Source organism: Schistocerca nitens, chromosome 9, assembly GCF_023898315.1.
Source record: "Schistocerca nitens isolate TAMUIC-IGC-003100 chromosome 9, iqSchNite1.1, whole genome shotgun sequence".
Lineage (NCBI taxonomy): Eukaryota > Metazoa > Arthropoda > Insecta > Orthoptera > Acrididae > Schistocerca > Schistocerca nitens.
In genome coordinates this window covers 7,689,722-7,761,810 of record NC_064622.1, presented here as the reverse complement: position 1 = coordinate 7,761,810, position 72,089 = coordinate 7,689,722, and positions in this window count along the sequence as shown.

Genomic DNA, 72,089 nt, shown 5'->3' with positions numbered 1-72,089 from the left:
GTTTTTTCCTCACAGCAGGTCAACTTGTGTGTGGTTGCAACATTACGATCCCATTGAGTACATTTTTGGAGAAAGGGACATCAGTTGCACCACAGGGCGGGAGGAGGGTGCCTAGTACGATACATATTGTTTTCTTCGGTAAGCATTTTTTTATGTTTTATACTTATGGAATTTTGGTTCTTCATGTTGATTTTAAAATGACCTTTTTCATGTTTGAAATGTACTAAAGCGTTTTTTCCTCACAGCAGGTCATCTTGTGTGTGGTTGCAACATTACGATCCCATTGAGTACATTTTTGGAGAAAGGGACATCAGTTGCACCACAGGGCGGGAGGAGGGTGCCTAGTACGATACATTTTTTATTCTTCGGTAAGCATTTTTGTGTGTTTTATACTTTTGGAATTTTGGTTCTTCATGTTGATTTTAAAATGACCTTTTTCATGTTTGAAATGTACTAAAGCGTTTTTTCCTCACAGCAGGTAAACTTGTGTGTGGTTGCAACATTACGATCCCATTGAGTACATTTTTGGAGAAAGGGACATCAGTTGCACCACAGGGCGGGAGGAGGGTGCCTAGTACGATACATATTGTTTTCTTCGGTAAGCATTTTTTTATGTTTTATACTTATGGAATTTTGGTTCTTCATGTTGATTTTAAAATGACCTTTTTCATGTTTGAAATGTACTGTAGCGTTTTTTCTCACAGCAGGTCAACTTGTGTGTGGTTGCAACATTACGATCCCATTGAGTACATTTTTGGAGAAAGGGACATCAGTTGCACCACAGGGCGGGAGGAGGGTGCCTAGTACGATACATATTGTTTTCTTCGGTAAGCATTTTTTTATGTTTTATACTTATGGAATTTTGGTTCTTCATGTTGATTTTAAAATGACCTTTTTCATGTTTGAAATGTACTAAAGCGTTTTTTCCTCACAGCGGGTCAACTTGTGTGTGGTTGCAACATTACGATCCCATTGAGTACATTTTTGGAGAAAGGGACATCAGTTGCACCACAGGGTGGGAGGAGGGTGCCTAGTACGATACATTTTTTATTCTTCGGTAAGCATTTTTGTGTGTTTTATACTTTTGGAATTTTGGTTCTTCATGTTGATTTTAAAATGACCTTTTTCATGTTTGAAATGTACTAAAGCGTTTTTTCCTCACATCAGGTCAACTTGTGTGTGGTTGCAACATTACGATCCCATTGAGTACATTTTTGGAGAAAGGGACATCAGTTGCACCACAGGGCGGGAGGAGGGTGCCTAGTACGATACATATTGTTTTCTTCGGTAAGCATTTTTTTATGTTTTATACTTATGGAATTTTGATTCTTCATGTTGATTTTAAAATGACCTTTTTCATGTTTGAAATGTACTAAAGCGTTTTTTCCTCACAGCAGGTCAACTTGTGTGTGGTTGCAACATTACGATCCCATTGAGTACATTTTTGGAGAAAGGGACATCAGTTGCACCACAGGGCGGGAGGAGGGTGCCTGGTACGATACATTTTTTATTCTTCGGTAAGCATTTTTGTGAGTTCTATACTTTTGGAATTTTGGTTCTTCATGTTGATTTTAAAAAGACTTTTTCATGTTCGAAATGTACTAAAGCGTTTTTTCCTCACAGCAGGTCAACTTGTGTGTGGTTGCAACATTACAATCCCATTGAGTACATTTTTGGAGAAAGGGACATCAGTTGCACCACAGGACGGGAGGAGGGTGCCTAGTACGGTACATTTTTTATTCTTCGGTAAGCATTTTTGTGTGTTTTATACTTTTGGAATTTTGGTTCTTCATGTTGATTTTAAAATGACCTTTTTCATGTTTGAAATGTACTAAAGCGTTTTTTCCTCACAGCAGGTCAACTTGTGTGTGGTTGCAACATTACGATCCCATTGAGTACATTTTTGGAGAAAGGGACATCAGTTGCACCACAGGGCGGGAGGAGGGTGCCTAGTACGATACATTTTTTATTCTTCGGTAAGCATTTTTGTGTGTTTTATACTTTTGGAATTTTGGTTCTTCATGTTGATTTTAAAATGACCTTTTTCATGTTTGAAATGTACTAAAGCGTTTTTTCCTCACAGCAGGTCAACTTGTGTGTGGTTGCAACATTACGATCCCATTGAGTACATTTTTGGAGAAAGGGACATCAGTTGCACCACAGGGCGGGAGGAGGGTGCCTAGTACGATACATTTTTTATTCTTCGGTAAGCATTTTTGTGTGTTTTATACTTTTGGAATTTTGGTTCTTCATGTTGATTTTAAAATGACCTTTTTCATGTTTGAAATGTACTAAAGCGTTTTTTCCTCACAGCAGGTCAACTTGTGTGTGGTTGCAACATTACGATCCCATTGAGTACATTTTTGGAGAAAGGGACATCAGTTGCACCACAGGGCGGGAGGAGGGTGCCTAGTACGATACATTTTTTATTCTTCGGTAAGCATTTTTGTGTGTTTTATACTTTTGGAATTTTGGTTCTTCATGTTGATTTTAAAATGACCTTTTTCATGTTTGAAATGTACTAAAGCGTTTTTTCCTCACAGCAGGTCAACTTGTGTGTGGTTGCAACATTACGATCCCATTGAGTACATTTTTGGAGAAAGGGACATCAGTTGCACCACAGGGCGGGAGGAGGGTGCCTAGTACGATACATATTGTTTTCTTCGGTAAGCATTTTTTTATGTTTTATACTTATGGAATTTTGGTTCTTCATGTTGATTTTAAAATGACCTTTTTCATGTTTGAAATGTACTAAAGCGTTTTTTCCTCACAGCAGGTCAACTTGTGTGTGGTTGCAACATTACGATCCCATTGAGTACATTTTTGGAGAAAGGGACATCAGTTGCACCACAGGGCGGGAGGAGGGTGCCTAGTACGATACATTTTTTATTCTTCGGTAAGCATTTTTGTGTGTTTTATTCTTTTGGAATTTTGGTTCTTCATGTTGATTTTAAAATGACCTTTTTCATGTTTGAAATGTACTAAAGCGTTTTTTCCTCACAGCAGGTCAACTTGTGTGTGGTTGCAACATTACGATCCCATTGAGTACATTTTTGGAGAAAGGGACATCAGTTGCACCACAGGGTGGGAGGAGGGTGCCTAGTACGATACATATTGTTTTCTTCGGTAAGCATTTTTTTATGTTTTATACTTATGGAATTTTGGTTCTTCATGTTGATTTTAAAATGACCTTTTTCATGTTTGAAATGTACTAAAGCGTTTTTTCCTCACAGCAGGTCAACTTGTGTGTGGTTGCAACATTACGATCCCATTGAGTACATTTTTGGAGAAAGGGACATCAGTTGCACCACAGGGCGGGAGGAGGGTGCCTAGTACGATACATAATGTTTTCTTCGGTAAGCATTTTTTTTATGTTTTATACTTATGGAATTTTGGTTCTTCATGTTGATTTTAAAATGACCTTTTTCAATTTGAAATGTACTAAAGCGTTTTTTCCTCACAGCAGGTCAACTTGTGTGTGGTTGCAACATTACGATCCCATTGAGTACATTTTTGGAGAAAGGGACATCAGTTGCACCACAGGGCGGGAGGAGGGTGCCTAGTACGATACATATTGTTTTCTTCGGTAAGCATTTTTTTATGTTTTATACTTATGGAATTTTGGTTCTTCATGTTGATTTTAAAATGACCTTTTTCATGTTTGAAATGTACTAAAGCGTTTTTTCCTCACAGCAGGTCAACTTGTGTGTGGTTGCAACATTACGATCCCATTGAGTACATTTTTGGAGAAAGGGACATCAGTTGCACCACAGGGCGGGAGGAGGGTGCCTAGTACGATACATTTTTTATTCTTCGGTAAGCATTTTTGTGTGTTTTATACTTTTGGAATTTTGGTTCTTCATGTTGATTTTAAAATGACCTTTTTCATGTTTGAAATGTACTAAAGCGTTTTTTCCTCACAGCAGGTCAACTTGTGTGTGGTTGCAACATTACGATCCCATTGAGTACATTTTTGGAGAAAGGGACATCAGTTGCACCACAGGGCGGGAGGAGGGTGCCTAGTACGATACATATTGTTTTCTTCCGTAAGGATTTTTTATGTTTTATACTTATGGAATTTTGGTTCTTCATGTTGATTTTAAAATGACCTTTTTCATGTTTGAAATGTACTAAAGCGTTTTTTCCTCACAGCAGGTCAACTTGTGTGTGGTTGCAACATTACGATCCCATTGAGTACATTTTTGGAGAAAGGGACATCAGTTGCACCACAGGGCGGGAGGAGGGTGCCTAGTACGATACATTTTTTATTCTTCGGTAAGCATTTTTGTGTGTTTTATACTTTTGGAATTTTGGTTCTTCATGTTGATTTTAAAATGACCTTTTTCATGTTTGAAATGTACTAAAGCGTTTTTTCCTCACAGCAGGTCAACTTGTGTGTGGTTGCAACATTACGATCCCATTGAGTACATTTTTGGAGAAAGGGACATCAGTTGCACCACAGGGCGGGAGGAGGGTGCCTAGTACGATACATTTTTTATTCTTCGGTAAGCATTTTTGTGTGTTTTATACTTTTGGAATTTTGGTTCTTCATGTTGATTTTAAAATGACCTTTTTCATGTTTGAAATGTACTAAAGCGTTTTTTCCTCACAGCAGGTCAACTTGTGTGTGGTTGCAACATTACGATCCCATTGAGTACATTTTTGGAGAAAGGGACATCAGTTGCACCACAGGGCGGGAGGAGGGTGCCTAGTACGATACATTTTTTATTCTTCGGTAAGCATTTTTGTGTGTTTTACACTTTTGGAATTTTGGTTCTTCATGTTGATTTTAAAATGACCTTTTTCATGTTTGAAATGTACTAAAGCGTTTTTTCCTCACAGCAGGTCAACTTGTGTGTGGTTGCAACATTACGATCCCATTGAGTACATTTTTGGAGAAAGGGACATCAGTTGCACCACAGGGCGGGAGGAGGGTGCCTAGTACGATACTTTTTTTTTCTTCAGTAAGCATTTTTGTGTGTTTTATACTTATGGAATTTTGGTTCTTCATGTTGATTTTAAAATGACCTTTTTCATGTTTGAAATGTACTAAAGCGTTATTTCCTCACAGCAGGTCAACTTGTGTGTGGTTGCAACATTACGATCCCATTGAGTACATTTTTGGAGAAAGGGACATCAGTTGCACCACAGGGCGGGAGGAGGGTGCCTAGTACGATACATTTTTTATTCTTCGGTAAGCATTTTTGTGTGTTTTACACTTTTGGAATTTTGGTTCTTCATGTTGATTTTAAAATGACCTTTTTCATGTTTGAAATGTACTAAAGCGTTTTTTCCTCACAGCAGGTCAACTTGTGTGTGGTTGCAACATTACGATCCCATTGAGTACATTTTTGGAGAAAGGGACATCAGTTGCACCACAGGGCGGGAGGAGGGTGCCTAGTACGATACATTTTTTATTCTTCAGTAAGCATTTTTGTGTGTTTTACACTTTTGGAATTTTGGTTCTTCATGTTGATTTTAAAATGACCTTTTTCATGTTTGAAATGTACTAAAGCGTTTTTTCCTCACAGCAGGTCAACTTGTGTGTGGTTGCAACATTACGATCCCATTGAGTACATTTTTGGAGAAAGGGACATCAGTTGCACCACAGGGCGGGAGGAGGGTGCCTAGTACGATACATTTTTTATTCTTCGGTAAGCATTTTTGTGTGTTTTACACTTTTGGAATTTTGGTTCTTCATGTTGATTTTAAAATGACCTTTTTCATGTTTGAAATGTACTAAAGCGTTTTTTCCTCACAGCAGGTCAACTTGTGTGTGGTTGCAACATTACGATCCCATTGAGTACATTTTTGGAGAAAGGGACATCAGTTGCACCACAGGGCGGGAGGAGGGTGCCTAGTACGATACTTTTTTTTTCTTCAGTAAGCATTTTTGTGTGTTTTACACTTTTGGAATTTTGGTTCTTCATGTTGATTTTAAAATGACCTTTTTCATGTTTGAAATGTACTAAAGCGTTTTTTCCTCACAGCAGGTCAACTTGTGTGTGGTTGCAACATTACGATCCCATTGAGTACATTTTTGGAGAAAGGGACATCAGTTGCACCACAGGGCGGGAGGAGGGTGCCTAGTACGATAAATTTTTTATTCTTCGGTAAGCATTTTTGTGTGTTTTACACTTTTGGAATTTTGGTTCTTCATGTTGATTTTAAAATGACCTTTTTCATGTTTGAAATGTACTAAAGCGTTTTTTCCTCACAGCAGGTCAACTTGTGTGTGGTTGCAACATTACGATCCCATTGAGTACATTTTTGGAGAAAGGGACATCAGTTGCACCACAGGGCGGGAGGAGGGTGCCTAGTACGATACTTTTTTTTTCTTCAGTAAGCATTTTTGTGTGTTTTATACTTATGGAATTTTGGTTCTTCATGTTGATTTTAAAATGACCTTTTTCATGTTTGAAATGTACTAAAGCGTTTTTTCCTCACAGCAGGTCAACTTGTGTGTGGTTGCAACATTACGATCCCATTGAGTACATTTTTGGAGAAAGGGACATCAGTTGCACCACAGGGCGGGAGGAGGGTGCCTAGTACGATACATTTTTTATTCTTCGGTAAGCATTTTTGTGTGTTTTATACTTTTGGAATTTTGGTTCTTCATGTTGATTTTAAAATGACCTTTTTCATGTTTGAAATGTACTAAAGCGTTTTTTCCTCACAGCAGGTCAACTTGTGTGTGGTTGCAACATTACGATCCCATTGAGTACATTTTTGGAGAAAGGGACATCAGTTGCACCACAGGGCGGGAGGAGGGTGCCTAGTACGATACATTTTTTATTCTTCAGTAGGCATTTTTGTGTGTTTTACACTTTTGGAATTTTGGTTCTTCATGTTGATTTTAAAATGACCTTTTTCATGTTTGAAATGTACTAAAGCGTTTTTTCCTCACAGCAGGTCAACTTGTGTGTGGTTGCAACATTACGATCCCATTGAGTACATTTTTGGAGAAAGGGACATCAGTTGCACCTCAGGGCGGGAGGAGGGTGCCTAGTACGATACATTTTTTATTCTTCGGTAAGCATTTTTGTGTGTTTTACACTTTTGGAATTTTGGTTCTTCATGTTGATTTTAAAATGACCTTTTTCATGTTTGAAATGTACTAAAGCGTTTTTTCCTCACAGCAGGTCAACTTGTGTGTGGTTGCAACATTACGATCCCATTGAGTACATTTTTGGAGAAAGGGACATCAGTTGCACCACAGGGCGGGAGGAGGGTGCCTAGTACGATACTTTTTTTTTCTTCAGTAAGCATTTTTGTGTGTTTTACACTTTTGGAATTTTGGTTCTTCATGTTGATTTTAAAATGACCTTTTTCATGTTTGAAATGTACTAAAGCGTTTTTTCCTCACAGCAGGTCAACTTGTGTGTGGTTGCAACATTACGATCCCATTGAGTACATTTTTGGAGAAAGGGACATCAGTTGCACCACAGGGCGGGAGGAGGGTGCCTAGTACGATACATTTTTTATTCTTCGGTAAGCATTTTTGTGTGTTTTACACTTTTGGAATTTTGGTTCTTCATGTTGATTTTAAAATGACCTTTTTCATGTTTGAAATGTACTAAAGCGTTTTTTCCTCACAGCAGGTCAACTTGTGTGTGGTTGCAACATTACGATCCCATTGAGTACATTTTTGGAGAAAGGGACATCAGTTGCACCACAGGGCGGGAGGAGGGTGCCTAGTACGATACTTTTTTTTTCTTCAGTAAGCATTTTTGTGTGTTTTATACTTATGGAATTTTGGTTCTTCATGTTGATTTTAAAATGACCTTTTTCATGTTTGAAATGTACTAAAGCGTTATTTCCTCACAGCAGGTCAACTTGTGTGTGGTTGCAACATTACGATCCCATTGAGTACATTTTTGGAGAAAGGGACATCAGTTGCACCACAGGGCGGGAGGAGGGTGCCTAGTACGATACATTTTTTATTCTTCGGTAAGCATTTTTGTGTGTTTTATACTTTTGGAATTTTGGTTCTTCATGTTGATTTTAAAATGACCTTTTTCATGTTTGAAATGTACTAAAGCGTTTTTTCCTCACAGCAGGTCAACTTGTGTGTGGTTGCAACATTACGATCCCATTGAGTACATTTTTGGAGAAAGGGACATCAGTTGCACCACAGGGTGGGAGGAGGGTGCCTAGTACGATACATATTGTTTTCTTCGGTAAGCATTTTTTTATGTTTTATACTTATGGAATTTTGGTTCTTCATGTTGATTTTAAAATGACCTTTATCATGATGAAATGTACTAAAGCGTTTTTTCCTCACAGCAGGTCAACTTGTGTGTGGTTGCAACATTACGATCCCATTGAGTACATTTTTGGAGAAAGGGACATCAGTTGCACCACAGGGCGGGAGGAGGGTGCCTAGTACGATACATATTGTTTTCTTCGGTAAGCATTTTGGTGTGTTTTATACTTATGGAATTTTGGTTCTTCATGTTGATTTTAAAATGACCTTTTTCATGTTTGAAATGTACTAAAGCGTTTTTTCCTCACAGCAGGTCAACTTGTGTGTGGTTGCAACATTACGATCCCATTGAGTACATTTTTGGAGAAAGGGACATCAGTTGCACCACAGGGCGGGAGGAGGGTGCCTAGTACGATACATATTGTTTTCTTCGGTAAGCATTTTTTTATGTTTTATACTTATGGAATTTTGGTTCTTCATGTTGATTTTAAAATGACCTTTTTCATGTTTGAAATGTACTAAAGCGTTTTTTCCTCACAGCAGGTCAACTTGTGTGTGGTTGCAACATTACGATCCCATTGAGTACATTTTTGGAGAAAGGGACATCAGTTGCACCACAGGGCGGGAGGAGGGTGCCTAGTACGACACATATTGTTTTCTTCGGTAAGCATTTTTGTGTGTTTTATACTTATGGAATTTTGGTTCTTCATGTTGATTTTAAAATGACCTTTTTCATGTTTGAAATGTACTAAAGCGTTTTTTCCTCACAGCAGGTCAACTTGTGTGTGGTTGCAACATTACGATCCCATTGAGTACATTTTTGGAGAAAGGGACATCAGTTGCACCACAGGGCGGGAGGAGGGTGCCTAGTACGATACATTTTTTATTCTTCGGTAAGCATTTTTGTGTGTTTTATACTTTTGGAATTTTGGTTCTTCATGTTGATTTTAAAATGACCTTTTTCATGTTTGAAATGTACTAAAGCGTTTTTTCCTCACAGCAGGTCAACTTGTGTGTGGTTGCAACATTACGATCCCATTGAGTACATTTTTGGAGAAAGGGACATCAGTTGCACCACAGGGCGGGAGGAGGGTGCCTAGTACGATACATTTTTTATTCTTCGGTAAGCATTTTTGTGTGTTTTATACTTTTGGAATTTTGGTTCTTCATGTTGATTTTAAAATGACCTTTTTCATGTTTGAAATGTACTAAAGCGTTTTTTCCTCACAGCAGGTCAACTTGTGTGTGGTTGCAACATTACGATCCCATTGAGTACATTTTTGGAGAAAGGGACATCAGTTGCACCACAGGGCGGGAGGAGGGTGCCTAGTACGATACATATTGTTTTCTTCGGTAAGTATTTTTTTATGTTTTATACTTATGGAATTTTGGTTCTTCATGTTGATTTTAAAATGACCTTTTTCATGTTTGAAATGTACTAAAGCGTTTTTTCCTCACAGCAGGTCAACTTGTGTGTGGTTGCAACATTACGATCCCATTGAGTACATTTTTGGAGAAAGGGACATCAGTTGCACCACAGGGCGGGAGGAGGGTGCCTAGTACGACACATATTGTTTTCTTCGGTAAGCATTTTTGTGTGTTTTATACTTATGGAATTTTGGTTCTTCATGTTGATTTTAAAATGACCTTTTTCATGTTTGAAATGTACTAAAGCGTTTTTTCCTCACAGCAGGTCAACTTGTGTGTGGTTGCAACATTACGATCCCATTGAGTACATTTTTGGAGAAAGGGACATCAGTTGCACCACAGGGCGGGAGGAGGGTGCCTAGTACGATACATATTGTTTTCTTCGGTAAGCATTTTTTTATGTTTTATACTTTTGGAATTTTGGTTCTTCATGTTGATTTTAAAATGACCTTTTTCATGTTTGAAATGTACTAAAGCGTTTTTTCCTCACAGCAGGTGAACTTGTGTGTGGTTGCAACATTACGATCCCATTGAGTACATTTTTGGAGAAAGGGACATCAGTTGCACCACAGGGCGGGAGGAGGGTGCCTAGTACGATACATTTTTTATTCTTCGGTAAGCATTTTTGTGTGTTTTATACTTTTGGAATTTTGGTTCTTCATGTTGATTTTAAAATGACCTTTTTCATGTTTGAAATGTACTAAAGCGTTTTTTCCTCACAGCAGGTCAACTTGTGTGTGGTTGCAACATTACGATCCCATTGAGTACATTTTTGGAGAAAGGGACATCAGTTGCACCACAGGGCGGGAGGAGGGTGCCTAGTAAGATACATATTGTTTTCTTCGGTAAGCATTTTTTTATGTTTAATACTTATGGAATTTTGGTTCTTCATGTTGATTTTAAAATGACCTTTTTCATGTTTGAAATGTACTAAAGCGTTTTTTCCTCACAGCAGGTCAACTTGTGTGTGGTTGCAACATTACGATCCCATTGAGTACATTTTTGGAGAAAGGGACATCAGTTGCACCACAGGGCGGGAGGAGGGTGCCTAGTACGATACATATTGTTTTCTTCGGTAAGCATTTTTTTATGTTTTATACTTATGGAATTTTGGTTCTTCATGTTGATTTTAAAATGACCTTTTTCATGTTTGAAATGTACTAAAGCGTTTTTTCCTCACAGCAGGTCAACTTGTGTGTGGTTGCAACATTACGATCCCATTGAGTACATTTTTGGAGAAAGGGACATCAGTTGCACCACAGGGCGGGAGGAGGGTGCCTAGTACGACACATATTGTTTTCTTCGGTAAGCACTTTTGTGTGTTTTATACTTATGGAATTTTGGTTCTTCATGTTGATTTTAAAATGACCTTTTTCATGTTTGAAATGTACTAAAGCGTTTTTTCCTCACAGCAGGTCAACTTGTGTGTGGTTGCAACATTACGATCCCATTGAGTACATTTTTGGAGAAAGGGACATCAGTTGCACCACAGGGCGGGAGGAGGGTGCCTAGTACGATACATTTTTTATTCTTCGGTAAGCATTTTTGTGTGTTTTATACTTTTGGAATTTTGGTTCTTCATGTTGATTTTAAAATGACCTTTTTCATGTTTGAAATGTACTAAAGCGTTTTTTCCTCACAGCAGGTCAACTTGTGTGTGGTTGCAACATTACGATCCCATTGAGTACATTTTTGGAGAAAGGGACATCAGTTGCACCACAGGGCGGGAGGAGGGTGCCTAGTACGATACATATTGTTTTCTTCGGTAAGCATTTTTTTATGTTTTATACTTTTGGAATTTTGGTTCTTCATGTTGATTTTAAAATGACCTTTTTCATGTTTGAAATGTACTAAAGCGTTTTTTCCTCACAGCAGGTCAACTTGTGTGTGGTTGCAACATTACGATCCCATTGAGTACATTTTTGGAGAAAGGGACATCAGTTGCACCACAGGGCGGGAGGAGGGTGCCTAGTACGATACATTTTTTATTCTTCGGTAAGCATTTTTGTGTGTTTTATACTTTTGGAATTTTGGTTCTTCATGTTGATTTTAAAATGACCTTTTTCATGTTTGAAATGTACTAAAGCGTTTTTTCCTCACAGCAGGTCAACTTGTGTGTGGTTGCAACATTACGATCCCATTGAGTACATTTTTGGAGAAAGGGACATCAGTTGCACCACAGGGCGGGAGGAGGGTGCCTAGTACGATACATTTTTTATTCTTCGGTAAGCATTTTTGTGTGTTTTATACTTATGGAATTTTGGTTCTTCATGTTGATTTTAAAATGACCTTTTTCATGTTTGAAATGTACTAAAGCGTTTTTTCCTCACAGCAGGTCAACTTGTGTGTGGTTGCAACATTACGATCCCATTGAGTACATTTTTGGAGAAAGGGACATCAGTTGCACCACAGGGCGGAAGGAGGGTGCCTAGTACGATACATATTGTTTTCTTCGGTAAGCATTTTTTTATGTTTTATACTTTTGGAATTTTGGTTCTTCATGTTGATTTTAAAATGACCTTTTTCATGTTTGAAATGTACTAAAGCGTTTTTTCCTCACAGCAGGTGAACTTGTGTGTGGTTGCAACATTACGATCCCATTGAGTACATTTTTGGAGAAAGGGACATCAGTTGCACCACAGGGCGGGAGGAGGGTGCCTAGTACGATACATTTTTTATTCTTCGGTAAGCATTTTTGTGTGTTTTATACTTTTGGAATTTTGGTTCTTCATGTTGATTTTAAAATGACCTTTTTCATGTTTGAAATGTACTAAAGCGTTTTTTCCTCACAGCAGGTCAACTTGTGTGTGGTTGCAACATTACGATCCCATTGAGTACATTTTTGGAGAAAGGGACATCAGTTGCACCACAGGGCGGGAGGAGGGTGCCTAGTAAGATACATATTGTTTTCTTCGGTAAGCATTTTTTTATGTTTAATACTTATGGAATTTTGGTTCTTCATGTTGATTTTAAAATGACCTTTTTCATGTTTGAAATGTACTAAAGCGTTTTTTCCTCACAGCAGGTCAACTTGTGTGTGGTTGCAACATTACGATCCCATTGAGTACATTTTTGGAGAAAGGGACATCAGTTGCACCACAGGGCGGGAGGAGGGTGCCTAGTACGATACATATTGTTTTCTTCGGTAAGCATTTTTTTATGTTTTATACTTATGGAATTTTGGTTCTTCATGTTGATTTTAAAATGACCTTTTCCATGTTTGAAATGTACTAAAGCGTTTTTTCCTCACAGCAGGTCAACTTGTGTGTGGTTGCAACATTACGATCCCATTGAGTACATTTTTGGAGAAAGGGACATCAGTTGCACCACAGGGCGGGAGGAGGGTGCCTAGTACGATACATTTTTTATTCTTCGGTAAGCATTTTTGTGTGTTTTATACTTTTGGAATTTTGGTTCTTCATGTTGATTTTAAAATGACCTTTTTCATGTTTGAAATGTACTAAAGCGTTTTTTCCTCACAGCAGGTCAACTTGTGTGTGGTTGCAAAATTACGATCCCATTGAGTACATTTTTGGAGAAAGGGACATCAGTTGCACCACAGGGCGGGAGGAGGGTGCCTAGTACGATACATTTTTTATTCTTCGGTAAGCATTTTTGTGTGTTTTATACTTTTGGAATTTTGGTTCTTCATGTTGATTTTAAAATGACCTTTTTCATGTTTGAAATGTACTAAAGCGTTTTTTCCTCACAGCAGGTCAACTTGTGTGTGGTTGCAACATTACGATCCCATTGAGTACATTTTTGGAGAAAGGGACATCAGTTGCACCACAGGGCGGGAGGAGGGTGCCTAGTACGATACATATTGTTTTCTTCGGTAAGCATTTTTTTATGTTTTATACTTATGGAATTTTGGTTCTTCATGTTGATTTTAAAATGACCTTTTTCATGTTTGAAATGTACTAAAGCGTTTTTTCCTCACAGGAGGTCAACTTGTGTGTGGTTGCAACATTACGATCCCATTGAGTACATTTTTGGAGAAAGGGACATCAGTTGCACCACAGGGCGGGAGGAGGGTGCCTAGTACGATACTTTTTTATTCTTCGGTAAGCATTTTTGTGTGTTTTATACTTATGGAATTTTGGTTCTTCATGTTGATTTTAAAATGACCTTTTTCATGTTTGAAATGTACTAAAGCGTTTTTTCCTCACAGCAGGTCAACTTGTGTGTGGTTGCAACATTACGATCCCATTGAGTACATTTTTGGAGAAAGGGACATCAGTTGCACCACAGGGCGGGAGGAGGGTGCCTAGTACGATACTTTTTTATTCTTCGGTAAGCATTTTTGTGTGTTTTATACTTATGGAATTTTGGTTCTTCATGTTGATTTCAAAATGACCTTTTTCATGTTTGAAATGTACTAAAGCGTTTTTTCCTCACAGCAGGTCAACTTGTGTGTGGTTGCAACATTACGATCCCATTGAGTACATTTTTGGAGAAAGGGACATCAGTTGCACCACAGGGCGGGAGGAGGGTGCCTAGTACGATACATATTGTTTTCTTCGGTAAGCATTTTTTTATGTTTTATACTTATGGAATTTTGGTTCTTCATGTTGATTTTAAAATGACCTTTTTCATGTTTGAAATGTACTAAAGCGTTTTTTCCTCACAGCAGGTCATCTTGTGTGTGGTTGCAACATTACGATCCCATTGAGTACATTTTTGGAGAAAGGGACATCAGTTGCACCACAGGGCGGGAGGAGGGTGCCTAGTACGATACATTTTTTATTCTTCGGTAAGCATTTTTGTGTGTTTTATACTTTTGGAATTTTGGTTCTTCATGTTGATTTTAAAATGACCTTTTTCATGTTTGAAATGTACTAAAGCGTTTTTTCCTCACATCAGGTCAACTTGTGTGTGGTTGCAACATTACGATCCCATTGAGTACATTTTTGGAGAAAGGGACATCAGTTGCACCACAGGGCGGGAGGAGGGTGCCTAGTACGATACATATTGTTTTCTTCGGTAAGCATTTTTTTATGTTTTATACTTATGGAATTTTGGTTCTTCATGTTGATTTTAAAATGACCTTTTTCATGTTTGAAATGTACTAAAGCGTTTTTTCCTCACAGCAGGTCAACTTGTGTGTGGTTGCAACATTACGATCCCATTGAGTACATTTTTGGAGAAAGGGACATCAGTTGCACCACAGGGCGGGAGGAGGGTGCCTGGTACGATACATTTTTTATTCTTCGGTAAGCATTTTTGTGTGTTCTATACTTTTGGAATTTTGGTTCTTCATGTTGATTTTAAAAGGACTTTTTCATGTTCGAAATGTACTTAAGCGTTTTTTCCTCACAGCAGGTCAACTTGTGTGTGGTTGCAACATTACGATCCCATTGAGTACATTTTTGGAGAAAGGGACATCAGTTGCACCACAGGGCGGGAGGAGGGTGCCTAGTACGGTACATTTTTTATTCTTCGGTAAGCATTTTTGTGTGTTTTATACTTTTGGAATTTTGGTTCTTCATGTTGATTTTAAAATGACCTTTTTCATGTTTGAAATGTACTAAAGCGTTTTTTCCTCACAGCAGGTCAACTTGTGTGTGGTTGCAACATTACGATCCCATTGAGTACATTTTTGGAGAAAGGGACATCAGTTGCACCACAGGGCGGGAGGAGGGTGCCTAGTACGATACATTTTTTATTCTTCGGTAAGCATTTTTGTGTGTTTTATACTTTTGGAATTTTGGTTCTTCATGTTGATTTTAAAATGACCTTCTTCATGTTTGAAATGTACTAAAGCGTTTTTTCCTCACAGCAGGTCAACTTGTGTGTGGTTGCAACATTACGATCCCATTGAGTACATTTTTGGAGAAAGGGACATCAGTTGCACCACAGGGCGGGAGGAGGGTGCCTAGTACGATACATTTTTTATCCTTCGGTAAGCATTTTTGTGTGTTTTATACTTTTGGAATTTTGGTTCTTCATGTTGATTTTAAAATGACCTTTTTCATGTTTGAAATGTACTAAAGCGTTTTTTCCTCACAGCAGGTCAACTTGTGTGTGGTTGCAACATTACGATCCCATTGAGTACATTTTTGGAGAAAGGGACATCAGTTGCACCACAGGGCGGGAGGAGGGTGCCTAGTACGATACATTTTTTATTCTTCGGTAAGCATTTTTGTGTGTTTTATACTTTTGGAATTTTGGTTCTTCATGTTGATTTTAAAATGACCTTTTTCATGTTTGAAATGTACTAAAGCGTATTTTCCTCACAGCAGGTCAACTTGTGTGTGGTTGCAACATTACGATCCCATTGAGTACATTTTTGGAGAAAGGGACATCAGTTGCACCACAGGGCGGGAGGAGGGTGCCTAGTACGATACATATTGTTTTCTTCGGTAAGCATTTTTTTATGTTTTATACTTATGGAATTTTGGTTCTTCATGTTGATTTTAAAATGACCTTTTTCATGTTTGAAATGTACTAAAGCGTTTTTTCCTCACAGCAGGTCAACTTGTGTGTGGTTGCAACATTACGATCCCATTGAGTACATTTTTGGAGAAAGGGACATCAGTTGCACCACAGGGCGGGAGGAGGGTGCCTAGTACGATACATTTTTTATTCTTCGGTAAGCATTTTTGTGTGTTTTATTCTTTTGGAATTTTCGTTCTTCATGTTGATTTTAAAATGACCTTTTTCATGTTTGAAATGTACTAAAGCGTTTTTTCCTCACAGCAGGTCAACTTGTGTGTGGTTGCAACATTACGATCCCATTGAGTACATTTTTGGAGAAAGGGACATCAGTTGCACCACAGGGCGGGAGGAGGGTGCCTAGTACGATACATATTGTTTTCTTCGGTAAGCATTTTTTTATGTTTTATACTTATGGAATTTTGGTTCTTCATGTTGATTTTAAAATGACCTTTTTCATGTTTGAAATGTACTAAAGCGTTTTTTCCTCACAGGAGGTCAACTTGTGTGTGGTTGCAACATTACGATCCCATTGAGTACATTTTTGGAGAAAGGGACATCAGTTGCACCACAGGGCGGGAGGAGGGTGGCTAGTACGATACATATTGTTTTCTTCGGTAAGCATTTTTTTTATGTTTTATACTTATGGAATGTTGGTTCTTCATGTTGATTTTAAAATGACCTTTTTCAATTTGAAATGTACTAAAGCGTTTTTTCCTCACAGCAGGTCAACTTGTGTGTGGTTGCAACATTACGATCCCATTGAGTACATTTTTGGAGAAAGGGACATCAGTTGCACCACAGGGCGGGAGGAGGGTGCCTAGTACGATACATATTGTTTTCTTCGGTAAGCATTTTTTTATGTTTTATACTTATGGAATTTTGGTTCTTCATGTTGATTTTAAAATGACCTTTTTCATGTTTGAAATGTACTAAAGCGTTTTTTCCTCACAGCAGGTCAACTTGTGTGTGGTTGCAACATTACGATCCCATTGAGTACATTTTTGGAGAAAGGGACATCAGTTGCACCACAGGGCGGGAGGAGGGTGCCTAGTACGATACATTTTTTATTCTTCGGTAAGCTTTTTTGTGTGTTTTATACTTTTGGAATTTTGGTTCTTCATGTTGATTTTAAAATGACCTTTTTCATGTTTGAAATGTACTAAAGCGTTTTTTCCTCACAGCAGGTCAACTTGTGTGTGGTTGCAACATTACGATCCCATTGAGTACATTTTTGGAGAAAGGGACATCAGTTGCACCACAGGGCGGGAGGAGGGTGCCTAGTACGATACATATTGTTTTCTTCCGTAAGCATTTTTTATGTTTTATACTTATGGAATTTTGGTTCTTCATGTTGATTTTAAAATGACCTTTTTCATGTTTGAAATGTACTAAAGCGTTTTCTCCTCACAGCAGGTCAACTTGTGTGTGGTTGCAACATTACGATCCCATTGAGTACATTTTTGGAGAAAGGGACATCAGTTGCACCACAGGGCGGGAGGAGGGTGCCTAGTACGATACATTTTTTATTCTTCGGTAAGCATTTTTGTGTGTTTTATACTTTTGGAATTTTGGTTCTTCATGTTGATTTTAAAATGACCTTTTTCATGTTTGAAATGTACTAAAGCGTTTTTTCCTCACAGCAGGTCAACTTGTGTGTGGTTGCAACATTACGATCCCATTGAGTACATTTTTGGAGAAAGGGACATCAGTTGCACCACAGGGCGGGAGGAGGATGCCTAGTACGATACATTTTTTATTCTTCGGTAAGCATTTTTGTGTGTTTTATACTTTTGGAATTTTGGTTCTTCATGTTGATTTTAAAATGACCTTTTTCATGTTTGAAATGTACTAAAGCGTTTTTTCCTCACAGCAGGTCAACTTGTGTGTGGTTGCAACATTACGATCCCATTGAGTACATTTTTGGAGAAAGGGACATCAGTTGCACCACAGGGCGGGAGGAGGGTGCCTAGTACGATAAATTTTTTATTCTTCGGTAAGCATTTTTGTGTGTTTTACACTTTTGGAATTTTGGTTCTTCATGTTGATTTTAAAATGACCTTTTTCATGTTTGAAATGTACTAAAGCGTTTTTTCCTCACAGCAGGTCAACTTGTGTGTGGTTGCAACATTACGATCCCATTGAGTACATTTTTGGAGAAAGGGACATCAGTTGCACCACAGGGCGGGAGGAGGGTGCCTAGTACGATACATTTTTTATTCTTCGGTAAGCATTTTTTTATGTTTTATACTTTTGGAATTTTGGTTCTTCATGTTGATTTTAAAATGACCTTTTTCATGTTTGAAATGTACTAAAGCGTTTTTTCCTCACAGCAGGTCAACTTGTGTGTGGTTGCAACATTACGATCCCATTGAGTACATTTTTGGAGAAAGGGACATCAGTTGCACCACAGGGCGGGAGGAGGGTGCCTAGTACGATACATTTTTTATTCTTCGGTAAGCATTTTTGTGTGTTTTATACTTTTGGAATTTTGGTTCTTCATGTTGATTTTAAAATGACCTTTTTCATGTTTGAAATGTACTAAAGCGTTTTTTCCTCACAGCAGGTCAACTTGTGTGTGGTTGCAACATTACGATCCCATTGAGTACATTTTTGGAGAAAGGGACATCAGTTGCACCACAGGGCGGGAGGAGGGTGCCTAGTACGATACATATTGTTTTCTTCGGTAAGCATTTTTGTGTGTTTTATACTTTTGGAATTTTGGTTCTTCATGTTGATTTTAAAATGACCTTTTCATGTTTGAAATGTACTAAAGCGTTTTTTCCTCACAGCAGGTCAACTTGTGTGTGGTTGCAACATTACGATCCCATTGAGTACATTTTTGGAGAAAGGGACATCAGTTGCACCACAGGGCGGGAGGAGGGTGCCTAGTACGATACATTTTTTATTCTTCGGTAAGCATTTTTGTGTGTTTTACACTTTTGGAATTTTGGTTCTTCATGTTGATTTTAAAATGACCTTTTTCATGTTTGAAATGTACTAAAGCGTTTTTTCCTCACAGCAGGTCAACTTGTGTGTGGTTGCAACATTACGATCCCATTGAGTACATTTTTGGAGAAAGGGACATCAGTTGCACCACAGGGCGGGAGGAGGGTGCCTAGTACGATACATTTTTTATTCTTCGGTAAGCATTTTTGTGTGTTTTATACTTTTGGAATTTTGGTTCTTCATGTTGATTTTAAAATGACCTTTTTCATGTTTGAAATGTACTAAAGCGTTTTTTCCTCACAGCAGGTCAACTTGTGTGTGGTTGCAACATTACGATCCCATTGAGTACATTTTTGGAGAAAGGGACATCAGTTGCACCACAGGGCGGGAGGAGGGTGCCTAGTACGATACTTTTTTATTCTTCGGTAAGCATTTTTGTGTGTTTTATACTTATGGAATTTTGGTTCTTCATGTTGATTTTAAAATGACCTTTTTCATGTTTGAAATGTACTAAAGGGTTTTTTCCTCACAGCAGGTCAACTTGTGTGGTTGCAACATTACGATCCCATTGAGTACATTTTTGGAGAAAGGGACATCAGTTGCACCACAGGGCGGGAGGAGGGTGCCTAGTACGATACATTTTTTATTCTTCGGTAAGCATTTTTTTATGTTTTATACTTATGGAATTTTGGTTCTTCATGTTGATTTTAAAATGACCTTTTTCATGTTTGAAATGTACTAAAGCGTTATTTCCTCACAGCAGGTCAACTTGTGTGTGGTTGCAACATTACGATCCCATTGAGTACATTTTTGGAGAAAGGGACATCAGTTGCACCACAGGGCGGGAGGAGGGTGCCTAGTACGATACATTTTTTATTCTTCGGTAAGCATTTTTGTGTGTTTTATACTTTTGGAATTTTGGTTCTTCATGTTGATTTTAAAATGACCTTTTTCATGTTTGAAATGTACTAAAGCGTTTTTTCCTCACAGCAGGTCAACTTGTGTGTGGTTGCAACATTACGATCCCATTGAGTACATTTTTGGAGAAAGGGACATCAGTTGCACCACAGGGCGGGAGGAGGGTGCCTAGTACGATACATATTGTTTTCTTCGGTAAGTATTTTTTTATGTTTTATACTTATGGAATTTTGGTTCTTCATGTTGATTTTAAAATGACCTTTTTCATGTTTGAAATGTACTAAAGCGTTTTTTCCTCACAGCAGGTCAACTTGTGTGTGGTTGCAACATTACGATCCCATTGAGTACATTTTTGGAGAAAGGGACATCAGTTGCACCACAGGGCGGGAGGAGGGTGCCTAGTACGACACATATTGTTTTCTTCGGTAAGCATTTTTGTGTGTTTTATACTTATGGAATTTTGGTTCTTCATGTTGATTTTAAAATGACCTTTTTCATGTTTGAAATGTACTAAAGCGTTTTTTCCTCACAGCAGGTCAACTTGTGTGTGGTTGCAACATTACGATCCCATTGAGTACATTTTTGGAGAAAGGGACATCAGTTGCACCACAGGGCGGGAGGAGGGTGCCTAGTACGATACATTTTTTATTCTTCGGTAAGCATTTTTGTGTGTTTTATACTTTTGGAATTTTGGTTCTTCATGTTGATTTTAAAATGACCTTTTTCATGTTTGAAATGTACTAAAGCGTTTTTTCCTCACAGCAGGTCAACTTGTGTGTGGTTGCAACATTACGATCCCATTGAGTACGTTTTTGGAGAAAGGGACATCAGTTGCACCACAGGGTGGGAGGAGGGTGCCTAGTACGATACATATTGTTTTGTTCGGTAAGCATTTTTTTATGTTTTATACTTATGGAATTTTGGTTCTTCATGTTGATTTTAAAATGACCTTTATCATGATGAAATGTACTAAAGCGTTTTTTCCTCACAGCAGGTCAACTTGTGTGTGGTTGCAACATTACGATCCCATTGAGTACATTTTTGGAGAAAGGGACATCAGTTGCACCACAGGGCGGGAGGAGGGTGCCTAGTACGATACATATTGTTTTCTTCAGTAAGCATTTTGGTGTGTTTTATACTTATGGAATTTTGGTTCTTCATGTTGATTTTAAAATGACCTTTTTCATGTTTGAAATGTACTAAAGCGTTTTTTCCTCACAGCAGGTCAACTTGTGTGTGGTTGCAACATTACGATCCCATTGAGTACATTTTTGGAGAAAGGGACATCAGTTGCACCACAGGGCGGGAGGAGGGTGCCTAGTACGATACATTTTTTATTCTTCGGTAAGCATTTTTGTGTGTTTTATACTTTTGGAATTTTGGTTCTTCATGTTGATTTTAAAATGACCTTTTTCATGTTTGAAATGTACTAAAGCGTTTTTTCCTCACAGCAGGTCAACTTGTGTGTGGTTGCAACATTACGATCCCATTGAGTACATTTTTGGAGAAAGGGACATCAGTTGCACCACAGGGCGGGAGGAGGGTGCCTAGTACGATACATATTGTTTTCTTCGGTAAGCATTTTTGTGTGTTTTATACTTTTGGAATTTTGGTTCTTCATGTTGATTTTAAAATGACCTTTTCATGTTTGAAATGTACTAAAGCGTTTTTTCCTCACAGCAGGTCAACTTGTGTGTGGTTGCAACATTACGATCCCATTGAGTACATTTTTGGAGAAAGGGACATCAGTTGCACCACAGGGCGGGAGGAGGGTGCCTAGTACGATACATTTTTTATTCTTCGGTAAGCATTTTTGTGTGTTTTACACTTTTGGAATTTTGGTTCTTCATGTTGATTTTAAAATGACCTTTTTCATGTTTGAAATGTACTAAAGCGTTTTTTCCTCACAGCAGGTCAACTTGTGTGTGGTTGCAACATTACGATCCCATTGAGTACATTTTTGGAGAAAGGGACATCAGTTGCACCACAGGGCGGGAGGAGGGTGCCTAGTACGATACATTTTTTATTCTTCGGTAAGCATTTTTGTGTGTTTTATACTTTTGGAATTTTGGTTCTTCATGTTGATTTTAAAATGACCTTTTTCATGTTTGAAATGTACTAAAGCGTTTTTTCCTCACAGCAGGTCAACTTGTGTGTGGTTGCAACATTACGATCCCATTGAGTACATTTTTGGAGAAAGGGACATCAGTTGCACCACAGGGCGGGAGGAGGGTGCCTAGTACGATACTTTTTTTTTCTTCAGTAAGCATTTTTGTGTGTTTTATACTTATGGAATTTTGGTTCTTCATGTTGATTTTAAAATGACCTTTTTCATGTTTGAAATGTACTAAAGGGTTTTTTCCTCACAGCAGGTCAACTTGTGTGGTTGCAACATTACGATCCCATTGAGTACATTTTTGGAGAAAGGGACATCAGTTGCACCACAGGGCGGGAGGAGGGTGCCTAGTACGATACATTTTTTATTCTTCGGTAAGCATTTTTTTATGTTTTATACTTATGGAATTTTGGTTCTTCATGTTGATTTTAAAATGACCTTTTTCATGTTTGAAATGTACTAAAGCGTTATTTCCTCACAGCAGGTCAACTTGTGTGTGGTTGCAACATTACGATCCCATTGAGTACATTTTTGGAGAAAGGGACATCAGTTGCACCACAGGGCGGGAGGAGGGTGCCTAGTACGATACATTTTTTATTCTTCGGTAAGCATTTTTGTGTGTTTTATACTTTTGGAATTTTGGTTCTTCATGTTGATTTTAAAATGACCTTTTTCATGTTTGAAATGTACTAAAGCGTTTTTTCCTCACAGCAGGTCAACTTGTGTGTGGTTGCAACATTACGATCCCATTGAGTACATTTTTGGAGAAAGGGACATCAGTTGCACCACAGGGCGGGAGGAGGGTGCCTAGTACGATACATATTGTTTTCTTCGGTAAGTATTTTTTTATGTTTTATACTTATGGAATTTTGGTTCTTCATGTTGATTTTAAAATGACCTTTTTCATGTTTGAAATGTACTAAAGCGTTTTTTCCTCACAGCAGGTCAACTTGTGTGTGGTTGCAACATTACGATCCCATTGAGTACATTTTTGGAGAAAGGGACATCAGTTGCACCACAGGGCGGGAGGAGGGTGCCTAGTACGACACATATTGTTTTCTTCGGTAAGCATTTTTGTGTGTTTTATACTTATGGAATTTTGGTTCTTCATGTTGATTTTAAAATGACCTTTTTCATGTTTGAAATGTACTAAAGCGTTTTTTCCTCACAGCAGGTCAACTTGTGTGTCGTTGCAACATTACGATCCCATTGAGTACATTTTTGGAGAAAGGGACATCAGTTGCACCACAGGGCGGGAGGAGGGTGCCTAGTACGATACATTTTTTATTCTTCGGTAAGCATTTTTGTGTGTTTTATACTTTTGGAATTTTGGTTCTTCATGTTGATTTTAAAATGACCTTTTTCATGTTTGAAATGTACTAAAGCGTTTTTTCCTCACAGCAGGTCAACTTGTGTGTGGTTGCAACATTACGATCCCATTGAGTACGTTTTTGGAGAAAGGGACATCAGTTGCACCACAGGGTGGGAGGAGGGTGCCTAGTACGATACATATTGTTTTGTTCGGTAAGCATTTTTTTATGTTTTATACTTATGGAATTTTGGTTCTTCATGTTGATTTTAAAATGACCTTTATCATGATGAAATGTACTAAAGCGTTTTTTCCTCACAGCAGGTCAACTTGTGTGTGGTTGCAACATTACGATCCCATTGAGTACATTTTTGGAGAAAGGGACATCAGTTGCACCACAGGGCGGGAGGAGGGTGCCTAGTACGATACATATTGTTTTCTTCAGTAAGCATTTTGGTGTGTTTTATACTTATGGAATTTTGGTTCTTCATGTTGATTTTAAAATGACCTTTTTCATGTTTGAAATGTACTAAAGCGTTTTTTCCTCACAGCAGGTCAACTTGTGTGTGGTTGCAACATTACGATCCCATTGAGTACATTTTTGGAGAAAGGGACATCAGTTGCACCACAGGGCGGGAGGAGGGTGCCTAGTACGATACATATTGTTTTCTTCGGTAAGCATTTTTTTATGTTTTATACTTATGGAATTTTGGTTCTTCATGTTGATTTTAAAATGACCTTTTTCATGTTTGAAATGTACTAAAGCGTTTTTTCCTCACAGCAGGTCAACTTGTGTGTGGTTGCAACATTACGATCCCATTGAGTACATTTTTGGAGAAAGGGACATCAGTTGCACCACATGGCGGGAGGAGGGTGCCTAGTACGACACATATTCTTTTCTTCGGTAAGCATTTTTGTGTGTTTTATACTTATGGAATTTTGGTTCTTCATGTTGATTTTAAAATGACCTTTTTCATGTTTGAAATGTACTAAAGCGTTTTTTCCTCACAGCAGGTCAACTTGTGTGTGGTTGCAACATTACGATCCCATTGAGTACATTTTTGGAGAAAGGGACATCAGTTGCACCACAGGGCGGGAGGAGGGTGCCTAGTACGATACATTTTTTATTCTTCGGTAAGCATTTTTGTGTGTTTTATACTTTTGGAATTTTGGTTCTTCATGTTGATTTTAAAATGACCTTTTTCATGTTTGAAATGTACTAAAGCGTTTTTTCCTCACAGCAGGTCAACTTGTGTGTGGTTGCTACATTACGATCCCATTGAGTACATTTTTGGAGAAAGGGACATCAGTTGCACCACAGGGCGGGAGGAGGGTGCCTAGTACGATACATATTGTTTTCTTCGGTAAGCATTTTTTTATGTTTTATACTTTTGGAATTTTGGTTCTTAATGTTGATTTTAAAATGACCTTTTTCATGTTTGAAATGTACTAAAGCGTTTTTTCCTCACAGCAGGTCAACTTGTGTGTGGTTGCAACATTACGATCCCATTGAGTACATTTTTGGAGAAAGGGACATCAGTTGCACCACAGGGCGGGAGGAGGGTGCCTAGTACGATACATTTTTTATTCTTCGGTAAGCATTTTTGTGTGTTTTATACTTTTGGAATTTTGGTTCTTCATGTTGATTTTAAAATGACCTTTTTCATGTTTGAAATGTACTAAAGCGTTTTTTCCTCACAGCAGGTCAACTTGTGTGTGGTTGCAACATTACGATCCCATTGAGTACATTTTTGGAGAAAGGGACATCAGTTGCACCACAGGGCGGGAGGAGGGTGCCTAGTACGATACATTTTTTATTCTTCGGTAAGCATTTTTGTGTGTTTTATACTTTTGGAATTTTGGTTCTTCATGTTGATTTTAAAATGACCTTTTTCATGTTTGAAATGTACTAAAGGGTTTTTTCCTCACAGCAGGTCAACTTGTGTGGTTGCAACATTACGATCCCATTGAGTACATTTTTGGAGAAAGGGACATCAGTTGCACCACAGGGCGGGAGGAGGGTGCCTAGTACGATACATTTTTTATTCTTCGGTAAGCATTTTTTTATGTTTTATACTTATGGAATTTTGGTTCTTCATGTTGATTTTAAAATGACCTTTTTCATGTTTGAAATGTACTAAAGCGTTATTTCCTCACAGCAGGTCAACTTGTGTGTGGTTGCAACATTACGATCCCATTGAGTACATTTTTGGAGAAAGGGACATCAGTTGCACCACAGGGCGGGAGGAGGGTGCCTAGTACGATACATTTTTTATTCTTCGGTAAGCATTTTTGTGTGTTTTATACTTTTGGAATTTTGGTTCTTCATGTTGATTTTAAAATGACCTTTTTCATGTTTGAAATGTACTAAAGCGTTTTTTCCTCACAGCAGGTCAACTTGTGTGTGGTTGCAACATTACGATCCCATTGAGTACATTTTTGGAGAAAGGGACATCAGTTGCACCACAGGGCGGGAGGAGGGTGCCTAGTACGATACATATTGTTTTCTTCGGTAAGTATTTTTTTATGTTTTATACTTATGGAATTTTGGTTCTTCATGTTGATTTTAAAATGACCTTTTTCATGTTTGAAATGTACTAAAGCGTTTTTTCCTCACAGCAGGTCAACTTGTGTGTGGTTGCAACATTACGATCCCATTGAGTACATTTTTGGAGAAAGGGACATCAGTTGCACCACAGGGCGGGAGGAGGGTGCCTAGTACGACACATATTGTTTTCTTCGGTAAGCATTTTTGTGTGTTTTATACTTATGGAATTTTGGTTCTTCATGTTGATTTTAAAATGACCTTTTTCATGTTTGAAATGTACTAAAGCGTTTTTTCCTCACAGCAGGTCAACTTGTGTGTCGTTGCAACATTACGATCCCATTGAGTACATTTTTGGAGAAAGGGACATCAGTTGCACCACAGGGCGGGAGGAGGGTGCCTAGTACGATACATTTTTTATTCTTCGGTAAGCATTTTTGTGTGTTTTATACTTTTGGAATTTTGGTTCTTCATGTTGATTTTAAAATGACCTTTTTCATGTTTGAAATGTACTAAAGCGTTTTTTCCTCACAGCAGGTCAACTTGTGTGTGGTTGCAACATTACGATCCCATTGAGTACGTTTTTGGAGAAAGGGACATCAGTTGCACCACAGGGTGGGAGGAGGGTGCCTAGTACGATACATATTGTTTTGTTCGGTAAGCATTTTTTTATGTTTTATACTTATGGAATTTTGGTTCTTCATGTTGATTTTAAAATGACCTTTATCATGATGAAATGTACTAAAGCGTTTTTTCCTCACAGCAGGTCAACTTGTGTGTGGTTGCAACATTACGATCCCATTGAGTACATTTTTGGAGAAAGGGACATCAGTTGCACCACAGGGCGGGAGGAGGGTGCCTAGTACGATACATATTGTTTTCTTCAGTAAGCATTTTGGTGTGTTTTATACTTATGGAATTTTGGTTCTTCATGTTGATTTTAAAATGACCTTTTTCATGTTTGAAATGTACTAAAGCGTTTTTTCCTCACAGCAGGTCAACTTGTGTGTGGTTGCAACATTACGATCCCATTGAGTACATTTTTGGAGAAAGGGACATCAGTTGCACCACAGGGCGGGAGGAGGGTGCCTAGTACGATACATATTGTTTTCTTCGGTAAGCATTTTTTTATGTTTTATACTTATGGAATTTTGGTTCTTCATGTTGATTTTAAAATGACCTTTTTCATGTTTGAAATGTACTAAAGCGTTTTTTCCTCACAGCAGGTCAACTTGTGTGTGGTTGCAACATTACGATCCCATTGAGTACATTTTTGGAGAAAGGGACATCAGTTGCACCACATGGCGGGAGGAGGGTGCCTAGTACGACACATATTCTTTTCTTCGGTAAGCATTTTTGTGTGTTTTATACTTATGGAATTTTGGTTCTTCATGTTGATTTTAAAATGACCTTTTTCATGTTTGAAATGTACTAAAGCGTTTTTTCCTCACAGCAGGTCAACTTGTGTGTGGTTGCAACATTACGATCCCATTGAGTACATTTTTGGAGAAAGGGACATCAGTTGCACCACAGGGCGGGAGGAGGGTGCCTAGTACGATACATTTTTTATTCTTCGGTAAGCATTTTTGTGTGTTTTATACTTTTGGAATTTTGGTTCTTCATGTTGATTTTAAAATGACCTTTTTCATGTTTGAAATGTACTAAAGCGTTTTTTCCTCACAGCAGGTCAACTTGTGTGTGGTTGCTACATTACGATCCCATTGAGTACATTTTTGGAGAAAGGGACATCAGTTGCACCACAGGGCGGGAGGAGGGTGCCTAGTACGATACATATTGTTTTCTTCGGTAAGCATTTTTTTATGTTTTATACTTTTGGAATTTTGGTTCTTAATGTTGATTTTAAAATGACCTTTTTCATGTTTGAAATGTACTAAAGCGTTTTTTCCTCACAGCAGGTCAACTTGTGTGTGGTTGCAACATTACGATCCCATTGAGTACATTTTTGGAGAAAGGGACATCAGTTGCACCACAGGGCGGGAGGAGGGTGCCTAGTACGATACATTTTTTATTCTTCGGTAAGCATTTTTGTGTGTTTTATACTTTTGGAATTTTGGTTCTTCATGTTGATTTTAAAATGACCTTTTTCATGTTTGAAATGTACTAAAGCGTTTTTTCCTCACAGCAGGTCAACTTGTGTGTGGTTGCAACATTACGATCCCATTGAGTACATTTTTGGAGAAAGGGACATCAGTTGCACCACAGGGCGGGAGGAGGGTGCCTAGTACGATACATTTTTTATTCTTCGGTAAGCATTTTTGTGTGTTTTATACTTTTGGAATTTTGGTTCTTCATGTTGATTTTAAAATGACCTTTTTCATGTTTGAAATGTACTAAAGGGTTTTTTCCTCACAGCAGGTCAACTTGTGTGTGGTTGCAACATTACGATCCCATTGAGTACATTTTTGGAGAAAGGGACATCAGTTGCACCACAGGGCGGGAGGAGGGTGCCTAGTACGATACATATTGTTTTCTTCGGTAAGCATTTTTTTATGTTTTATACTTTTGGAATTTTGGTTCTTCATGTTGATTTTAAAATGACCTTTTTCATGTTTGAAATGTACTAAAGCGTTTTTTCCTCACAGCAGGTGAACTTGTGTGTGGTTGCAACATTACGATCCCATTGAGTACATTTTTGGAGAAAGGGACGTGAGTTGCACCACAGGGCGGGAGGAGGGTGCCTAGTACGATACATTTTTTATTCTTCGGTAAGCATTTTTGTGTGTTTTATACTTTTGGAATTTTGGTTCTTCATGTTGATTTTAAAATGACCTTTTTCATGTTTGAAATGTACTAAAGCGTTTTTTCCTCACAGCAGGTCAACTTGTGTGTGGTTGCAACATTACGATCCCATTGAGTACATTTTTGGAGAAAGGGACATCAGTTGCACCACAGGGCGGGAGGAGGGTGCCTAGTAAGATACATATTGTTTTCTTCGGTAAGCATTTTTTTATGTTTAATACTTATGGAATTTTGGTTCTTCATGTTGATTTTAAAATGACCTTTTTCATGTTTGAAATGTACTAAAGCGTTTTTTCCTCACAGCAGGTCAACTTGTGTGTGGTTGCAACATTACGATCCCATTGAGTACATTTTTGGAGAAAGGGACATCAGTTGCACCACAGGGCGGGAGGAGGGTGCCTAGTACGATACATATTGTTTTCTTCGGTAAGCATTTTTGTGTGTTTTATACTTATGGAATTTTGGTTCTTCATGTTGATTTTAAAATGACCTTTTTCATGTTTGAAATGTACTAAAGCGTTTTTTCCTCACAGCAGGTCAACTTGTGTGTGGTTGCAACATTACGATCCCATTGAGTACATTTTTGGAGAAAGGGACATCAGTTGCACCACTGGGCGGGAGGAGGGTGCCTAGTACGATACATTTTTTATTCTTCGGTAAGCATTTTTGTGTGTTTTATACTTATGGAATTTTGGTTCTTCATGTTGATTTTAAAATGACCTTTTTCATGTTTGAAATGTACTAAAGCGTTTTTTCCTCACAGCAGGTCAACTTGTGTGTGGTTGCAACATTACGATCCCATTGAGTACATTTTTGGAGAAAGGGACATCAGTTGCACCACTGGGCGGGAGGAGGGTGCCTAGTACGATACATTTTTTATTCTTCGGTAAGCATTTTTGTGTGTTTTATACTTTTGGAATTTTGGTTCTTCATGTTGATTTTAAAATGACCTTTTTCATGTTTGAAATGTACTAAAGCGTTTTTTCCTCACAGCAGGTCAACTTGTGTGTGGTTGCAACATTACGATCCCATTGGGTACATTTTTGGAGAAAGGGTCATCAGTTGCACCACAGGGCAGGAGGAGGGTGCCTAGTACGATACATATTGTTTTCTTCGGTAAGTTTTTTTTTGTGTATTATACTTATGGAATTTTGGTTCTTCATGTTGATTTTAAAATGATCTTTTTCATGTTTGAAATGTACTAAAGCGCTTTTTCCTCACAGCAGGTCAACTTGTGTGTGGTTGCAACATTACGATCCCATGGAGTACATTTTTGGAGAAAGGGACATCAGTTGCACCACAGGGCGGGAGGAGGGTGCCTAGTACGATACATTTTTTTTTCTTCGGTAAGCATTTTTTTATGTTTTATACTTTTGGAATTTTGGTTCTTCATGTTGATTTTAAAATAACCTTTTTCATGTTTGAAATGTACTAAAGCGTTTTTTCCTCACACCAGGTCAACTTGTGTGTGGTTGCAACATTACGATCCCATTGAGTACATTTTTGGAGAAAGGGACATCAGTTGCACCACAGGGCGGGAGGAGGGTGCCTAGTACGATACATATTGTTTTCTTCGGTAAGCATTTTTTATGTTTTATACTTTTGGAATTTTGGTTCTTCATGTTGATTTTAAAATGACCTTTTTCATGTTTGAAATGTACTAAAGCGTTTTTTCCTCACAGCAGGTCAACTTGTGTGTGGTTGCAACATTACGATCCCATTGAGTACATTTTTGGAGAAAGGGACATCAGTTGCACCACAGGGCGGGAGGAGGGTGCCTAGTACGATACATTTTTTATTCTTCGGTAAGCATTTTTTTATGTTTTATACTTTTGGAATTTTGGTTCTTCATGTTGATTTTAAAATGACCTTTTTCATGTTTGAAATGTACTAAAGCGTTTTTTCCTCACAGCAGGTCAACTTGTGTGTGGTTGCAACATTACGATCCCATTGAGTACATTTTTGGAGAAAGGGACATCAGTTGCACCACAGGGCGGGAGGAGGGTGCCTAGTACGATACATTTTTTATTCTTCGGTAAGCATTTTTGTGTGTTTTATACTTTTGGAATTTTGGTTCTTCATGTTGATTTTAAAATGACCTTTTTCATGTTTGAAATGTACTAAAGCGTTTTTTCCTCACAGCAGGTCAACTTGTGTGTGGTTGCAACATTACGATCCCATTGAGTACATTTTTGGAGAAAGGGACATCAGTTGCACCACAGGGCGGGAGGAGGGTGCCTAGTACGATACATATTGTTTTCTTCGGTAAGCATTTTTGTGTGTTTTATACTTATGGAATTTTGGTTCTTCATGTTGATTTTAAAATGACCTTTTTCATGTTTGAAATGTACTAAAGCGTTTTTTCCTCACAGCAGGTCAACTTGTGTGTGGTTGCAACATTACGATCCCATTGAGTACATTTTTGGAGAAAGGGACATCAGTTGCACCACAGGGCGGGAGGACGGTGCCTAGTACGATACATATTGTTTTCTTCGGTAAGTTTTTTTTTTGTGTTTTATACTTATGGAATTTTGGTTCTTCATGTTGATTTTAAAATGACCTTTTTCATGTTTGAATTGTACTAAAGCGTTTTTTCCTCACAGCAGGTCAACTTGTGTGTGGTTGCAACATTACGATCCCATTGAGTACATTTTTGGAGAAAGGGACATCAGTTGCACCACAGGGCGGGAGGAGGGTGCCTAGTACGATACATTTTTTTTTCTTCGGTAAGCATTTTTTTGTGTTTTATACTTTTGGAATTTTGGTTCTTCATGTTGATTTTAAAATGACCTTTTTCATGTTTGAAATGTACTAAAGCGTTTTTTCCTCACAGCAGGTCAACTTGTGTGTGGTTGCAACATTATGATCCCATTGAGTACATTTTTGGAGAAAGGGACATCAGTTGCACCACAGGGCGGGAGGAGGGTGCCTAGTACGATACATATTGTTTTCTTCGGTAAGCATTTTTTTTATGTTTTATACTTATGGAATGTTGGTTCTTCATGTTGATTTTAAAATGACCTTTTTCAATTTGAAATGTACTAAAGCGTTTTTTCCTCACAGCAGGTCAACTTGTGTGTGGTTGCAACATTACGATCCCATTGAGTACATTTTTGGAGAAAGGGACATCAGTTGCACCACAGGGCGGGAGGAGGGTGCCTAGTACGATACATATTGTTTTCTTCGGTAAGCATTTTTTTATGTTTTATACTTATGGAATTTTGGTTCTTCATGTTGATTTTAAAATGACCTTTTTCATGTTTGAAATGTACTAAAGCGTTTTTTCCTCACAGCAGGTCAACTTGTGTGTGGTTGCAACATTACGATCCCATTGAGTACATTTTTGGAGAAAGGGACATCAGTTGCACCACAGGGCGGGAGGAGGGTGCCTAGTACGATACATTTTTTATTCTTCGGTAAGCTTTTTTGTGTGCTTTATACTTTTGGAATTTTGGTTCTTCATGTTGATTTTAAAATGACCTTTTTCATGTTTGAAATGTACTAAAGCGTTTTTTCCTCACAGCAGGTCAACTTGTGTGTGGTTGCAACATTACGATCCCATTGAGTACATTTTTGGAGAAAGGGACATCAGTTGCACCACAGGGCGGGAGGAGGGTGCCTAGTACGATACATATTGTTTTCTTCCGTAAGCATTTTTTATGTTTTATACTTATGGAATTTTGGTTCTTCATGTTGATTTTAAAATGACCTTTTTCATGTTTGAAATGTACTAAAGCGTTTTCTCCTCACAGCAGGTCAACTTGTGTGTGGTTGCAACATTACGATCCCATTGAGTACATTTTTGGAGAAAGGGACATCAGTTGCACCACAGGGCGGGAGGAGGGTGCCTAGTACGATACATTTTTTATTCTTCGGTAAGCATTTTTGTGTGTTTTATACTTTTGGAATTTTGGTTCTTCATGTTGATTTTAAAATGACCTTTTTCATGTTTGAAATGTACTAAAGCGTTTTTTCCTCACAGCAGGTCAACTTGTGTGTGGTTGCAACATTACGATCCCATTGAGTACATTTTTGGAGAAAGGGACATCAGTTGCACCACAGGGCGGGAGGAGGGTGCCTAGTACGATACATTTTTTATTCTTCGGTAAGCATTTTTGTGTGTTTTACACTTTTGGAATTTTGGTTCTTCATGTTGATTTTAAAATGACCTTTTTCATGTTTGAAATGTACTAAAGCGTTTTTTCCTCACAGCAGGTCAACTTGTGTGTGGTTGCAACATTACGATCCCATTGAGTACATTTTTGGAGAAAGGGACATCAGTTGCACCACAGGGCGGGAGGAGGGTGCCTAGTACGATACATTTTTTATTCTTCGGTAAGCATTTTTTTATGTTTTATACTTTTGGAATTTTGGTTCTTCATGTTGATTTTAAAATGACCTTTTTCATGTTTGAAATGTACTAAAGCGTTTTTTCCTCACAGCAGGTCAACTTGTGTGTGGTTGCAACATTACGATCCCATTGAGTACATTTTTGGAGAAAGGGACATCAGTTGCACCACAGGGCGGGAGGAGGGTGCCTAGTACGATACATTTTTTATTCTTCGGTAAGCATTTTTGTGTGTTTTATACTTTTGGAATTTTGGTTCTTCATGTTGATTTTAAAATGACCTTTTTCATGTTTGAAATGTACTAAAGCGTTTTTTCCTCACAGCAGGTCAACTTGTGTGTGGTTGCAACATTACGATCCCATTGAGTACATTTTTGGAGAAAGGGACATCAGTTGCACCACAGGGCGGGAGGAGGGTGCCTAGTACGATACATTTTTTATTCTTCGGTAAGCATTTTTGTGTGTTTTATACTTTTGGAATTTTGGTTCTTCATGTTGATTTTAAAATGACCTTTTCATGTTTGAAATGTACTAAAGCGTTTTTTCCTCACAGCAGGTCAACTTGTGTGTGGTTGCAACATTACGATCCCATTGAGTACATTTTTGGAGAAAGGGACATCAGTTGCACCACAGGGCGGGAGGAGGGTGCCTAGTACGATACATTTTTTATTCTTCGGTAAGCATTTTTGTGTGTTTTACACTTTTGGAATTTTGGTTCTTCATGTTGATTTTAAAATGACCTTTTTCATGTTTGAAATGTACTAAAGCGTTTTTTCCTCACAGCAGGTCAACTTGTGTGTGGTTGCAACATTACGATCCCATTGAGTACATTTTTGGAGAAAGGGACATCAGTTGCACCACAGGGCGGGAGGAGGGTGCCTAGTACGATACTTTTTTTTTCTTCAGTAAGCATTTTTGTGTGTTTTATACTTATGGAATTTTGGTTCTTCATGTTGATTTTAAAATGACCTTTTTCATGTTTGAAATGTACTAAAGGGTTTTTTCCTCACAGCAGGTCAACTTGTGTGGTTGCAACATTACGATCCCATTGAGTACATTTTTGGAGAAAGGGACATCAGTTGCACCACAGGGCGGGAGGAGGGTGCCTAGTACGATACATTTTTTATTCTTCGGTAAGCATTTTTTTATGTTTTATACTTATGGAATTTTGGTTCTTCATGTTGATTTTAAAATGACCTTTTTCATGTTTGAAATGTACTAAAGCGTTATTTCCTCACAGCAGGTCAACTTGTGTGTGGTTGCAACATTACGATCCCATTGAGTACATTTTTGGAGAAAGGGACATCAGTTGCACCACAGGGCGGGAGGAGGGTGCCTAGTACGATACATTTTTTATTCTTCGGTAAGCATTTTTGTGTGTTTTATACTTTTGGAATTTTGGTTCTTCATGTTGATTTTAAAATGACCTTTTTCATGTTTGAAATGTACTAAAGCGTTTTTTCCTCACAGCAGGTCAACTTGTGTGTGGTTGCAACATTACGATCCCATTGAGTACATTTTTGGAGAAAGGGACATCAGTTGCACCACAGGGCGGGAGGAGGGTGCCTAGTACGATACATATTGTTTTCTTCGGTAAGTATTTTTTTATGTTTTATACTTATGGAATTTTGGTTCTTCATGTTGATTTTAAAATGACCTTTTTCATGTTTGAAATGTACTAAAGCGTTTTTTCCTCACAGCAGGTCAACTTGTGTGTGGTTGCAACATTACGATCCCATTGAGTACATTTTTGGAGAAAGGGACATCAGTTGCACCACAGGGCGGGAGGAGGGTGCCTAGTACGATACATTTTTTATTCTTCGGTAAGCATTTTTGTGTGTTTTATACTTTTGGAATTTTGGTTCTTCATGTTGATTTTAAAATGACCTTTTTCATGTTTGAAATGTACTAAAGCGTTTTTTCCTCACAGCAGGTCAACTTGTGTGTGGTTGCAACATTACGATCCCATTGAGTACATTTTTGGAGAAAGGGACATCAGTTGCACCACAGGGCGGGAGGAGGGTGCCTAGTACGATACATTTTTTATTCTTCGGTAAGCATTTTTGTGTGTTTTATACTTTTGGAATTTTGGTTCTTCATGTTGATTTTAAAATGACCTTTTCATGTTTGAAATGTACTAAAGCGTTTTTTCCTCACAGCAGGTCAACTTGTGTGTGGTTGCAACATTACGATCCCATTGAGTACATTTTTGGAGAAAGGGACATCAGTTGCACCACATGGCGGGAGGAGGGTGCCTAGTACGACACATATTCTTTTCTTCGGTAAGCATTTTTGTGTGTTTTATACTTATGGAATTTTGGTTCTTCATGTTGATTTTAAAATGACCTTTTTCATGTTTGAAATGTACTAAAGCGTTTTTTCCTCACAGCAGGTCAACTTGTGTGTGGTTGCAACATTACGATCCCATTGAGTACATTTTTGGAGAAAGGGACATCAGTTGCACCACAGGGCGGGAGGAGGGTGCCTAGTACGATACATTTTTTATTCTTCGGTAAGCATTTTTGTGTGTTTTATACTTTTGGAATTTTGGTTCTTCATGTTGATTTTAAAATGACCTTTTTCATGTTTGAAATGTACTAAAGCGTTTTTTCCTCACAGCAGGTCAACTTGTGTGTGGTTGCTACATTACGATCCCATTGAGTACATTTTTGGAGAAAGGGACATCAGTTGCACCACAGGGCGGGAGGAGGGTGCCTAGTACGATACATATTGTTTTCTTCGGTAAGCATTTTTTTATGTTTTATACTTTTGGAATTTTGGTTCTTAATGTTGATTTTAAAATGACCTTTTTCATGTTTGAAATGTACTAAAGCGTTTTTTCCTCACAGCAGGTCAACTTGTGTGTGGTTGCAACATTACGATCCCATTGAGTACATTTTTGGAGAAAGGGACATCAGTTGCACCACAGGGCGGGAGGAGGGTGCCTAGTACGATACATTTTTTATTCTTCGGTAAGCATTTTTGTGTGTTTTATACTTTTGGAATTTTGGTTCTTCATGTTGATTTTAAAATGACCTTTTTCATGTTTGAAATGTACTAAAGCGTTTTTTCCTCACAGCAGGTCAACTTGTGTGTGGTTGCAACATTACGATCCCATTGAGTACATTTTTGGAGAAAGGGACATCAGTTGCACCACAGGGCGGGAGGAGGGTGCCTAGTACGATACATTTTTTATTCTTCGGTAAGCATTTTTGTGTGTTTTATACTTTTGGAATTTTGGTTCTTCATGTTGATTTTAAAATGACCTTTTTCATGTTTGAAATGTACTAAAGGGTTTTTTCCTCACAGCAGGTCAACTTGTGTGTGGTTGCAACATTACGATCCCATTGAGTACATTTTTGGAGAAAGGGACATCAGTTGCACCACAGGGCGGGAGGAGGGTGCCTAGTACGATACATATTGTTTTCTTCGGTAAGCCTTTTTTTTATGTTTTATACTTTTGGAATTTTGGTTCTTCATGTTGATTTTAAAATGACCTTTTTCATGTTTGAAATGTACTAAAGCGTTTTTTCCTCACAGCAGGTGAACTTGTGTGTGGTTGCAACATTACGATCCCATTGAGTACATTTTTGGAGAAAGGGACATCAGTTGCACCACAGGGCGGGAGGAGGGTGCCTAGTACGATACATTTTTTATTCTTCGGTAAGCATTTTTGTGTGTTTTATACTTTTGGAATTTTGGTTCTTCATGTTGATTTTAAAATGACCTTTTTCATGTTTGAAATGTACTAAAGCGTTTTTTCCTCACAGCAGGTCAACTTGTGTGTGGTTGCAACATTACGATCCCATTGAGTACATTTTTGGAGAAAGGGACATCAGTTGCACCACAGGGCGGGAGGAGGGTGCCTAGTAAGATACATATTGTTTTCTTCGGTAAGCATTTTTTTATGTTTAATACTTATGGAATTTTGGTTCTTCATGTTGATTTTAAAATGACCTTTTTCATGTTTAAAATGTACTAAAGCGTTTTTTCCTCACAGCAGGTCAACTTGTGTGTGGTTGCAACATTACGATCCCATTGAGTACATTTTTGGAGAAAGGGACATCAGTTGCACCACAGGGCGGGAGGAGGGTGCCTAGTACGATACATATTGTTTTCTTCGGTAAGCATTTTTGTGTGTTTTATACTTATGGAATTTTGGTTCTTCATGTTGATTTTAAAATGACCTTTGTCATGTTTGAAATGTACTAAAGCGCTTTTTCCTCACAGCAGGTCAACTTGTGTGTGGTTGCAACATTACGATCCCATGGAGTACATTTTTGGAGAAAGGGACATCAGTTGCACCACAGGGCGGGAGGAGGGTGCCTAGTACGATACATTTTTTTTTCTTCGGTAAGCATTTTTTTGTGTTTTATACTTTTGGAATTTTGGTTCTTCATGTTGATTTTAAAATAACCTTTTTCATGTTTGAAATGTACTAAAGCGTTTTTTCCTCACACCAGGTCAACTTGTGTGTGGTTGCAACATTACGATCCCATTGAGTACATTTTTGGAGAAAGGGACATCAGTTGCACCACAGGGCGGGAGGAGGGTGCCTAGTACGATACATATTGTTTTCTTCGGTAAGCATTTTTTATGTTTTATACTTTTGGAATTTTGGTTCTTCATGTTGATTTTAAAATGACCTTTTTCATGTTTGAAATGTACTAAAGCGTTTTTTCCTCACAGCAGGTCAACTTGTGTGTGGTTGCAACATTACGATCCCATTGAGTACATTTTTGGAGAAAGGGACATCAGTTGCACCACAGGGCGGGAGGAGGGTGCCTAGTACGATACATTTTTTATTCTTCGGTAAGCATTTTTTTATGTTTTATACTTTTGGAATTTTGGTTCTTCATGTTGATTTTAAAATGACCTTTTTCATGTTTGAAATGTACTAAAGCGTTTTTTCCTCACAGCAGGTCAACTTGTGTGTGGTTGCAACATTACGATCCCATTGAGTACATTTTTGGAGAAAGGGACATCAGTTGCACCACAGGGCGGGAGGAGGGTGCCTAGTACGATACATTTTTTATTCTTCGGTAAGCATTTTTGTGTGTTTTATACTTTTGGAATTTTGGTTCTTCATGTTGATTTTAAAATGACCTTTTTCATGTTTGAAATGTACTAAAGCGTTTTTTCCTCACAGCAGGTCAACTTGTGTGTGGTTGCAACATTACGATCCCATTGAGTACATTTTTGGAGAAAGGGACATCAGTTGCACCACAGGGCGGGAGGAGGGTGCCTAGTACGATACATATTGTTTTCTTCGGTAAGCATTTTTGTGTGTTTTATACTTATGGAATTTTGGTTCTTCATGTTGATTTTAAAATGACCTTTTTCATGTTTGAAATGTACTAAAGCGTTTTTTCCTCACAGCAGGTCAACTTGTGTGTGGTTGCAACATTACGATCCCATTGAGTACATTTTTGGAGAAAGGGACATCAGTTGCACCACAGGGCGGGAGGAGGGTGCCTAGTACGATACATATTGTTTTCTTCGGTAAGTTTTTTTTTTTGTGTTTTATACTTATGGAATTTTGGTTCTTCATGTTGATTTTAAAATGACCTTTTTCATGTTTGAAATGTACTAAAGCGTTTTTTCCTCACAGCAGGTCAACTTGTGTGTGGTTGCAACATTACGATCCCATTGAGTACATTTTTGGAGAAAGGGACATCAGTTGCACCACAGGGCGGGAGGAGGGTGCCTAGTACGATACATTTTTTTTTCTTCGGTAAGCATTTTTTTGTGTTTTATACTTTTGGAATTTTGGTTCTTCATGTTGATTTTAAAATGACCTTTTTCATGTTTGAAATGTACTAAAGCGTTTTTTCCTCACAGCAGGTCAACTTGTGTGTGGTTGCAACATTATGATCCCATTGAGTACATTTTTGGAGAAAGGGACATCAGTTGCACCACAGGGCGGGAGGAGGGTGCCTAGCACGATACATATTGTTTTCTTCGGTAAGCATTTTTGTGTGTTTTATACTTATGGAATTTTGGTTCTTCATGTTGATTTTAAAATGACCTTTTTCATTTTTGAAATGTACTAAAGCGTTTTTTCCTCACAGCAGGTCAACTTGTGTGTGGTTGCAACATTACGATCCCATTGAGTACATTTTTGGAGAAAGGGACATCAGTTGCACCACAGGGCGGGAGGAGGGTGCCTAGTACGATACATATTGTTTTCTTCGGTAAGCATTTTTTTATGTTTTATACTTTTGGAATTTTGGTTCTTCATGTTGATTTTAAAATGACCTTTTTCATGTTTGAAATGTACTAAAGCGGTTTTTCCTCACAGCAGGTCAACTTGTGTGTGGTTGCAACATTACGATCCCATTGAGTACATTTTTGGAGAAAGGGACATCAGTTGCACCACTGGGCGGGAGGAGGGTGCCTAGTACGATACATTTTTTATTCTTCGGTAAGCATTTTTGTGTGTTTTATACTTTTGGAATTTTGGTTCTTCATGTTGATTTTAAAATGACCTTTTTCATGTATGAAATGTACTAAAGCGTTTTTTCCTCACAGCAGGTAACTTGTGTGTGGTTGCAACATTACGATCCCATTGAGTACATTTTTGGAGAAAGGGACATCAGTTGCACCTCAGGGCGGGAGGAGGGTGCCTAGTACGATACATATTGTTTTCTTCGGTAAGTTTTTTTTTTGTGTTTTATACTTATCGAATTTTGGTTCTTCATGTTGATTTTAAAATGACCTTTTTCATGTTTGAAATGTACTAAAGCGTTTTTTCCTCACAGCAGGTCAACTTGTGTGTGGTTGCAACATTACGATCCCATTGAGTACATTTTTGGAGAAAGGGACATCAGTTGCACCACAGGGCGGGAGGAGGGTGCCTAGTACGATACATTTTTTTTTCTTCGGTAAGCATTTTTGTGTGTTTTATACTTTTGGAATTTTGGTTCTTCATGTTGATTTTAAAATGACCTTTTTCATGTTTGAAATGTACTAAAACGTTTTTTCCTCACAGCAGGTCAACTTGTGTGTGGTTGCAACATTACGATCCCATTGAGTACATTTTTGGAGAAAGGGACATCAGTTGCACCACAGGGCGGGAGGAGGGTGCCTAGTACGATACATATTGTTTTCTTCGGTAAGCATTTTTGTGTGTTTTATACTTATGGAATTTTGGTTCTTCATGTTGATTTTAAAATGACCTTTTTCATGTTTGAAATGTACTAAAGCGTTTTTTCCTCACAGCAGGTCAACTTGTGTGTGGTTGCAACATTACGATCCCATTGAGTACATTTTTGGAGAAAGGGACATCAGTTGCACCACAGGGCGGGAGGAGGGTGCCTAGTACGATACATATTGTTTTCTTCGGTAAGCATTTTTGTGTGTTTTATACTTTTGGAATTTTGGTTCTTCATGTTGATTTTAAAATGACCTTTTTCATGTTTGAAATGTACTAAAGCGTTTTTTCCTCACAGCAGGTCAACTTGTGTGTGGTTGCAACATTACGATCCCATTGAGTACATTTTTGGAGAAAGGGACATCAGTTGCACCACAGGGCGGGAGGAGGGTGCCTAGTACGATACATTTTTTTTTCTTCGGTTAGCATTTTTTTGTGTTTTATACCTTTGGAATTTTGGTTCTTCATGTTGATTTTAAAATGACCATTTATATGTTTGAAATGTACTAAAGCGTTTTTTCCTCACAGCAGGTCAACTTGTGTGTGGTTGCAACATTACGATCCCATTGAGTACATTTTTGGAGAAAGGGAAATCAGTTGCACCACAGGGCGGGAGGAGGGTGCCTAGTACGATACATTTTGTTTTCTTCGGTAAGCATTTTTTGTGTTTTATACTTTTGGAATTTTGGTTCTTCATGTTGATTTTAAAATGACCTTTTTCATGTTTGAAATGTACTAAAGCGTTTTTTCCTCACAGCAGGTCAACTTGTGTGTGGTTGCAACATTACGATCCCATTGAGTACATTTTTGGAGAAAGGGACATCAGTTGCACCACAGGGCGGGAGGAGGGTGCCTAGTACGATACATTTTGTTTACTTCGGTAAGCATTTTTTTGAGTTTTATACTTATGGAATTTTGGTTCTTCATGTTGATCTTAAAATGACCTTTTTCATGTTCGAAATGCACTAAAGCGTTTTTTCTTCACAACAGGTCAACTTGTGTGTGGTTGCAACATTACGATGCCATTGAGTACATTTTTGGAGAAAGGGACATCAGTTGCACCACAGGGCGGGAGGAGGGTGCCTAGTACGATACATATTGTTTTCTTCGGTAAGCATTTTTGTGTGTTTTATACTTATGGAATTTTGGTTCTTCATGTTGATTTTAAAATGACCTTTTTCATGTTCGAAATGTACTAAAGCGTTTTTTCCTCACAGCAGGTCAACTTGTGTGTGGTTGCAACATTACGATCCCATTGAGTACATTTTTGGAGAAAGGGACATCAGTTGCACCACAGGGCGGGAGGAGGGTGCCTAGTGCGATACATTTTGTTTACTTCGGTAAGCATTTTTTTGTGTTTTATACTTATGGAATTTTGGTTCTTCATGTTGATTTTAAAATGACCTTTTTCATGTTCGAAATGTACTAAAGCGTTTTTTCCTCACAACAGGTCAACTTGTGTGTGGTTGCAACATTACGATCCCATTGAGTACATTTTTGGAGAAAGGGACATCAGTTGCACCACTGGGCGGGAGGAGGGTGCCTAGTACGATACATTTTTTATTCTTCGGTAAGCATTTTTGTGTGTTTTATACTTTTGGAATTTTGGTTCTTCATGTTGATTTTAAAATGACCTTTTTCATGTTTGAAATGTACTAAAGCGTTTTTTCCTCACAGCAGGTCAACTTGTGTGTGGTTGCAACATTACGATCCCATTGAGTACATTTTTGGAGAAATGGACATCAGTTGCACCACAGGGCGGGAGGAGGGTGCCTAGTACGATACATATTGTTTTCTTCGGTAAGTTTTTTTTTGTGTTTTATACTTATGGAAATTTGGTTCTTCATGTTGATTTTAAAATGACCTTTTTCATGTTTGAAATGTACTAAAGCGTTTTTTCCTCACAGCAGGTCAACTTGTGTGTGGTTGCAACATTACGATCCCATTGAGTACATTTTTGGAGAAAGGGACATCAGTTGCACCACAGGGCGGGAGGAGGGTGCCTAGTACGATACATTTTTCTTTCTTCGGTAAGCATTTCTGTGTGTTTTATACTTTTGGAATTTTGGTTCTTCATGTTGATTTTAAAATGACCTTTTTCATGTTTGAAATGTACTAAAGCGTTTTTTCCTCACAGCAGGTCAACTTGTGTGTGGTTGCAACATTACGATCCGATTGAGTACATTTTTGGAGAAAGGGCCATCAGTTGCACCACAGGGCGGGAGGAGGGTGCCTAGTACGATACATATTGTTTTCTTCGGTAAGCATTTTTGTGTGTTTTATACTTATGGAATTTTGGTTCTTCATGTTGATTTTAAAATGACCTTTTTCATGTTTGAAATGTACTAAAGCGTTTTTTCCTCACAGCAGGTCAACTTGTGTGTGGTTGCAACATTACGATCCCATTGAGTACATTTTTGGAGAAAGGGACATCAGTTGCACCACAGGGCGGGAGGAGGGTGCCTAGTACGATACATATTGTTTTCTTCGGTAAGCATTTTTGTGTGTTTTATACTTTTGGAATTTTGGTTCTTCATGTTGATTTTAAAATGACCTTTTTCATGTTTGAAATGTACTAAAGCGTTTTTTCCTCACAGCAGGTCAACTTGTGTGTGGTTGCAACATTACGATCCCATTGAGTACATTTTTGGAGAAAGGGACATCAGTTGCACCACAGGGCGGGAGGAGGGTGCCTAGTGCGATACATTTTGTTTACTTCGGTAAGCATTTTTTTGTGTTTTATACTTTTGGAATTTTGGTTCTTCATGTTGATTTTAAAATGACCTTTTTCATGTTCGAAATGTACTAAAGCGTTTTTTCCTCACAACAGGTCAACTTGTGTGTGGTTGCAACATTACGATCCCATTGAGTACATTTTTGGAGAAAGGGACATCAGTTGCACCACAGTTCGGGAGGAGGGTGCCTAGTAGGATACATTTTGTTTACTTCGGTGAGCATTTTTTTGAGTTTTATACTTATGGAATTTTGGTTCTTCATGTTGATCTTAAAATGACCTTTTTCATGTTCGAAATGCACTAAAGCGTTTTTTCTTCACAACAGGTCAACTTGTGTGTGGTTGCAACATTACGATCCCATTGAGTACATTTTTGGAGAAAGGGACATCAGTTGCACCACTGGGCGGGAGGAGGGTGCCTAGTACGATACATTTTTTATTCTTCGGTAAGCATTTTTGTGTGTTTTATACTTTTGGAATTTTGGTTCTTCATGTTGATTTTAAAATGACCTTTTTCATGTTTGAAATGTACTAAAGCGTTTTTTCCTCACAGCAGGTCAACTTGTGTGTGGTTGCAACATTACGATCCCATTGAGTACATTTTTGGAGAAAGGGACATCAGTTGCACCACAGGGCGGGAGGAGGGTGCCTAGTACGATACATATTGTTTTCTTCGGTAAGTTTTTTTTTGTGTTTTATACTTATGGAAATTTGGTTCTTCATGTTGATTTTAAAATGACCTTTTTCATGTTTGAAATGTACTAAAGCGTTTTTTCCTCACAGCAGGTCAACTTGTGTGTGGTTGCAACATTACGATCCCATTGAGTACATTTTTGGAGAAAGGGACATCAGTTGCACCACAGGGCGGGAGGAGGGTGCCTAGTAGGATACATTTTGTTTACTTCGGTAAGCATTTTTTTGAGTTTTATACTTATGGAATTTTGGTTCTTCATGTTGATCTTAAAATGACCTTTTTCATGTTCGAAATGCACTAAAGCGTTTTTTCTTCACAACAGGTCAACTTGTGTGTGGTTGCAACATTACGATCCCATTGAGTACATTTTTGGAGAAAGGGACATCAGTTGCACCACAGGGCGGGAGGAGGGTGCCTAGTACGATACATATTGTTTTCTTCGGTAAGCATTTTTGTGTGTTTTATACTTATGGAATTTTGGTTCTTCATGTTGATTTTAAAATGACCTTTTTCATGTTTGAAATGTACTAAAGCGTTTTTTCCTCACAGCAGGTCAACTTGTGTGTGGTTGCAACATTACGATCCGATTGAGTACATTTTTGGAGAAAGGGACATCAGTTGCACCACAGGGCGGGAGGAGGGTGCCTAGTAGGATACATTTTGTTTACTTCGGTAAGGATTTTTTTGAGTTTTATACTTATGGAATTTTGGTTCTTCATGTTGATCTTAAAATGACCTTTTTCATGTTCGAAATGCACTAAAGCGATTTTTCTTCACAACAGGTCAACTTGTGTGTGGTTGCAACATTACGATCCCATTGAGTACATTTTTGGAGAAAGGGACATCAGTTGCACCACTGGGCGGGAGGAGGGTGCCTAGTACGATACATTTTTTATTCTTCGGTAAGCATTTTTGTGTGTTTTATACTTTTGGAATTTTGGTTCTTCATGTTGATTTTAAAATGACCTTTTTCATGTTTGAAATGTAATAAAGCGTTTTTTCCTCACAGCAGGTCAACTTGTGTGTGGTTGCAACATTACGATCCCATTGAGTACATTTTTGGAGAAAGGGACATCAGTTGCTCCACAGGGCGGGAGGAGGGTGCCTAGTACGATACATTTTTTTTTCTTCGGTTAGCATTTTTTTGTGTTTTATACTTATGGAATTTTGGTTCTTCATGTTGATTTTAAAATGACCTTTTTCATGTTTGAAATGTACTAAAGCGTTTTTTCCTCACAGCAGGTCAACTTGTGTGTGGTTGCAACATTACGATCCCATTGAGTACATTTTTGGAGAAAGGGACATCAGTTGCACCACAGGGCGGGGGGAGGGTGCCTAGTAGGATACATTTTGTTTACTTCGGTAAGCATTTTTTTGAGTTTTATACTTATGGAATTTTGGTTCTTCATGTTGATCTTAAAATGACCTTTTTCATGTTCGAAATGCACTAAAGCGATTTTTCTTCACAACAGGTCAACTTGTGTGTGGTTGCAACATTACGATCCCATTGAGTACATTTTTGGAGAAAGGGACATCAGTTGCACCACAGGGCGGGAGGAGGGTGCCTAGTACGATACATATTGTTTTCTTCGGTAAGCATTTTTGTGTGTTTTATACTTTTGGAATTTTGGTTCTTCATGTTGATTTTAAAATGACCATTTATATGTTTGAAATGTACTAAAGCGTTTTTTCCTCACAGCAGGTCAACTTGTGTGTGGTTGCAACATTACGATCCCATTGAGTACATTTTTTGAGAAAGGGAAATCAGTTGCACCACAGGGCGGGAGGAGGTTGCCTAGTACGATACATTTTGTTTTCTTCGGTAAGCATTTTTGTGTGTTTTATACTTTTGGAATTTTGGTTCTTCATGTTGATTTTAAAATGACCTTTTTCATGTTTGAAATGTACTAAAGCGTTTTTTCCTCACAGCAGGTCAACTTGTGTGTGGTTGCAACATTACGATCCCATTGAGTACATTTTTGGAGAAAGGGACATCAGTTGCACCACAGGGCGGGAGGGGGGTGCCTAGTAGGATACATTTTGTTTACTTCGGTAAGCATTTTTTTGAGTTTTATACTTATGGAATTTTGGTTCTTCATGATGATCTTAAAGTGACCTTTTTCATGTTCGAAATGCACTAAAGCGTTTTGTCTTCACAACAGGTCAACTTGTGTGTGGTTGCAACATTACGATCCCATTGAGTACATTTTTGGAGAAAGGGACATCAGTTGCACCACAGGGCGGGAGGAGGGTGCCTAGTACGATACATATTGTTTTCTTCGGTAAGCATTTTTGTGTGTTTTATACTTATGGAATTTTGGTTCTTCATGTTGATTTTAAAATGACCTTTTTCATGTTTGAAATGTACTAAAGCGTTTTTTCCTCACAGCAGGTCAACTTGTGTGTGGTTGCAACATTACGATCCCATTGAGTACATTTTTGGAGAAAGGGACATCAGTTGCACCACAGGGCGGGAGGAGGGTGCCTAGTAGGATACATTTTGTTTACTTCGGTAAGCATTTTTATGAGTTTTATACTTATGGAATTTTGGTTCTTCATGTTGATCTTAAAATGACCTTTTTCATGTTCGAAATGCACTAAAGCGATTTTTCTTCACAACAGGTCAACTTGTGTGTGGTTGCAACATTACGATCCCATTGAGTACATTTTTGGAGAAAGGGACATCAGTTGCACCACAGGGCGGGAGGAGGGTGCCTAGTACGATACATATTGTTTTCTTCGGTAAGCATTTTTGTGTGTTTTATACTTATGGAATTTTGGTTCTTCATGTTGATTTTAAAATTACCTTTTTCATGTTTGAAATGTACTGTAGCGTTTTTTCCTCACAGCAGGTCAACTTGTGTGTGGTTGCAACATTACGATCCCATTGAGTACATTTTTGGAGAAAGGGACATCAGTTGCACCACAGGGCGGGAGGAGGGTGCCTAGTACGATACATATTGTTTTCTTCGGTAAGCATTTTTGTGTGTTTTATACTTATGGAATTTTGGTTCTTCATGTTGATTTTAAAATGACCTTTTTCATGTTTGAAATGTACTAAAGCGTTTTTTCCTCACAGCAGGTCAACTTGTGTGCGGTTGCAACATTACGATCCCATTGAGTACATTTTTGGAGAAAGGGACATCAGTTGCACCACAGGGCGGGAGGAGGGTGCCTAGTACGATACATATTGTTTTCTTCGGTAAGCATTTTTTTGTGTTTTATACTTTTGGAATTTTGGTTATTCATGTTGATTTTAAAATGACCTTTTTCATGTTTGAAATGTACTAAAGCGTTTTTTCCTCACAGCAGGTCAACTTGTGTGTGGTTGCAACATTACGATCCCATTGAGTACATTTTTGGAGAATGGGACATCAGTTGCACCACAGGGCGGGAGGAGGGTGCCTAGTACGATACATATTGTTTTCTTCGGTAAGCATTTTTGTGTGTTTTATACTTATGGAATTTTGGTTCTTCATGTTGATTTTAAAATGACCTTTTTCATGTTTGAAATGTACTAAAGCGTTTTTTCCTCACAGCAGGTCAACTTGTGTGTGGTTGCAACATTACGATCCCATTGAGTACATTTTTGGAGAAAGGGACATCAGTTGCACCACAGGGCGGGAGGAGGGTGCCTAGTACGATACATATTGTTTTCTTCGGTAAGCATTTTTGTGTGTTTTATACTTTTGGAATTTTGGTTCTTCATGTTGATTTTAAAATGGCCTTTTTCATGTTCGAAATGTACTAAAGCGTTTTTTCCTCACAACAGGTCAACTTGTGTGTGGTTGCAACATTACGATCCCATTGAGTACATTTTTGGAGAAAGGGACATCAGTTGCACCACAGGGCGGGAGGAGGGTGCCTAGTAGGATACATTTTGTTTACTTCGGTAAGCATTTTTTTGAGTTTTATACTTATGGAATTTTGGTTCTTCATGTTGATCTTAAAATGACCTTTTTCATGTTCGAAATGCACTAAAGCGTTTTTTCTTCACAACAGGTCAACTTGTGTGTGGTTGCAACATTACGATCCCATTGAGTACATTTTTGGAGAAAGGGACATCAGTTGCACCACAGGGCGGGAGGAGGGTGCCTAGTACGATACATATTGTTTTCTTCGGTAAGCATTTTTGTGTGTTTTATACTTATGGAATTTTGGTTCTTCATGTTGATTTTAAAATGACCTTTTTCATGTTTGAAATGTACTAAAGCGTTTTTTCCTCACAGCAGGTCAACTTGTGTGTGGTTGCAACATTACGATCCCATTGAGTACATTTTTGGAGAAAGGGACATCAGTTGCACCACAGGGCGGGAGGAGGGTGCCTAGTACGATACATATTGTTTTCTTCGGTAAGTTTTTTTTTGTGTTTTATACTTATGGAATTTTGGTTCTTCATGTTGATTTTAAAATGACCTTGTTCATGTTTGAAATGTACTAAAGCGTTTTTTCCTCACAGCAGGTCAACTTGTGTGTGGTTGCAACATTACGATCCCATTGAGTACATTTTTGGAGAAAGGGACATCAGTTGCACCACAGGGCGGGAGGAGGGTGCCTAGTACGATACATTTTTTTTTCTTCGGTAAGCATTTTTGTGTGCTTTATACTTTTGGAATTTTGGTTCTTCATGTTGATTTTAAAATGACCTTTTTCATGTTTGAAATGTACTAAAGCGTTTTTTCCTCACAGCAGGTCAACTTGTGTGTGGTTGCAACATTACGATCCCATTGAGTACATTTTTGGAGAAAGGGACATCAGTTGCACCACAGGGCGGGAGGAGGGTGCCTAGTACGATACATATTGTTTTCTTCGGTAAGCATTTTTGTGTGTTTTATACTTATGGAATTTTGGTTCTTCATGTTGATTTTAAAATGACCTTTTTCATGTTTGAAATGTACTAAAGCGTTTTTTCCTCACAGCAGGTCAACTTGTGTGTGGTTGCAACATTACGATCCCATTGAGTACATTTTTGGAGAAAGGGACATCAGTTGCACCACAGGGCGGGAGGAGGGTGCCTAGTACGATACATATTGTTTTCTTTGGTAAGCATTTTTTTGTGTTTTATACCTTTGGAATTTTGGTTCTTCATGTTGATTTTAAAATGACCATTTATATGTTTGAAATGTACTAAAGCGTTTTTTCCTCACAGCAGGTCAACTTGTGTGTGGTTGCAACATTACGATCCCATTGAGTACATTTTTGGAGAAAGGGAAATCAGTTGCACCACAGGGCGGGAGGAGGGTGCCTAGTACGATACATTTTGTTTTCTTCGGTAAGCATTTTTGTGTGTTTTATACTTTTGGAATTTTGGTTCTTCATGTTGATTTTAAAATGACCTTTTTCATGTTTGAAATGTACTAAAGCGTTTTTTCCTCACAGCAGGTCAACTTGTGTGTGGTTGCAACATTACGATCCCATTGAGTACATTTTTGGAGAAAGGGACATCAGTTGCACCACAGGGCGGGAGGAGGGTGCCTAGTGCGATACATTTCGTTTACTGCGGTAAGCATTTCTTTGTGTTTTATACTTATGGAATTTTGGTTCTTCATGTTAATTTTAAAATGACCTTTTTCATGTTTGAAATGTACTAAAGCGTTTTTTCCTCACAGCAGGTCAACTTGTGTGTGGTTGCAACATTACGATCCCATTGAGTACATTTTTGGAGAAAGGGACATCAGTTGCACCACAGGGCGGGAGGAGGGTGCCTACTACGATACATATTGTTTTCTTCGGTAAGCATTTTTTTGTGTTTTATACTTTTGGAATTTTGGTTCTTCATGTTGATTTTAAAATGACCTTTTTCATGTTCGAAATGTACTAAAGCGTTTTTTCCTCACAACAGGTGAACTTGTGTGTGGTTGCAACATTACGATCCCATTGAGTACATTTTTGGAGAAAGGGACATCAGTTGCACCACAGGGCGGGAGGAGGGTGCCTAGTACGATACATTTTGTTTACTTCGGTAAGCATTTTTTTGTGTTTTATACTTATGGAATTTTGGTTCTTCATGTTGATTTTAAAATGACCTTTTTCATGTTCGAAATGTACTAAAGCGTTTTTTCCTCACAACAGGTCAACTTGTGTGTGGTTGCAACATTACGATCCCATTGAGTACATTTTTGGAGAAAGGGACATCAGTTGCACCACAGGGCGGGAGGAGGGTGCCTAGTAGGATACATTTTGTTTACTTCGGTAAGCATTTTTTTGAGTTTTATACTTATGGAATTTTGGTTCTTCATGTTGATCTTAAAATGACCTTTTTCATGTTCGAAATGCACTAAAGCGTTTTTTCTTCACAACAGGTCAACTTGTGTGTGGTTGCAACATTACGATCCCATTGAGTACATTTTTGGAGAAAGGGACATCAGTTGCACCACAGGGCGGGAGGAGGGTGCCTAGTACGATACATATTGTTTTCTTCGGTAAGCATTTTTGTGTGTTTTATACTTATGGAATTTTGGTTCTTCATGTTGATTTTAAAATGACCTTTTTCATGTTTGAAATGTACTAAAGCGTTTTTTCCTCACAGCAGGTCAACTTGTGTGTGGTTGCAACATTACGATCCCATTGAGTACATTTTTGGAGAAAGGGACATCAGTTGCACCACAGGGCGGGAGGAGGGTGCCTAGTACGATACATTTTTTATTCTTCGGTAAGCATTTTTGTGTGTTTTATACTTATGGAATTTTGGTTCTTCATGTTGATTTTAAAATGACCTTGTTCATGTTTGAAATGTACTAAAGCGTTTTTTCCTCACAGCAGGTCAACTTGTGTGTGGTTGCAACATTACGATCCCATTGAGTACATTTTTGGAGAAAGGGACATCAGTTGCACCACAGGGCGGGAGGAGGGTGCCTAGTACGATACATTTTTTTTTCTTCGGTAAGCATTTTTGTGTGCTTTATACTTTTGGAATTTTGGTTCTTCATGTTGATTTTTAAATGACCTTTTTCATGTTTGAAATGTACTAAAGCGTTTTTTCCTCACAGCAGGTCAACTTGTGTGTGGTTGCAACATTACGATCCCATTGAGTACATTTTTGGAGAAAGGGACATCAGTTGCACCACAGGGCGGGAGGAGGGTGCCTAGTACGATACATATTGTTTTCTTCGGTAAGCATTTTTGTGTGTTTTATACTTATGGAATTTTGGTTCTTCATGTTGATTTTAAAATCACCTTTTTCATGTTTGAAATGTACTAAAGCGTTTTTTCCTCACAGCAGGTCAACTTGTGTGTGGTTGCAACATTACGATCCCATTGAGTACATTTTTGGAGAAAGGGAAATCAGTTGCACCACAGGGCGGGAGGAGGGTGCCTAGTACGATACATTTTGTTTCCTTCGGTAAGCATTTTTGTGTTTTATACTTTTGGAATTTTGGTTCTTCATGTTGATTTTAAAATGACCTTTTTCATGTTTGAAATGTACTTAAGCGTTTTTTCCTCACAGCAGGTCAACTTGTGTGTGGTTGCAACATTACGATCCCATTGAGTACATTTTTGGAGAAAGGGACATCAGTTCCACCACAGGGCGGGAGGAGGGTGCCTACTACGATACATATTGTTTTCTTCGGTAAGCATTTTTTGTGTTTTATACTTTTGGAATTTTGGTTCTTCATGTTGATTTTAAAATGACCTTTTTCATGTTCGAAATGTACTAAAGCGTTTTTTCCTCACAACAGGTCAACTTGTGTGTGGTTGCAACATTACGATACCATTGAGTACATTTTTGGAGAAAGGGACATCAGTTGCACCACAGGGCGGGAGGAGGGTGCCTAGTACGATACATTTTTTATTCTTCGGTAAGCATTTTTGTGTGTTTTATACTTTTGGAATTTTGGTTCTTCATGTTGATTTTAAAATGACCTTTTTCATGTTCGAAATGCACTAAAGCGTTTTTTCTTCACAACAGGTCAACTTGTGTGTGGTTGCAACATTACGATCCCATTGAGTACATTTTTGGAGAAAGGGACATCAGTTGCACCACAGGGCGGGAGGAGGGTGCCTAGTACGATACATTTTGTTTACTTCGGTAAGCATTTTTTTGTGTTTTATACTTATGGAATTTTGGTTCTTCATGTTGATTTTAAAATGACCTTTTTCATGTTCGAAATGTACTAAAGCGTTTTTTCCTCACAACAGGTCAACTTGTGTGTGGTTGCAATATTACGATCCCGTTGAGTACATTTTTGGAGAAAGGGACATCAGTTGCACCACAGGGCGGGAGGAGGGTGCCTAGTAGGATACATTTTGTTTACTCCGGTAAGCATTTTTGTGTGTTTTATACTTATGGAATTTTGGTTCTTCATGTTGATTTTAAAATGACCTTTTTCATGTTCGAAATGTACTAAAGCGTTTTTTCCTCACAACAGGTCAACTTGTGTGTGGTTGCAACATTACGATCCCATTGAGTACATTTTTGGAGAAAGGGACATCAGTTGCACCACAGGGCGGGAGGAGGGTGCCTAGTACGATACATATTGTTTTCTTCGGTAAGCATTTTTGTGTGTTTTATACTTATGGAATTTTGGTTCTTCATGTTGATTTTAAAATGACCTTTTTCATGTTTGAAATGTACTAAAGCGTTTTTTCCTCACAGCAGGTCAACTTGTGTGTGGTTGCAACATTACGATCCCATTGAGTACATTTTTGGAGAAAGGGACATCAGTTGCACCACAGGGCGGGAGGAGGGTGCCTAGTACGATACATATTGTTTTCTTTGGTAAGCATTTTTTTGTGTTTTATACCTTTGGAATTTTGGTTCTTCATGTTGATTTTAAAATGACCATTTATATGTTTGAAATGTACTAAAGCGTTTTTTCCTCACAGCAGGTCAACTTGTGTGTGGTTGCAACATTACGATCCCATTGAGTACATTTTTGGAGAAAGGGAAATCAGTTGCACCACAGGGCGGGAGGAGGGTGCCTACTACGATACATATTGTTTTCTTCGGTAAGCATTTTTTTGTGTTTTATACTTTTGGAATTTTGGTTCTTCATGTTGATTTTAAAATGACCTTTTTCATGTTTGAAATGTACTTAAGCGTTTTTTCCTCACAGCAGGTCAACTTGTGTGTGGTTGCAACATTACGATCCCATTGAGTACATTTTTGGAGAAAGGGACATCAGTTCCACCACAGGGCGGGAGGAGGGTGCCTACTACGATACATATTGTTTTCTTCGGTAAGCATTTTTTGTGTTTTATACTTTTGGAATTTTGGTTCTTCATGTTGATTTTAAAATGACCTTTTTCATGTTCGAAATGTACTAAAGCGTTTTTTCCTCACAACAGGTCAACTTGTGTGTGGTTGCAACATTACGATCCCATTGAGTACATTTTTGGAGAAAGGGACATCAGTTGCACCACAGGGCGGGAGGAGGGTGCCTAGTACGATACATTTTGTTTACTTCGGTAAGCATTTTTTTGTGTTTTATACTTATGGAATTTTGGTTCTTCATGTTGATTTTAAAATGACCTTTTTCATGTTCGAAATGCACTAAAGCGTTTTTTCTTCACAACAGGTCAACTTGTGTGTGGTTGCAACATTACGATCCCATTGAGTACATTTTTGGAGAAAGGGACATCAGTTGCACCACAGGGCGGGAGGAGGGTGCCTAGTACGATACATTTTGTTTACTTCGGTAAGCATTTTTTTGTGTTTTATACTTATGGAATTTTGGTTCTTCATGTTGATTTTAAAATGACCTTTTTCATGTTCGAAATGTACTAATGCGTTTTTTCCTCACAACAGGTCAACTTGTGTGTGGTTGCAATATTACGATCCCATTGAGTACATTTTTGGAGAAAGGGACATCAGTTGCACCACAGGGCGGGAGGAGGGTGCCTAGTAGGATACATTTTGTTTACTTCGGTAAGCATTTTTTTGTGTTTTATACTTATGGAATTTTGGTTCTTCATGTTGATTTTAAAATGACCTTTTTCATGTTCGAAATGTACTAAAGCGTTTTTTCCTCACAACAGGTCAACTTGTGTGTGGTTGCAACATTACGATCCCATTGAGTACATTTTTGGAGAAAGGGACATCAGTTGCACTACAGGGCGGGAGGAGGGTGCCTAGTAGGATACATTTTGTTTACTTCGGTAAGCATTTTTTTGTGTTTTATACTTATGGAATTTTGGTTCTTCATGTTGATTTTAAAATGACCTTTTTCATGTTCGAAATGTACTAAAGCGTTTTTTCCTCACAACAGGTCACCTTGTGTGTGGTTGCAATATTACGATCCCATTGAGTACATTTTTGGAGAAAGGGACATCAGTTGCACCACAGGGCGGGAGGAGGGTGCCTAGTACGATACATTTTGTTTACTTCGGTAAGCATTTTTGTGTGTTTTATACTTATGGAATTTTGGTTCTTCATGTTGATTTTAAAATGACCTTTTTCATGTTCGAAATGCACTAAAGCGTTTTTTCTTCACAACAGGTCAACTTGTGTGTGGTTGCAACATTACGATCCCATTGAGTACATTTTTGGAGAAAGGGACATCAGTTGCACCACAGGGCGGGAGGAGGCTGCCTAGTACGATACATTTTGTTTACTTCGGTAAGCATTTTTTTGTGTCTTATACTTATGGAATTTTGGTTCTTCATGTTGATTTTAAAATGACCTTTTTCATGTTCGAAATGTACTAAAGCGTTTTTTCCTCACAACAGGTCAACTTGTGTGTGGTTGCAATATTACGATCCCATTGAGTACATTTTTGGAGAAAGGGACATCAGTTGCACCACAGGGCGGGAGGAGGGTGCCTAGTACGATACTTTTTTTTCTTCGGTAAGCATTTTTTTGTGTTTTATACTTTTGGAATTTTGGTTCTTCATGTTGATTTTAAAATGTCCTTTTCCATCTTTGAAATGTACTAAAGCGTTTTTTCCTCACAACAGGTCAACTTGTGTGTGGTTGCAACATTACGATCCCATTGAGTACATTTTTGGAGAAAGGGACATCAGTTGCACCACAGGGCGGGAGGAGGGTGCCTAGTACGATACATTTTGTTTACTTCGGTAAGCATTTTTTTGTGTTTTATACTTATGGAATTTTGGTTCTTCATGTTGATTTTAAAATGACCTTTTTCATGTTCGAAATGCACTAAAGCGTTTTTTCCTCACAACAGGTCAACTTGTGTGTGGTTGCAACATTACGATCCCATTGAGTACATTTTTGGAGAAAGGGACATCAGTTGCACCACAGGGCGGGAGGAGGGTGCCTAGTACGATACATTTTGTTTACTTCGGTAAGCATTTTTTTGTGTTTTATACTTATGGAATTTTGGTTCTTCATGTTGATTTTAAAATGACCTTTTTCATGTTTGAAATGTACTAAAGCGTTTTTTCCTCACAACAGGTAAACTTGTGTGTGGTTGCAACATTACGATCCCATTGAGTACATTTTTGGAGAAAGGGACATCAGTTGCACCACAGGGCGGGAGGAGGGTGCCTAGTACGATACATTTTGTTTACTTCGGTAAGCATTTTTTTGTGTTTTATACTTATGGAATTTTGGTTCTTCATGTTGATTTTAAAATGACCTTTTTCATGTTCGAAATGCACTAAAGCGTTTTTTCTTCACAACAGGTCAACTTGTGTGTGGTTGCAACATTACGATCCCATTGAGAACATTTTTGGAGAAAGGGACATCAGTTGCACCACAGGGCGGGAGGAGGGTCCCTAGTACGATACTTTTTTTTCTTCGGTAAGCATTTTTTTGTGTTTTATACTTTTGGAATTTTGGTTCTTCATGTTGATTTTAAAATGACCTTTTCCATCTTTGAAATGTACTAAAGCGTTTTTTCCTCACAACAGGTCAACTTGTGTGTGGTTGCAACATTACGATCCCATTGAGTACATTTTTGGAGAAAGGGACATCAGTTGCACCACAGGGCGGGAGGAGGGTGCCTAGTACGATACATTTTGTTTACTTCGGTAAGCATTTTTTTGTGTTTTATACTTATGGAATTTTGGTTCTTCATGTTGATTTTAAAATGACCTTTTTCATGTTCGAAATGCACTAAAGCGTTTTTTCCTCACAACAGGTCAACTTGTGTGTGGTTGCAACATTACGATCCCATTGAGTACATTTTTGGAGAAAGGGACATCAGTTGCACCACAGGGCGGGAGGAGGGTGCCTAGTAGGATACATTTTCTTTACTTCGGTAAGCATTTTTTTGTGTTTTATACTTATGGAATTTTGGTTCTTCATGTTGATTTTAAAATGACCTTTTTCATGTTCGAAATGCACTAAAGCGTTTTTTCTTCACAACAGGTCAACTTGTGTGTGGTTGCAACATTACGATCCCATTGAGAACATTTTTGGAGAAAGGGACATCAGTTGCACCACAGGGCGGGAGGAGGGTGCCTAGTACGATACTTTTTTTTCTTCGGTAAGCATTTTTTTGTGTTTTATACTTTTGGAATTTTGGTTCTTCATGTTGATTTTAAAATGACCTTTTCCATCTTTGAAATGTACTAAAGCGTTTTTTCCTCACAACAGGTCAACTTGTGTGTGGTTGCAACATTACGATCCCATTGAGTACATTTTTGGAGAAAGGGACATCAGTTGCACCACAGGGCGGGAGGAGGGTGCCTAGTACGATACATTTTGTTTACTTCGGTAAGCATTTTTTTGTGTTTTATACTTATGGAATTTTGGTTCTTCATGTTGATTTTAAAATGACCTTTTTCATGTTCGAAATGCACTAAAGCGTTTTTTCCTCACAACAGGTCAACTTGTGTGTGGTTGCAACATTACGATCCCATTGAGTACATTTTTGGAGAAAGGGACATCAGTTGCACCACAGGGCGGGAGGAGGGTGCCTAGTAGGATACATTTTCTTTACTTCGGTAAGCATTTTTTTGTGTTTTATACTTATGGAATTTTGGTTCTTCATGTTGATTTTAAAATGACCTTTTTCATGTTCGAAATGCACTACAGCGTTTTTTCTTCACAACAGGTCAACTTGTGTGTGGTTGCAACATTACGATCCCATTGAGAACATTTTTGGAGAAAGGGACATCAGTTGCACCACAGGGCGGGAGGAGGGTGCCTAGTACGATACTTTTTTTTCTTCGGTAAGCATTTTTTTGTGTTTTATACTTTTGGAATTTTGGTTCTTCATGTTGATTTTAAAATGACCTTTTTCATGTTTGAAATGTACTAAAGCGTTTTTTCCTCACAACAGGTCAACTTGTGTGTGGTTGCAACATTACGATCCCATTGAGTACATTTTTGGAGAAAGGGACATCAGTTGCACCACAGGGCGGGAGGAGGGTGCCTAGTACGATACATTTTGTTTACTTCGGTAAGCATTTTTTTGTGTTTTATACTTATGGAATTTTGGTTCTTCATGTTGATTTTAAAATGACCTTTTTCATGTTCGAAATGCACTAAAGCGTTTTTTCCTCACAACAGGTCAACTTGTGTGTGGTTGCAACATTACGATCCCATTGAGTACATTTTTGGAGAAAGGGACATCAGTTGCACCACAGGGCGGGAGGAGGGTGCCTAGTACGATACATTTTGTTTACTTCGGTAAGCATTTTTTTGTGTTTTATACTTATGGAATTTTGGTTCTTCATGTTGATTTTAAAATGACCTTTTTCATGTTCGAAATGCACTAAAGCGTTTTTTCCTCACAACAGGTCAACTTGTGTGTGGTTGCAACATTACGATCCCATTGAGTACATTTTTGGAGAAAGGGACATCAGTTGCACCACAGGGCGGGAGGAGGGTGCCTAGTACGATACATTTTGTTTACTTCGGTAAGCATTTTTTTGTGTTTTATACTTATGGAATTTTGGTTCTTCATGTTGATTTTAAAATGACCTTTTTCATGTTCGAAATGTACTAAAGCGTTTTTTCCTCACAACAGGTCAACTTGTGTGTGGTTGCAACATTACGATCCCATTGAGTACATTTTTGGAGAAAGGGACATCAGTTGCACCACAGGGCGGGAGGAGGGTGCCTAGTACGATACTTTTTTTTCTTCGGTAAGCATTTTTTTGTGTTTTATACTTATGGAATTTTGGTTCTTCATGTTGATTTTAAAATGACCTTTTTCATGTTCGAAATGCACTAAAGCGTTTTTTCCTCACAACAGGTCAACTTGTGTGTGGTTGCAACATTACGATCCCATTGAGTACATTTTTGGAGAAAGGGACATCAGTTGCACCACAGGGCGGGAGGAGGGTGCCTAGTACGATACATTTTGTTTACTTCGGTAAGCATTTTTGTGTGTTTTATCCTTTGGAATTTTGGTTCTTCATGTTGATTTTAAAATGACCATTTTCATGTTCGAAATGTACTAAAGCGTTTTTTCCTCACAACAGGTAAACTTGTGTGTGGTTGCAACATTACGATCCCATTGAGTACATTTTTGGAGAAAGGGACATCAGTTGCACCACAGGGCGGGAGGAGGGTGCCTAGTACGATACATTTTGTTTACTTCGGTAAGCATTTTTTTGTGTTTTATACTTATGGAATTTTGGTTCTTCATGTTGATTTTAAAATGACCTTTTTCATGTTCGAAATGCACTAAAGCGTTTTTTCTTCACAACAGGTCAACTTGTGTGTGGTTGCAACATTACGATCCCATTGAGAACATTTTTGGAGAAAGGGACATCAGTTGCACCACAGGGCGGGAGGAGGGTCCCTAGTACGATACTTTTTTTTCTTCGGTAAGCATTTTTTTGTGTTTTATACTTTTGGAATTTTGGTTCTTCATGTTGATTTTAAAATGACCTTTTCCATCTTTGAAATGTACTAAAGCGTTTTTTCCTCACAACAGGTCAACTTGTGTGTGGTTGCAACATTACGATCCCATTGAGTACATTTTTGGAGAAAGGGACATCAGTTGCACCACAGGGCGGGAGGAGGGTGCCTAGTACGATACATTTTGTTTACTTCGGTAAGCATTTTTTTGTGTTTTATACTTATGGAATTTTGGTTCTTCATGTTGATTTTAAAATGACCTTTTTCATGTTCGAAATGCACTAAAGCGTTTTTTCCTCACAACAGGTCAACTTGTGTGTGGTTGCAACATTACGATCCCATTGAGTACATTTTTGGAGAAAGGGACATCAGTTGCACCACAGGGCGGGAGGAGGGTGCCTAGTAGGATACATTTTCTTTACTTCGGTAAGCATTTTTTTGTGTTTTATACTTATGGAATTTTGGTTCTTCATGTTGATTTTAAAATGACCTTTTTCATGTTCGAAATGCACTAAAGCGTTTTTTCTTCACAACAGGTCAACTTGTGTGTGGTTGCAACATTACGATCCCATTGAGAACATTTTTGGAGAAAGGGACATCAGTTGCACCACAGGGCGGGAGGAGGGTGCCTAGTACGATACTTTTTTTTCTTCGGTAAGCATTTTTTTGTGTTTTATACTTTTGGAATTTTGGTTCTTCATGTTGATTTTAAAATGACCTTTTTCATGTTTGAAATGTACTAAAGCGTTTTTTCCTCACAACAGGTCAACTTGTGTGTGGTTGCAACATTACGATCCCATTGAGTACATTTTTGGAGAAAGGGACATCAGTTGCACCACAGGGCGGGAGGAGGGTGCCTAGTACGATATATTTTGTTTACTTCGGTAAGCATTTTTTTGTGTTTTATACTTATGGAATTTTGGTTCTTCATGTTGATTTTAAAATGACCTTTTTCATGTTCGAAATGCACTAAAGCGTTTTTTCCTCACAACAGGTCAACTTGTGTGTGGTTGCAACATTACGATCCCATTGAGTACATTTTTGGAGAAAGGGACATCAGTTGCACCACAGGGCGGGAGGAGGGTGCCTAGTACGATACATTTTGTTTACTTCGGTAAGCATTTTTTTGTGTTTTATACTTATGGAATTTTGGTTCTTCATGTTGATTTTAAAATGACCTTTTTCATGTTCGAAATGCACTAAAGCGTTTTTTCCTCACAACAGGTCAACTTGTGTGTGGTTGCAACATTACGATCCCATTGAGTACATTTTTGGAGAAAGGGACATCAGTTGCACCACAGGGCGGGAGGAGGGTGCCTAGTACGATACATTTTGTTTACTTCGGTAAGCATTTTTTTGTGTTTTATACTTATGGAATTTTGGTTCTTCATGTTGATTTTAAAATGACCTTTTTCATGTTCGAAATGTACTAAAGCGTTTTTTCCTCACAACAGGTCAACTTGTGTGTGGTTGCAACATTACGATCCCATTGAGTACATTTTTGGAGAAAGGGACATCAGTTGCACCACAGGGCGGGAGGAGGGTGCCTAGTACGATACTTTTTTTTCTTCGGTAAGCATTTTTTTGTGTTTTATACTTATGGAATTTTGGTTCTTCATGTTGATTTTAAAATGACCTTTTTCATGTTCGAAATGCACTAAAGCGTTTTTTCCTCACAACAGGTCAACTTGTGTGTGGTTGCAACATTACGATCCCATTGAGTACATTTTTGGAGAAAGGGACATCAGTTGCACCACAGGGCGGTAGGAGGGTGCCTAGTACGATACATTTTGTTTACTTCGGTAAGCATTTTTGTGTGTTTTATCCTTTGGAATTTTGGTTCTTCATGTTGATTTTAAAATGACCATTTTCATGTTCGAAATGTACTAAAGCGTTTTTTCCTCACAACAGGTCAACTTGTGTGTGGTTGCAACATTACGATCCCATTGAGTACATTTTTGGAAAAAAGGGACATCAGTTGCACCACAGGGCGGGAGGAGGGTGCCTAGTACGATATATTTTGTTTCCTTCGGTAAGCATTTTTTTGTGTTTTATACTTATGGAATTTTGGTTCTTCATGTTGATTTTAAAATGACCTTTTTCATGTTCGAAATGCACTAAAGCGTTTTTTCCTCACAACAGGTCAACTTGTGTGTGGTTGTAACATTACGATCCCATTGAGTACATTTTTGGAGAAAGGGACATCAGTTGCACCACAGGGCGGGAGGAGGGTGCCTAGTACGATACATTTTGTTTACTTCGGTAAGCATTTTTTTGTGTTTTATACTTATGGAATTTTGGTTCTTCATGTTGATTTTAAAATGACCTTTTTCATGTTCGAAATGTACTAAAGCGTTTTTTCCTCACAACAGGTCAACTTGTGTGTGGTTGCAACATTACGATCCCATTGAGTACATTTTTGGAGAAAGGGACATCAGTTGCACCACAGGGCGGGAGGAGGGTGCCTAGTACGATACTTTTTTTTCTTCGGTAAGCATTTTTTTTGTGTTTTATACTTATGGAATATTGGTTCTTCATGTTGATTAAAAAATGACCTTTTTCATGTTCGAAATGCACTAAAGCGTTTTTTCCTCACAACAGGTCAACTTGTGTGTGGTTGCAACATTACGATCCCATTGAGTACATTTTTGGAGAAAGGGACATCAGTTGCACCACAGGGCGGGAGGAGGGTGCCTAGTAGGATACATTTTGTTTACTTCGGTAAGCATTTTATTGTGTTTTATACTTATGGAATTTTGGTTCTTGATGTTGATTTTAAAATGACCTTTTTCATGTTCGAAATGTACTAAAGCGTTTTTTCCTCACAACAGGTCAACTTGTGTGTGGTTGCAACATTACAATCCCATTGAGTACATTTTTGGAGAAAGGGACATCAGTTGCACCACAGGGCGGGAGGAGGGTGCCTAGTACGATACATTTTGTTTACTTCGGTAAGCATTTTTTTGTGTTTTATACTTATGGAATTTTGGTTCTTCATGTTGATTTTAAAATGACCTTTTTCATGTTCGAAATGTACTAAAGCGTTTTTTCCTCACAACAGGTCAACTTGTGTGTGGTTGCAACATTACGATCCCATTGAGTACATTTTTGGAGAAAGGGACATCAGTTGCACCACAGGGCGGGAGGAGGGTGCCTAGTACGATACATTTTGTTTACTTTGGTAAGCATTTTTTTTTGTTTTATACTTATGGAATTTTGGTTCTTCATGTTGATTTTAAAATGACCTTTTTCATGTTCGAAATGTACTAAAGCGTTTTTTCCTCACAACAGGTCAACTTGTGTGTGGTTGCAACATTACGATCCCATTGAGTACATTTTTGGAGAAAGGGACATCAGTTGCACCACAGGGCGGGAGGAGGGTGCCTAGTACGATACATTTTGTTTACTTCGGTAAGCATTTTTGTGTGTTTTATACTTTTGGAATTTTGGTTCTTCATGTTGATTTTAAAATGACCTTTTTCATGTTTGAAATGTACTAAAGCGTTTTTTCCTCACAGCAGGTCAACTTGTGTGTGGTTGCAACATTACGATCCCATTGAGTACATTTTTGGAGAAAGGGACATCAGTTGCACCACAGGGCGGGAGGAGGGTGCCTAGTACGATACATTTTTTTTTCTTCGGTAAGCATTTTTTTGTGTTTTATACCTTTGTATTTTGGTTCTTCATGTTGATTTTAAAATGACCATTTATATGTTTGAAATGTACTAAAGCATTTTTTCCTCACAGCAGGTCAACTTGTGTGTGGTTGCAACATTACGATCCCATTGAGTACATTTATGGAGAAAGGGAAATCAGTTGCACCACAGGGTGGGAGGAGGGTGCCTAGTACGATACATTTTGTTTTCTTCGGTAAGCATTTTTGTGTGTTTTATACTTTTGGAATTTTGGTTCTTCATGTTGATTTTAAAATGACCTTTTTCATGTTTGAAATGTACTAAAGCGTTTTTTCCTCACAGCAGGTCAACTTGTGTGTGGTTGCAACATTACGATCCCATTGAGTACATTTTTGGAGAAAGGGACATCAGTTCCACCACAGGGCGGGAGGAAGGTGCCTACTACGATACATATTGTTTTCTTCAGTAAGCATTTTTTTGTGTTTTATACTTTTGGAATTTTGGTTCTTCATGTTGATTTTAAAATGACCTTTTTCATGTTCGAAATGTACTAAAGCGTTTTTTCCTCACAACAGGTCAACTTGTGTGTGGTTGCAACATTACGATCCCATTGAGTACATTTTTGGAGAAAGGGACATCAGTTGCACCACAGGGCGGGAGAAGGGTGCCTAGTACGATACATTTTGTTTACTTCGGTAAGCATTTTTTTGTGTTTTATACTTATGGAATTTTGGTTCTTCATGTTGATTTTAAAATGACCTTTTTCATGTTCGAAATGCACTAAAGCATTTTTTCTACACAACAGGTCAACTTGTGTGTGGTTGCAACATTACGATCCCATAGAGTACATTTTTGGAGAGAGGGACATCAGTTGCACCACAGGGTGGGAGGAGGGTGCCTAGTACGATACATTTTGTTTTCTTCGGTAAGCATTTTTTTTGTCTTATACTTTTGGAATTTTGGTTCTTCATGTTGATTTTAAAATGACCTTTTTCATGTTTGAAATGTACTAAAGCGTTTTTTCCTCACAGCAGGTCAACTTGTGTGTGGTTGCAACATTACGATCCCATTGAGTACATTTTTGGAGAAAGGGACATCAGTTGCACCACAGGGCGGGAGGAGGGTGCCTAGTACGATACTTTTTTTTTCTTCGGTAAGCATTTTTTTTGTTTTATATTTTTGGAATTTTGGTTCTTCATGTTGATTTTAAAATGACCTTTTTCATGTTTGAAATGTACTAAAGCGTTTTTTCCTCACAGCAGGTCAACTTGTGTGTGGTTGCAACATTACGATCCCATTGAGTACATTTTTGGAGAAAGGGACATCAGTTGCACCACAGGGCGGGAGGAGGGTGCCTAGTACGATACTTTTTTTTCCTTCGGTAAGCTTTTTTTTGTTTTATACTTTTGGAATTTTGGTTCTTCATGTTGATTTTAAAATGACCTTTTTCATGTTTGAAATGTACTAAAGCGTTTTTTCCTCACAGCAGGTCAACTTGTGTGTGGTTGCAACATTACGATCCCATTGAGTACATTTTTGGAGAAAGGGACATCAGTTGCACCACAGGGCGGGAGGAGGGTGCCTAGTACGATACATTTTTTTTTCTTCGGTAAGCATTTTTGTGTGTTTTATACTTTTGGAATTTTGGTTCTTCATGTTGATTTTAAAATGACCTTTTTCATGTTTGAAATGTACTAAAGCGTTTTTTCCTCACAGCAGGTCAACTTGTGTGTGGTTGCAACATTACGATCCCATTGAGTACATTTTTGGAGAAAGGGACATCAGTTGCACCACAGGGCGGGAGGAGGGTGCCTAGTACGATACTTTTTTTTCCTTCGGTAAGCATTTTTTTTGTTTTATACTTTTGGAATTTTGGTTCTTCATGTTGATTTTAAAATGACCTTTTTCATGTTTGAAATGTACTAAAGCGTTTTTTCCTCACAGCAGGTCAACTTGTGTGTGGTTGCAACATTATGATCCCATTGAGTACATTTTTGGAGAAAGGGACATCAGTTGCACCACAGGGCGGGAGGAGGGTGCCTAGTACGATACATTTTTTTCCTTCGGTAAGCATTTTTTTTGTTTTATACTTTTGGAATTTTGGTTCTTCATGTTGATTTTAAAATGACCTTTTTCATGTTTGAAATGTACTAAAGCGTTTTTTCCTCACAGCAGGTCAACTTGTGTGTGGTTGCAACATTACGATCCCATTGAGTACATTTTTGGAGAAAGGGACATCAGTTGCACCACAGGGCGGGAGGAGGGTGCCTAGTACGATACTTTTTTTTCCTTCGGTAAGCATTTTTTTTGTTTTATACTTTTGGAATTTTGGTTCTTCATGTTGATTTTAAAATGACCTTTTTCATGTTTGAAATGTACTAAAGCGTTTTTTCCTCACAGCAGGTCAACTTGTGTGTGGTTGCAACATTACGATCCCATTGAGTACATTTTTGGAGAAAGGGACATCAGTTGCACCACAGGGCGGGAGGAGGGTGCCTAGTACGATACATTTTTTTCCTTCGGTAAGCATTTTTGTGTGTTTTATAGTTTTGGAATTTTGGTTCTTCATGTTGATTTTAAAATGACCTTTTTCATGTTTGAAATGTACTAAAGCGTTTTTTCCTCACAGCAGGTCAACTTGTGTGTGGTTGCAACATTACGATCCCATTGAGTACATTTTTGGAGAAAGGGACATCAGTTGCACCACAGGGCGGGAGGAGGGTGCCTAGTACAATACATTTTTTTCCTTCGGTAAGCATTTTTTTGTTTTATATTTTTGGAATTTTGGTTCTTCATGTTGATTTTAAAATGACCTTTTTCATGTTTGAAATGTACTAAAGCGTTTTTTCCTCACAGCAGGTCAACTTGTGTGTGGTTGCAACATTACGATCCCATTGAGTACATTTTTGGAGAAAGGGACATCAGTTGCACCACAGGGCGGGAGGAGGGTGCCTAGTACGATACATTTTTTTCCTTCGGTAAGCATTTTTTTTGTTTTATACTTTTGGAATTTTGGTTCTTCATGTTGATTTTAAAATGACCTTTTTCATGTTTGAAATGTACTAAAGCGTTTTTTCCTCACAGCAGGTCAACTTGTGTGTGGTTGCAACATTACGATCCCATTGAGTACATTTTTGGAGAAAGGGACATCAGTTGCACCACAGGGCGGGAGGAGGGTGCCTAGTTCGATACATTTTTTTCCTTCGGTAAGCATTTTTGTGTGTTTTATAGTTTTGGAATTTTGGTTCTTCATGTTGATTTTAAAATGACCTTTTTCATGTTTGAAATGTACTAAAGCGTTTTTTCCTCACAGCAGGTCAACTTGTGTGTGGTTGCAACATTACGATCCCATTGAGTACATTTTTGGAGAAAGGGACATCAGTTGCACCACAGGGCGGGAGGAGGGTGCCTAGTACGATACATTTTTTTTTCTTCGGTAAGCATTTTTGTGTGTTTTATAGTTTTGGAATTTTGGTTCTTCATGTTGATTTTAAAATGACCTTTTTCATGTTTGAAATGTACTAAAGCGTTTTTTCCTCACAGCAGGTCAACTTGTGTGTGGTTGCAACATTACGATCCCATTGAGTACATTTTTGGAGAAAGGGACATCAGATGCACCACAGGGCGGGAGGAGGGTGCCTAGTACGATACTTTTTTTTCCTTCGGTAAGCATTTTTTTTGTTTTATATTTTTGGAATTTTGGTTCTTCATGTTGATTTTAAAATGACCTTTTTCATGTTTGAAATGTACTAAAGCGTTTTTTCCTCACAGCAGGTCAACTTGTGTGGTTGCAACATTACGATCCCATTGAGTACATTTTTGGAGAAAGGGACATCAGTTGCACCACAGGGCGGGAGGAGGGTGCCTAGTACGATACATTTTTTTTTCTTCGGTAAGCATTTTTGTGTGTTTTATACTTTTGGAATTTTGGTTCTTCATGTTGATTTTAAAATGACCTTTTTCATGTTTGAAATGTACTAAAGCGTTATTTCCTCACAGCAGGTCAACTTGTGTGTGGTTGCAACATTACGATCCCATTGAGTACATTTTTGGAGAAAGGGACATCAGTTGCACCACAGGGCGGGAGGAGGGTGCCTAGTACGATACATTTTTTTTTCTTCGGTAAGCATTTTTGTGTGTTTTATATTTTTGGAATTTTGGTTCTTCATGTTGATTTTAAAATGACCTATTTCATGTTTGAAATGTACTAAAGCGTTTTTTCCTCACAGCAGGTCAACTTGTGTGTGGTTGCAACATTACGATCCCATTGAGTACATTTTTGGAGAAAGGGACATCAGTTGCACCACAGGGCGGGAGGAGGGTGCCTAGTACGATACCTTTTTTTCCTTCGGTAAGCATTTTTTTTGTTTTATATTTTTGGAATTTTGGTTCTTCATGTTGATTTTAAAATGACCTTTTTCATGTTTGAAATGTACTAAAGCGTTTTTTCCTCACAGCAGGTCAACTTGTGTGTGGTTGCAACATTACGATCCCATTGAGTACATTTTTGGAGAAAGGGACATCAGTTGCACCACAGGGCGGGAGGAGGGTGCCTAGTACGATACTTTTTTTTCCTTCGGTAAGCATTTTTTTTGTTTTATATTTTTGGAATTTTGGTTCTTCATGTTGATTTTAAAATGACCTTTTTCATGTTTGAAATGTACTAAAGCGTTTTTTCCTCACAGCAGGTCAACTTGTGTGTGGTTGCAACATTACGATCCCATTGAGTACATTTTTGGAGAAAGGGACATCAGTTGCACCACAGGGCGGGAGGAGGGTGCCTAGTACGATACTTTTTTTTCCTTCGGTAAGCATTTTTTTGGTTTTATACTTTTGGAATTTTGGTTCTTCATGTTGATTTTAAAATGACCTATTTCATGTTTGAAATGTACTAAAGCGTTTTTTCCTCACAGCAGGTCAACTTGTGTGTGGTTGCAACATTACGATCCCATTGAGTACATTTTTGGAGAAAGGGACATCAGTTGCACCACAGGGCGGGAGGAGGGTGCCTAGTACGATACATTTTTTTTTCTTCGGTAAGCATTTTTGTGTGTTTTATATTTTTGGAATTTTGGTTCTTCATGTTGATTTTAAAATGACCTTTTTCATGTTTGAAATGTACTAAAGCGTTTTTTCCTCACAGCAGGTCAACTTGTGTGTGGTTGCAACATTACGATCCCATTGAGAACATTTTTGGAGAAAGGGACATCAGTTGCACCACAGGGCGGGAGGAGGGTGCCTAGTACGATACATTGTTATTTCTTCGGTAAGCATTTTTTTGTGTTTTATACTTTTGGAATTTTGGTTCTTCATGTTGATTTTAAAATGACCTTTTTCATGTTCGAAATGTACTAAAGCGTTTATTCCTCACAACAGTTCAACTTGTGTGTGGTTGCAACATTACGATCCCATTGAGTACATTTTTGGAGAAAGGGACATCAGTTGCACCACAGGGCGGGAGGAGGGTGCCTAGTACGATACATTTTGTTTTCTTCGGTAAGCATTTTTGTGTGTTTTATACTTTTGGAATTTTGGTTCTTCATGTTGATTTTAAAATGACCTTTTTCATGTTCGAAATGTACTAAAGTGTTTTTTCCTCACAACAGGTCAACTTGTCTGTGGTTGCAACATTACGATCCCATTGAGTACATTTTTGGAGAAAGGGACATCAGTTGCACCACAGGGCGGGAGGAGGGTGCCTAGTACGATACATATTGTTTTCTTCGGTAAGCATCTTTGTGTGTTTTATACTTATGGAATTTTGGTTCTTCATGTTGATTTTAAAATGACCTTTTTCATGTTTGAAATGTACTAAAGCGTTTTTTCCTCACAGCAGGTCAACTTGTGTGTGGTTGCAACATTACGATCCCATTGAGTACATTTTTGGAGAAAGGGACATCAGTTGCACCACAGGGCGGGAGGAGGGTGCCTAGTACGATACATATTGTTTTCTTCGGTAAGTTTTTTTTTGTGTTTTATACTTATGGAATTTTGGTGCTTCATGTTGATTTTAAAATGACCTTTTTCATGTTTGAAATGTACTAAAGCGTTTTTTCCTCACAGCAGGTCAACTTGTGTGTGGTTGCAACATTACGATCCCATTGAGTACATTTTTGGAGAAAGGGACATCAGTTGCACCACAGGGCGGGAGGAGGGTGCCTAGTATGATACATTTTTTTTTCTTCGGTAAGCATTTTTGTGTGTTTTATACTTTTGGAATTTTGGTTCTTCATGTTGATTTTAAAATGACGTTTTTCATGTTTGAAATGTACTAAAGCGTTTTTTCCTCACAGCAGGTCAACTTGTGTGTGGTTGCAACATTAAGATCCCATTGAGTACATTTTTGGAGAAAGGGACATCAGTTGCACCACAGGGCGGGAGGAGGGTGCCTAGTACGATACATATTGTTTTCTTCGGTAAGCATTTTTGTGTGTTTTATACTTATGGAATTTTGGTTCTTCATGTTGATTTTAAAATGACCTTTTTCATGTTTGAAATGTACTAAAGCGTTTTTTCCTCACAGCAGGTCAACTTGTGTGTGGTTGCAACATTACGATCCCATTGAGTACATTTTTGGAGAAAGGGACATCAGTTGCACCACAGGGCGGGAGGAGGGTGCCTAGTACGATACATATTGTTTTCTTCGGTAAGCATTTTTGTGTGTTTTATACTTTTGGAATTGTGGTTCTTCATGTTGATTTTAAAATGGCCTTTTTCATGTTTGAAATGTACTAAAGCGTTTTTTCCTCACAGCAGGTCAACTTGTGTGTGGTTGCAACATTACGATCCCATTGAGTACATTTTTGGAGAAAGGGACATCAGTTGCACCACAGGGCGGGAGGAGGGTGCCTAGTACGATACATTTTTTTTTCTTCGGTAAGCATTTTTTTGTGTTTTATACTTTTGGAATTTTGGTTCTTCATGTTGATTTTAAAATGACCTTTTTCATGTTTGAAATGTACTAAAGCGTTTTTTCCTCACAGCAGGTCAACTTGTGTGTGGTTGCAACATTACGATCCCATTGAGTACATTTTTGGAGAAAGGGACATCAGTTGCACCACAGGGCGGGAGGAGGGTGCCTAGTACGATACATTTTTTTTTTCTTCGGTAAGCATTTTTGTGTGTTTTATACTTTTGGAATTTTGGTTCTTCATGTTGATTTTAAAATGACCTTTTTCATGTTTGAAATGTACTAAAGCGTTTTTTCCTCACAGCAGGTCAACTTGTGTGTGGTTGCAACATTACGATCCCATTGAGTACATTTTTGGAGAAAGGGACATCAGTTGCACCACACGGCGGGAGGAGGGTGCCTAGTACGATACATATTGTTTTCTTTGGTAAGTTTTTTTTTGTGTTTTATACTTATGGAATTTTGGTTCTTCATGTTGATTTTAAAATGACCTTTTTCATGTTTGAAATGTACTAAAGCGTTTTTTCCTCACAGCAGGTCAACTTGTGTGTGGTTGCAACATTACAATCCCATTGAGTACATTTTTGGAGAAAGGGACATCAGTTGCACCACAGGGCGGGAGGAGGGTGCCTAGTACGATACATTTTTTATTCTTCGGTAAGCATTTTTTTGTGTTTTATACTTTTGGAATTTTGGTTATTCATGTTGATTTTAAAATGACCTTTTTCATGTTTGAAATGTACTAAAGCGTTTTTTCCTCACAGCAGGTCAACTTGTGTGTGGTTGCAACATTACGATCCCATTGAGTACATTTTTGGAGAAAGGGACATCAGTTGCACCACGGGGAGGGAGGAGGGTGCCTAGTACGATACATTTTTTATTCTTCGGTAAGCATTTTTTTGTGTTTTATACTTTTGGAATTTTGGTTCTTCATGTTGATTTTAAAATGACCTTTTTCATGTTTGAAATGTACTAAAGCGTTTTTTCCTCACAGCAGGTCAACTTGTGTGTGGTTGCAACATTACGATCCCATTGAGTACATTTTTGGAGAAAGGGACATCAGTTGCACCACGGGGAGGGAGGAGGGTGCCTAGTACGATACATTTTTTATTCTTCGGTAAGCATTTTTTTGTGTTTTATACTTTTGGAATTTTGGTTCTTCATGTTGATTTTAAAATGACCTTTTTCATGTTTGAAATGTACTAAAGCGTTTTTTCCTCACAGCAGGTCAACTTGTGTGTGGTTGCAACATTACGATCCCATTGAGTACATTTTTGGAGAAAGGGACATCAGTTGCACCACAGGGCGGGAGGAGGGTGCCTAGTATGATACATTTTGTTTTCTTCGGTAAGCATTTTTTTGTGTTTTATACTTTTGGAATTTTGGTTCTTCATGCTGATTTTAAAATGACCTTTTTCATGTTCGAAATGTACTAAAGCGTTTATTCCTCACAACAGGTCAACTTGTGTGTGGTTGCAACATTACGATCCCATTGAGTACATTTTTGGAGAAAGGGACATCAGTTGCACCACAGGGCGGGAGGAGGGTGCCTAGTACGATACATTTTGTTTTCTTCGGTAAGCATTTTTTTGTGTTTTATACTTTTGGAATTTTGGTTCTTCATGTTGATTTTAAAATGACCTTTTTCATGTTTGAAATGTACTAAAGCGTTTTTTCCTCACAGCAGGTCAACTTGTGTGTGGTTGCAACATTACGATCCCATTGAGTACATTTTTGGAGAAAGGGACATCAGTTGCACCACAGGGCGGGAGGAGGGTGCCTAGTACGATACTTTTTTTTCCTTCGGTAAGCATTTTTTTGGTTTTATACTTTTGGAATTTTGGTTCTTCATGTTGATTTTAAAATGACCTTTTTCATGTTTGAAATGTACTAAAGCGTTTTTTCCTCACAGCAGGTCAACTTGTGTGTGGTTGCAACATTACGATCCCATTGAGTACATTTTTGGAGAAAGGGACATCAGTTGCACCACAGGGCGGGAGGAGGGTGCCTAGTACGATACATTTTTTTTTCTTCGGTAAGCATTTTTTTGTGTTTTATAGTTTTGGAATTTTGGTTCTTCATGTTGATTTTAAAATGACCTTTTTCATGTTTGAAATGTACTAAAGCGTTTTTTCCTCACAGCAGGTCAACTTGTGTGTGGTTGCAACATTACGATCCCATTGAGAACATTTTTGGAGAAAGGGACATCAGTTGCACCACAGGGCGGGGGGAGGGTGCCTAGTACGATACATTTTTTTTTCTTCGGTAAGCATTTTTGTGTGTTTTATACTTTTGGAATTTTGGTTCTTCATGTTGATTTTAAAATGACCTTTTTCATGTTTGAAATGTACTAAAGCGTTTTTTCCTCACAGCAGGTCAACTTGTGTGTGGTTGCAACATTACGATCCCATTGAGAACATTTTTGGAGAAAGGGACATCAGTTGCACCACAGGGCGGGAGGAGGGTGCCTAGTACAATACATATTGTTTTCTTCGGTAAGCATTTTTTTGTGTTTTATACTTTTGGAATTTTGGTTCTTCATGTTGATTTTAAAATGACCTTTTTCATGTTCGAAATGTACTTAAGCGTTTTTTCCTCACAACAGGTCAACTTGTGTGTGGTTGCAACATTACGATCCCATTGAGTACAGTTTTGGAGAAAGGGACATCAGTTGCACCACAGGGCGGGAGGAGGGTGCCTAGTTTGATACTTTTTTTTTCTTCGGTTAGCATTTTTTTTGTTTTATACTTTTGGAATTTTGGTTCTTCATGTTGATTTTAAAATGACCTTTTTCATGTTTGAAATGTACTAAAGCGTTTTTTCCTCACAGCAGGTCAACTTGTGTGTGGTTGCAACATTACGATCCCATTGAGTACATTTTTGGAGAAAGGGACATCAGTTGCACCACAGGGCGGGAGGAGGGTGCCTAGTACAATACATTTTTATTTCTTCGGTAAGCATTTTTTTGTGTTTTATACTTTTGGAATTTTGGTTCTTCATGTTGATTTTAAAATGACCTTTTTCATGTTTGAAATGTACTAAAGCGTTTTTTCCTCACAGCAGGTCAACTTGTGTGTGGTTGCAACATTACGATCCCATTGAGTACATTTTTGGAGAAAGGGACATCAGTTGCACCACAGGGCGGGAGGAGGGTGCCTAGTACGATACATTTTTTTTTCTTCGGTAAGAATTTTGTGTGTTTTATACTTTTGGAATTTTGGTTCTTCATG